At 44.9% G+C, this 72,089-nt stretch overlaps 3 protein-coding genes across 6 annotated transcripts in view; all 3 read left to right on the plus strand.

The window, feature by feature from the left end:
* Cndp2 (carnosine dipeptidase 2) overlaps positions 1–4,820 on the plus strand; it is an 18,806-nt gene extending 13,986 nt beyond the window's left edge. For all 3 annotated transcript variants that reach the window (XM_027403721.2, XM_027403722.2, XM_027403720.2), the window contains 5 exons: positions 724–884; positions 1,722–1,886; positions 2,646–2,787; positions 3,031–3,178; positions 4,250–4,820. In XM_027403721.2, coding sequence (XP_027259522.1) covers positions 724–884; positions 1,722–1,886; positions 2,646–2,787; positions 3,031–3,178; positions 4,250–4,319 — 686 coding nt within the window. In that variant the 3' untranslated portion in view covers positions 4,320–4,820. The remainder of the gene's footprint in view (positions 1–723; positions 885–1,721; positions 1,887–2,645; positions 2,788–3,030; positions 3,179–4,249) is intronic.
* A 22,927-nt stretch (positions 4,821–27,747) lies between these two features.
* Cndp1 (carnosine dipeptidase 1) lies at positions 27,748–52,569 on the plus strand (the record flags this gene model as incomplete). Its single annotated transcript, XM_035438746.1, has 11 exons — positions 27,748–27,858; positions 31,160–31,309; positions 32,832–32,994; positions 34,569–34,657; positions 39,295–39,495; positions 41,353–41,437; positions 45,704–45,864; positions 47,919–48,083; positions 49,334–49,475; positions 50,825–50,972; positions 52,427–52,569. Coding segments are annotated over 11 exons (1,485 nt in total), but the record flags the coding sequence as incomplete, so codon positions are not given.
* An 11,010-nt stretch (positions 52,570–63,579) lies between these two features.
* Znf407 (zinc finger protein 407) overlaps positions 63,580–72,089 on the plus strand; it is a 379,395-nt gene continuing 370,885 nt past the window's right edge. For both annotated transcript variants that reach the window (XM_027403715.2, XM_035440299.1), the window contains exon 1: positions 63,580–63,927. The gene's annotated coding sequence lies outside the window, so the exon portion shown is untranslated. The remainder of the gene's footprint in view (positions 63,928–72,089) is intronic.

Below are 72,089 nucleotides of genomic sequence, written 5' to 3' on the forward strand. Positions count from 1 at the left end.
CGTCCTTGCATCTATCGCATACCTCGTCCTCCCTATCTGTAGAACTGTTCTCCCTCCCTTATCCAGTGGGATGGCCTTTAGTCCCTTAGAAACCCTGAATGCTATCGTTCATGTGAACATGGATTTTACATTTCTCAGGACATCTGCTTTGACCTGTTCCCACTGGCTGTAACTAGGTCCCCTTGTTTGGTCAGCTTCTGGAGAGCAGGAACGACAGCTTCCTTCCAGTATTGTACTAGTATAAAATGACTAAGTGAAGCCATTGTCTCTGTGTAGTTTTCTAACCTCCTTCTCTCATCCTGTGTCACAGGATCAAGGCTCCCGCAGGTGAAGTGACATTGCATCTATAGTAGAGACTGCTCTGTAACACTCAGAGGTCCCCTCACCAGCCTTAGAGGACCTTGTTTCTTGTGGAATGTGCATTGTCAAGAAATGGTGGCTAGTGTGGGTTTTTAGTTCGTGTCCTGGTGCACAACTGGGGGCTAACATATGCACTCTACCTGCTCCTCGGTCTCTCTCTAAAAAGCAGGGGTGAGGAGTGGCCCTGTTTCCTTGAGGCTACTTAACTGACTTACTGGCATAATGCACCCAGGTGCTTCTGCCCTCCTGCTGCTGCCATGTGGCCATTTGCCCTGGTACCTGAGTTCTTAGAGTCAGAACAACTCAGAACACTGGATATGCTCTGCCCCAGCTAAGCACCCCGCCCTCTGCTACTTCCCTCAGGCTGTCTGATAGACAAGAAGGGGAAAATCCTCATCCCTGGCATCAACGATGCCGTGGCTCCTGTGACAGAAGAGGAGTGCAAGCTCTATGACCACATTGACTTCAATATGGAAGAGTTCGCCAAGGATGTGGGGGCTGAGACCCTTCTGCACAGCTGCAAGGTGCTACTTGCCCTCCTGTGCCCCCGCCCCTGACAGACCACCAGGGCTCCATGACAGACATGTACACCACACCTCACAGACAGACATCCAGTGTCAGAGGTTCATCCTAGGAGGGAGGGGTGTGCTCAAGACTCATCAAAAGCAGGGTGTGATCAAGTTGAGAGCTGTTAGGGCTTTCAGATGCCAGGAGCAACCTTTGACCAAGTGGGGGAAGGGGGCCTCTGAGGGATCAGAGCCCTCTCTTGCCATGGGTGCTATATTTGCTCCATTTGAGTTTATGGGCCACATTGTTCCCAGAAGGCCCAGAGATTAAGCTGGAGACAGAAGCTATATGCCATTACTTAATAGGTAGGAGAAAAGTTCTATCTTAATTTATTTCTTGTCTTAGGAGTGTGGCTATCAGTTTGTCACCTCAGTGTAGCCAAGATTATCAGACATTAACAGATCCTGCCTCTTCTGGGTCCTAGGGACAGGACATGAGAGGAACAGGCCAGGCTGGACTTCTAAGTTTCGCCTGTCTCAGAGTCAAAGGAATAAATAACTATAAACGGTTGTGCTATCAGGCAGTCTGGGCACAAGGCTGAAGGGTCTGGCTAAGGGGAGATATCAAGCCTGACTAGAGTCTTATGGGAGTTGCTTCTCAGTCTGACAAGGTCTGAGAGACGAACCGAGACATCTTAGCCTATTGGAGGCTCACAGCACACAACACCAACACCATTCACCATCACTTCTTGAGGCCATTACTGCTGCACAACCCCCCTTTGGAGTAATGTGACATTAATTCCAGTACATTGCCATCTCCTCCATGAGCAGATCTGACCTCTTGTGCTTCTACAGAAAGACATCCTGATGCACAGATGGAGATATCCGTCCCTCTCCCTCCACGGAATAGAAGGGGCCTTCTCCGGTTCAGGGGCCAAGACTGTGATCCCCAGGAAAGTGGTTGGCAAGTTCTCCATCAGACTCGTGCCCAACATGACACCTGAAGTTGTTAGTGAGCAGGTATGTGGGGTCCAGGGCATGAGTGGGGACAGAAGTTGTGGGGTACACACTTGTAAGAACTTTCTCCTGGGTAGAAGAAGCCCCCACATCCTAACTCCTACCCCTCAACATTTGCTGTAATAAGCAGTGTAGAAGCTTGTCAAAGACAAAGGTCATGTGTGTGAGCATTTGTGAACTTCAGACTACTGATGCATGTGAAAATATGACCTCTGACCTCACCCCAAAGATGTAAAGCAAACACTCTTGCATGTGATCATCTGTTAGCTGAAAGTCGCGGAGAGCAGCCTGTCTCAGGGGTGAGAAGAAGGGTGGATCTGGGTGGCTGCAGGTAAGCGGGGCTCATGGAACACAAACCTTGTTGATGAGAGACGTTGTAAAGAGATGAGATGAGAGGCTTCTGGGAAGAGGACACTAGTCCTGTCTCCAGAGGAAAACAGGCAGCTCCCCTAGACCAGCCCCCCACCCCTTGGTTTTGTTTTGTTTTGTGTTTTGTTTACATTTATCATGTATATGAATGCTTTGCCTCTCAGCTCAAATAAATCCCTCGCTCAGGTCCTGTTTCTTGCTGCAGTGATTATACACATCGGTATCCAGCAGCAGAGAACAAAGCTACCCACAGGCCCTTTCTAGACTCCTAGATGCTATATAGACCCATTATGCCCAACTCGTTGTCATGACATCTAGACACCCTGCAGATTCTTCTCATTGAGTCAAATGCTGGATATGAAATACCTTGTGTCTCTTCTGCTTATGGTTTAGGTTTCAAGCTACTTGTCAAAAAAGTTTGCTGAACTGCACAGCCCCAACAAGTTCAAGGTGTACATGGGCCACGGTGGGAAGCCCTGGGTATCTGACTTCAACCATCCTCATTACCAGGCTGGGAGAAGAGCCCTGAAAACAGGTTGGCTGTCCTCTGAGGTAGATGCCAGGTCCCTGAGAGTGTCTGAGGACTCTGTTGTAGCGTGTTGTACACATGACGGTGGAGATGGCGTTGTGAGGGGTCTGAGATGTGAAGAGAGACCCGAGCCTCAGTCTATAGGAGTGGATTCCTGAGCCCAGGGTCTGGACTAAGCATTGCAAAGTGGTGGCTCTCTGGCATCCAGGGCCCAGAGTACATCATTTCTCTTTATTTTACTTTCCCCAGTGTTTGGTGTTGAACCTGACTTGACCAGGGAAGGTGGCAGTATTCCTGTGACCCTGACCTTTCAGGAGGCCACAGGCAAAAATGTCATGCTGTTACCAGTGGGGTCAGCAGATGACGGTGCCCACTCCCAGAATGAAAAGCTAAACAGGTGAGACTGGGCCCTGGGCCTGAGGTTGGGTTGCATCCTTCAGCAGGCAATAGGTCTGTGGTCCCTCCTCTGTTGTCCCATAGGGGTCTGTTAGTGAGAGCTGATGAGAGGCAGGCTTAAGGCCGTGGTAGCGGCAGACTGAAAACAGGATTCGTCCAGCATTCATTGCTCATCACACTCTTCATGTGGCACCCATAAAATACCACTTGTTTATGAAAAGTTACGCTATCATCACTAACCACTCAAGCCCCCTCTGACAGGCCTTCCTCCCACCCTCCTGCAGGTGAAGCAGGGAGGGGGGTACCAGGCAAGCAGACTGCAGGCGCTGTGGGAGGCTACAGCCCTTCATTCACTCCCAGGGTATGAGACAAAGTTCTAGACCAAGGCCAGGACTTGTAGTAGTTGTTTTTGTTTTGTTTTTGTCTCATTTGGGGGCCTGCCTTCCAGCTCCCAAATAATGAATTCCTGACCTTAGCTTGGCTTATCCCATCTACCTTTTGCCTCTGGGCTTTTACTTTTCTCTATTCTATACACTGTTTTTTTCTTCTTACTCCATAGCTGGCAGGGTAGCTAGCCCCCGGCATCCCCCTCTCTTCTCCTTTTCTCCCTCCTCCCTCTTCTCCTTTTTCTTTTTCTTTTCTTTCTCTCTGCCTGGCAGCCCCACCTATCCGCTCTCCTGCCTAGCTATTGGCCGTTCAGCTCTTTATTAGATCAATCAGGTGTTTTAGACAGGTAAATAACACAGCTTCACAGAGTTAAATAAATGCAGCATAAAAGAATGCAACACATCTTCGCACCATTAAACAAATATTCCATAGCTTAAAAGAATACCACACATCTTTAACTAGTATTCCACTAAGGACTGGTAACTGTAGTAAGGAATGGTGGGAGATGTCACATCAAACTTGTACTTAAAAATTGCCAGGCTGAATTCTACAGCCAAACCACACTTCCAGCTTGAGCCGGGGTGCTCCCAAGAGACAAAGCAGTAGGAAGACTCACTGCCCACCTGGATGCTGACTCCTCAATCAGCTGCTGATAGGTGGTGGTGGTTGTTGTTTTCTCTACTAGGCACAACTACATAGAAGGAACCAAGATGCTGGCAGCATACCTGTATGAGGTGTCTCAGCTGAAGAACTGAGAACTCTCGTATTCCATAGAGTGCTGTGCCTGCCCGGAAACAACCTACCCTCTGCCCTCTTCCTTCCAGCTTTCTTAGGGAAGTGGAAGTTTCTTTTCCCTATCTCCCTCAGGTCACAGGCAGACTTGCAAGAATGGAGACACTGTAGAGTCACTGTGTCAGACAGTTGAACATGCTCAGTCCTAAGGCTTACTAGAGACAGCTGACTGGCCCAGATGGGGAGGATGGAGTTCTCAGAGTGGGCAGTATGACTTCCCCCAGAGAAGGTAGCCAGAGGCCAAAAGCTCCAGTCTGGGAGAGGTACTGCCCATCCGCGAGCTTGTGCTGTGACAGCCCCATGGTGACCGCTCACTGTGCTCTGTATCTGTTCTTAAGACCCTTGCTGACCATCACTGGTGTCCCCTCCTGTTGCAGTCCCCTCAACCTGTCCACACAGCCCTAGTGGAAGCGTCAGTCCTGAGCTAGCTACCCTGCTAATAAAGGTGATGATGTGCCTCTGGAGGAATGGCTGGAGCCTCACTTTCTTGGGGAATACACATGCGGGCGTTCACCAGTGCATGGGGATACACATGCCAGTGTTCACTGGTGCATGGGAATACACATGCAGGTGTTCACTGGTGCATGGGGATACACATGCGGGCGTTCACCAGTGCATGGGGATACACATGCAGGTGTTCACTGGTGCATGGGGATACACATGCGGGCGTTCACCAGTGCATGGGGATACACATGCAGGTGTTCACTGGTGCATGGGGATACACATGCGGGCGTTCACCAGTGCATGGGGATACACATGCAGGTGTTCACTGGTGCATGGGGATACACATGCAGGTGCTCATGGTGCATGGGGATACACATGCAGGTGTTCATGGTGCATGGGGATACACATGCCGGTGTTCATGGTGCATGGGGATATACATGCCGGTGTTCATGGTGCATGGGAATACACATGCAGGTGTTCACTGGTGCATGGGGATACACATGCAGGTGTTCATGGTGCATGGGGATACACATGCAGGTGTTCATGGTGCATGGGAATACACATGCCGGTGTTCACTGGTGCATGGGGATACACATGCAGGTGTTCCCTGGTGCATGGGGATACACATGCAGGTGTTCACTGGTGCATGGGTATACACATGCAGGTGTTCACTGGTGCATGGGGATACACATGCAGGTGTTCACTGGTGCATGGGGATACACATGCAGGTGTTCATGGTGCATGGGAATACATGCAGGTGTTCACTGGTACATGGGAATATACATGCGGGCGTTCACCAGTGCATGGGGATACACATGCAGGTGTTCACTGGTGCATGGGGATACACATGCAGGTGTTCATGGTGCATGGGGATACACATGCAGGTGTTCATGGTGCATGGGGATACACATGCAGGTGTTCATGGTGCATGGGAATACTCATGTGGGTGTTGACCAGTGCATGGGAATACACATGTGGGTGTTCATGGTGCATGGGGATACACATGCAAGTGTTCATGGTGCATGGGAATACACATGCAGGTGTTCACCAGTGCATGGGGATACACATGCAGGTGTTCACTGGTGCGTGGGGATACATATGCCGGTGTTCATGGTGCATGGGAATACACATGCAGGTGTTCACTGGTGCATGGGAATACACATGCGGGTGTTCATGGTGCATGGGGATACACATGCAGGTGTTCATGGTGCATGGGGAATATACATGCAGGTGTTCATGGTGCATGGGGACACACATGCAGGTGTTCATGGTGCATGGGAATACACATGCAGGTGTTCATGGTGCATGGGAATACACATGCGGGTGTTCATGGTGCATGGGGATACACATGCGGGTGTTCATGGTGCATGGGGATACACATGCGGGTGTTCATGGTGCATGGGGATACACATGCGGGTGTTCATGGTGCATGGGGATACACATGCGGGTGTTCATGGTGCCTGGGAATACACATGCGGGTGTTCATGGTGCATGGGAATACACATGCGGGTGTTCATTGATGCATGGGGATACACATGCAGGTGTTCACTGGTGCATGGAGATACACATGCAGGTGTTCACTGGTGCATGGGGATATACATGCAGGTGTTCATGTTGCATGGGGAATGCAATGCATTCTCCTTACCCTCTTACCCTGGAATCACAGCCAGGATATCTTCAGGAGCCTGATGTCTGACCCCTGCTTAGCTCCTTCTTAACCACCGCCGTCCCAGTCCCCATCAGTGCTTTCAGAGATGCATGCCCCAAGGAAACAATCTGGTATCTTATCATTTCACATGCCTGTGTTACTCAAACTGTTGAACTGTCTCTTCGGGTCTGTGCAGTTGGATTCTTGTGTCTAGTGAAGAGATGTAAACTGTATTCAATGCTAGTGAAATGGTCCGCATTCACCAACAATGTTTCCTGAGGAAATTGTGCTGGGGTGGAGACAGTTCCTCCCTTGTGAGTATTTACAGCTCGTCTCCATTGTTTCCCCACAGCAACAAGCTGGCCCATGGGAAGTGCACAACTGCCTTGTCTGGTTTAAAAAGGAGAGAACTACACTTGATCTTAGCCAAAAGGCCTAGAAGTGATAGAGATGGATCAGTGGTTAAGAGCACTGGCTGCTCTTCCAGAGGTCCGAAATTCAATTCCCAGCAACCACATGGCCCTAAATTTGATTCCCAGCTCACAACCATCTATAATGAGATGTGGTGCCCTCTTCTGGACTGCAGGCATACATGCAGGCTTAACACTGTACATAATAAATAAATAAAAAAAAAAAAAAAAAAAAAAACTTTTTGTTATGCCCAGATCATGGAGTCCCCCAAAGACCACCAAGGAGTCCAAATCCATATACAAAGAGCCTTTATTCAAGCTCGAGCTTGGACCCTCCACGTGTCTGACAAAGCAGTAGGAGATCAGAGAGCCTTCAGCTCAGAGTTTTTAATCACAGCAGAGGTTGGGTTGAGGGGTTTCTAAGGCTCAGGACCCGTGATTGCCTGACATTTGTCTTGGGTTGTCTTAGTGAAAGGGAATGGGTATGTGCTGGGCTAAGGGACTTAGAGATCCTATCTACAACGGTTGGAACATTAGGTATTTCCTTTGGAATGTTAGGTATTTTCCCTTTGGATGCTGATTGGCCCATTCCCGGGGTGTGCCTGAGTGGTCTGAGTTCCTGGAGTGAGGTGTTGTCTTAGAGTAAACTGAAACTCAGGCCTACTTTCTGGCTGGTCCCTATTTAGCCTGTCATGGCAGCAATGTAGCCAAGCTGCCCTGGGCCCTACACTTTTGCCACCACATTGCTGACCTCGAAGAGAGAGACTGCTGTCCTGGAGAAATATGGAGGCTCTGCATGACCTAGAGAAAGTCTGGAGGACCAAAAATTAAAATTAATAAGAGTTTAAAAACTTGGGCCCTGAAAAGAGAACGTGTAATGACTGGGAATGTCATGGCTGGCACCTCAGCCCTGCTCTCAGAGAAGGGGAGGTAACCCTCCACCACTTGGGTCAAAGTTCCTGTCTTCGAATTGCTGATCTTAAGGTTGTAAAGATTCCCCAGTCCAGGAGGATAACTGACAGACCCTGTGACCCCGTAACCCTGTAACCCTGCAACCCTGCAACCCTGCAACCCTGCAACCCCGTGCCCTGTCTTATCTTACTCAAATGTATCTTGCTTTGAAAGACCCCAGGAGGCTCAGGTACCCAGGATTTCTGCCCAGGACTGCAACCACCCCAATCACCAGGCAGAGGCAAAAACTTGATGCAAACAGCAAGAGGTTTTATTGCAGTTGTTTAACGAGCTAACCCCATGTTAGCTTGGGCCTTTCATCCATCTACCATACCAGATGGCTGGGAAAGACGCCGAGAAGCCACAGGGTAGAGATCTTATAGGGCAGCGTAAGGGGAGTATCTAGGGGTACACACAGGCTCAGGATTGGTGTGCCTCCAGGCTTGGAGGACTTGCCCTGTGTTGATTGGTCAACTGGTTGTTATGGCCCATAGGCCCTCCCAGGGTGGTTGCTATGCTCTGCACATCATTGCTGTGCACTTTCCTTAAAGCACACCCAGAGCCATAAAGCATAGCACTACCAGCTAACTTCTGATTGGTTCCTTGCCTCGAGGCAGGCATCTGACCTCCTAGTGACCAAGATAAGGTCAGGCAAGCACGTGTTGGGCTGTTATGGCTGCCAAAATGGGGAGCTGGTCCCTTCAGCTTAAAATATATAGTTAGTGATTTACTCTGTACTTTGTATGACCTTAAGTAACCATGGAAACTCTGAAATTTGTGGCCTTCAACTTTATGGTCTGTACCTTTAAAAGCTCTTTTTGGTTGGTTGGCATCTCATTTCCCCACCATGGAGTGCGATCCAAGCTGGCCAGCTTGAACAATAAAAAGAAACCTTTTGTTTTAACATTGGAAGTGTCTGCTCCTTGGACTCCGGGAACCTGGCACAAGTCAAGTTGTTTCTGTCCTTATTTCTTTCTGGAATCTGGGTCAGAACTAGCGATGCAGGAAATGCTGGGAGTTCTGATGGCTGTGCGTTAATTAGTGAGGATACAAGATAGACTGTGGCAGCCTCAACCACCAAGGCTTTGAGTCTCAAGTAAAAGGTGGTGCATCAGGGCTGGCATGGTGGCTGCTCTGTCTTTGGAGCCCAGGATCCTTCTGCTCCTCTCTTCACTGTCAGTTTCACCTCATAGGCCTTGATCTAGCCACCACCTCCTGCTGGAGCAGCCTGTGGGACGGGGCAAAAGGGGAAGCAGGTAGTGCTTTCCTTGGGCACAAGCCAGGATTAGTTTGCATTTAGTTCTCCAGAGAGTAGTCTCGAGGCCACCATGACCTGAATGACAGGCAGGAAACAGGTCTGTGAGTATGGGACAGGAGAAATAGTTCAGCAGTTAAGATCACTTGCTGCTCATCCAGAGGACCAGTGTTCTGTTCCTAGGACCCCCATCAAGGAGATGAAAATTGCCTGTAACCCCAGCTCTAGGGCATCTGACGTCCTCTTCTTACTCTGCAGATACTCACACACAGATGTATACATGTGAGCACGTGCACACTTGCGCACACACACACACACACACACACACACACACACACACACACACCACACACATCACACACACAGACACACTAAAATAGCCAGGTATGGTGGCACATAACCTTTAACCTCAGCACTCAGGAAGCAGAGGAAGGTGGATTTGTGAGTTTGAAACCAGCCAGGGTAACATAGTGAGAGCCTGTCTAAATAAACAAATAATTGTCCTAGTTAGCTCTTTTATCAACGTGACACAAGCTAGAATCATATAGGAAAAAGAAGGAACCTCAATTGAGAAAATCCTCAATTGAGAAAATGCCCCTACCATATTATCATATGGGCAAGCTTATGGGGCATTTTCTGTTATTTATTTATTTATTTATTTATTTATTTATTTATTTATTTATTTTTGTTTTCTGGTTTGTTTGTTTGTTTTGTTTTGTTTTGTTTTGTTTCCGAGACAGGGTTTCTCTGTATTGTTTTGGAGCCTGTCCTGGAACTTGCTCAGTAGACCAGGCTGACTGCGAACTCACAGAGATTCACCTGCCTCTGCCTCTGCCTCCCGAGTGGCCCAGCTGTGGGACATTTTCTTAATGATTGATACAAAAGAGCCCATCCCATTGTAGGTGGTGTCACCCCTGGGTTGTCTTAGTTAGGGTTTCTATTGCTGTGAAGGGACACCAAGACCATGGCAACTCTTATAGAGGAAAACATTTAATTGGGGTGTCTTGCTTACAGTTTCAGAGGTTCATTCCATTATCATCATGGCAGGGAGCATGGAGGTGCACAGGAAGGCGTGGTGCTGGCAAAGTAGCTGAGACTCTTACATCTTGCAGGCAATAGGAAATCGACTGAAATACTGGGCAGTATCCTGAGCATAGGAAACCTCAAAGACTGCCCCCACAGTGACAGACTTCCTCCAACAAGGCCATACCCACTCCAATCAAGCCACACCTCCTAATAGTTACACTTCCCAGAGATTATGGGGGTCAATAACACTAAAACTACCATATTCCCCCCATAAGTTTGTAACAATATCTAATGCAAAATGCATTTAGCCCAACTTCAAAAGTCCCCATAGTCAGCTGGGTGATGGTGGCACACGCCTTTGATCCCAGCACTTGGAAGGCAGAGGCAGGCCTGTGAGTTCGAGACCAGCCTGGTCTATAGAGTGAGTTCCAGGACAGTCAGAGCTGTTAAACAGAGAAACCCTGTCTCAGAACTGCCCCACCCGCCAAAAAAGGTCCCCATAGTCTAACACGGTCTCAACAATGTTTTAAAATCCAAAGTTTGAAGTCTTTTCTGAGATTCATGCACTCTCTTAACTATAATCCCCTGTAAAATCAAAATCAAAAAGCAGATCACATACTTCCAACATATGGATATACATTACCATTCCAAAATGTAGAGAAGGGATCATACCAAGGAAATACTAGACCAAATCAAAACCAGTTGGGAAAACTCCAAACTCTGCATCTCCATGTTTGATGTCAAAACACTCTTCAGATCTCCAACTCTGTTCAGCTTTGTTGACTGCAACACACTTCTTTCTCTCGGGCTGGCTCCACTTCCTGTTAGCAACTCTTCTTGGCAGATATCTCATGACTCTGGCATCTCTAACACCTTGGCTTCTCCAAGACAATCCCGGGTTCAACTTGACAGCTTCATGCAGTGGTCTCTGTAGGCCTCCATTCAGGGACACCCCCGACATATGCCTGACCTCAGCAGCTTTCCTTAGTCTCGGGGGCAAATTCCATAACCCATTTCTTCTATCCTTATCTGTAAAGCCAGAACCATGTGAAGACAGAGACTAGGGCAATCGTCTACAAGCCAAGGAGGAACCAGGACAGCCATCATCCATCAGAAACTTGAGTGGCAGCCAGGGGTTTGGGCAGATGCATCGAATCATGGTACACAGCCTGACAAAGACCTTATTTCAAGAGAAAAAGAGAAGGAAGATGGAAAGAAAAAGTGGAGGAAGAAGTGACCAAAATAAAAGAGGAAAAGGAAAAAGAGGGAGGTGAGGCAAAGAAGCTGAAACAGAGAAAGAATATGAGTAGGCACAGGAGGAAAGGGGGAGGAAGGAGGGGAAGAGGAGGGGAGGAGGAGGAAGAGAAGGTGAAAGCAGACACATAAGAATAAGAAGGAGGAAGAAGGGAACAAAGAGAAGGCAGCAGCTGAGGAGAGGGGCTAGGAACAGATTCTTCCACAGAGCCACAGAAACCACCGGCCCTGCCCACATCTTGGTCTTCAGATTGGAGCCAGCACACATCTTTGTTGTTTAAATGACCTGGTGAGGTCCTTTGTTAGGCCACCGAGGCACCAGAGCCCCTCCTGTAGCATTGCATCTACAGAGCCTCAGCAGCACAGCTCGTGTCCGCCTCCTGCAGTGGAGGCGGCATGGCCTTTGCCTCCACTTGCAGTCCTCAGGTGCTGGGACTCAGCACTAGCCCCCTAGTGACATGTCCAGGATCAGTGGGCCTCTGGTAGCATCAAATGACTTGGGCTGGGCCACCTCATCTGTGCACAAGGAACACACTGTCCCTCAGTGGGAGAGTTGAATGAAGCGTCTTTGTTTTCCAGAGGTGACTAGATCTACTGATTCAGAGGACCCTTCATTCCAGGGTCATGGTGGGCCAGGGCAAGCCAGGGCATAGGGATGTTTAATGAGACCCACCCAAGTCCTGAAGGACTTCCTTTTCCATGTTCCTTGGCATCAGAGCTGTGCAGAAGACTTTGGAACTCCGGCCCAGTGGACCCCAAGCTAGGGACAATGGTGAGTAGGACTCACAAGGCCAGCCACCAGCCTAGAGTATACATGCCGAGCCACTTCCTGACTGAGCAGTCAGATGTCACAAGCCCCCTGTAACATACATTCTTAGGTGCATGCTAGCCCAGCCCAAGACATGTTTGGCATTATTTGTCATGGTAAGCCTGGATGCTTACATGTTCTTTAAAACAAACAAACAAACACAATATTTTCAAGTAGTTAATGTTCAATTTTTTTCATAAACTCAGCCATCTGAGTTCTTTGAATATGAACATTTCAAGCCACGTTGTACTGTCTATCAGTACTTCACCCCTTTGGACAGCCAAGTTCTAGCTTGTGGATGTGTCACGTTTTATTTATCATTTGCTGACAGACTGACATGTAGGTTGTCCTCTCTTTTGACCAGAATGAATGATGATAGTATAAATATCTGTGTAGAAGTTTTTGTGGGGATATGATTTCATTTTTCTTTTATCTGTAGGGCTGGGGTGGAATTACAGGGTCACATAGTCTCCACCCCCCCCCACACACACACCTCTGTGTCTAGGCTGAGCAAGGTATCTCTCCATATAGAATGGGCTCCACTAAGTCAGTTTGTGCATTAGAGTTAAATCTTGGACCCACTGCCAATGCCTCATATATTGTCTGTCACACCATTGTCACCTATATTAAGGGAGAACACACAGCTTTTAATGAAGAGAGGCCATTGTCCTGCACCAGCTGAGTTTCAGCATAGCAGATGGTTAAACAGTATCCCAGAGATCCTAGGAGAACCACAGGGGTTATTCAGCACAATAGATGGTTAAACTCTGTCCCCAGAATCCCCCTGGTAGCATCTTGGAAGAACCACGGGATCCTGGAGTTCCAAAGATTCACCTATCAGCAACTTTCTAGTTCAAAAAGCAGTGGAGAGATTGCAGCTGGGTGTGGGGAGGGGGGTGGAGGAAGGGTGGGGGAGGGGGCAGTCACCTCAACTTCTACCTGCTCAAAGTGAGGATAGACTCAGAGGCTGTCCCCACTAACCCCCCCCCCAGTCCACCTACTGAGTAGGAGGGAGACATTGCCAGAGCGTCGTTCTGTGACAGGTGCTCCAAGCCTGCTTGGGAAAGGCATCGCTGTCAGCTGCCTCCCTGGGAGCAGGTGCCATCTTCTGGCTGGTGGCACCTCTGAGCAGTTACCATCTGCTGCCCAACAGAGTCTGTCTGGGACACCTGCTCTGAAGGCATCATGATTTGGCCAGTTTATGCCATGACTTCCAGGCCCACACCCAGTTCTCTCAGAATAACCTGTGTGGACAGAAATCTACCAGCAACTGAGGCTTTTCTGGTGCTGGGAGCTGGGTTCCTAGAGAAGTGGCTGAAGAAGGAGGTATCTACAGAGGAGCCCATCCTGTGTCCTCCTGACACCTGTCTCCATTTTTCTCAGCCCTAGAGCAGGGGCGTTTGTCATTTATATGCCGGGGACTACACAAGCTACAATCCATTTAGTCTTCCTGTTTCAGGACAGACAGGGGAATGTGCTAGCCAAGGCTTGAACTTTAAAATATCCCTGTCTTGTGTCAGCCCTCCACACACTGAAGTAAGTAGGAGGCACGAGATTTCTGTCCCCAAAGCACAATGCCCCAGTGTCCAGTAACTCAGTCACTCTTTCAAGAAGTCCTCCCTCTCCAGAAGGATATTGGGTGGAACAGAGGGACTTCAGTGGCACACATGTGGCCCAGAAAAAGACACCCAGCTTCCAGCAGTCAACAGCATATCAAGTCAGAAACTACCCCTGCAGAACCCCAAAGGAATGAGATCCAGCAGACCCCGAGGGCAGAGATTCAGTGTGTGGAAGAGGAGAGCACTGGGAAAAAAACAGCTTATACAGAGTTCCCCAGGATCGCAGGTCACAGGGAAACACCAGCCTGGCCAAGAGCAACCTCTATGCCCCAGGGTCCCTGAGTCCAGAGTCTAGGTGTTTGCTTCCCCTCCAGATGTAATAGAGTAAGGCAGAAGAGACCAGTTACTAGACACTGATTTAGTGACTTACTCAATACAATGCTTGCCCTGCCTATTTGCCAAGCATGACATCACTTGCTACCAAGAAAGTTATGGAGAAATAGCCCTTTGACTGCCAATACTCTTTGATAAAGCCTCACCTACTTTGCTGCCCCACCTCGTGGTTCTGGAGCATAAAATGGGAATTCCAACCAGACTGTGCATTAAGGCCTTTCAGAAGCCAGCCTTGCTTCAGTCCACCAGTGGCATCTCCTCTTTTCTGCTCTCGTCCGTGGCAGAACACCTGGACCAGCTCTTACCCAGCTCAGCCCTTTACACTAGGCCCAGACACCACACAGGAGCACTGTTCAGATCTACCACCAGGCCCTGGCCTTGCTGATCAGGTGGCTGATTTTGGATCTTCCACTCCTGGTATCAGGGCCATAAATAAGTATGAGCAATTCCCAGTCTCAAGGCAGAAGACACCCAGGTCAAAAGCAAGCCTCTTAAGATAAGCAATCAAGAATCCCAGCTTTTGAGCCCTTCTTATCTTCAGCTTGACCTTGTTGCACTGAGGAAAGTCCACATTGGGTGATGGACAGCTCTCTACATGGAGCTTGTTCTGGGGAGACCTAGTCAAGGCCAGGTTATAGAGACATTACCTTCTGGAAAGTTCAGTTGTGAGTTCTGGTCAAGATACCATCCACCCTAAAAACCCCACTTCAAAACAAAGCAACACCGTGCACCTTAGCATTTTAATCAAAAGCAAACCCATGTTTCTGCCAAATAGCAGAGCTGCAGCTTGGCTGGCCTTAGTCTAAAGAAGCCCAGAATGAAGAAGAGAGGCTCTGTCAGTCTGTCCTAAACAGTGAGATCAAGCAGACCACAGCTTATCTGGCCTCTGACATACAAGCTACACATACCTTCTCTAGGGCTGAGAGCTCATTGCATGTAGAACCCCATGAGCTCCAGCCCTCTGGGTTACATTGTTCCAGACTCTGAGCCAACAACATGAACTCCGGACCTGAATTGGACACCTTAAACCAGGAGGCTACCATAGCCTCTGTAAACACAATAGTTACAGAAAAGTAGAATAAAACATCTGCCATCGAATCGGAGCCCACAAGATGAAATTCTGATGGGTTCAAAGATGGGACAGGAAAAAAAAGTAACCCAATCCTCCCAATATAATATTAGAAGCCTAGCCAATACCTATCGCAAAAGGCAGACTGACAAAAGAAACACATAGCACAGTTATTAATGTTTACAGAGCCAGCCAAACAGGAAACCCATAGAAAGGGCTGCAGGTTGACACCTAAATACTTTGTGTGTGGGGGTGTGTAGGGGTGTGTATTGGGGGATGGGGAACAAGTGAGGGCTTGAAGAGCCATTGTAAGGCCGTAGGTGCTGTTGAGAAGAAATTGCTGGGAAGCACACAAAATGACTTGGGGCAAAGTTGCCCTGGGTTCTGGGCCTGCTGGTTGCTTTTCAGCCTTGTCCTTTCCTTGGTCAGTAGATTTTAAGTTGCTTGTTCGTTGTAGCCAGGGAAGTTCACTAAAACCCCTGTCTGCATTATTGAGGAAGAAGACCAGAGGAATCTCAGGACTGGGAAGGCAGGAGGCTGGCCATAGAGACCAGGTTCTGAGCTGTTCTCCAGCTCAACCCATCAAAGTGCCACACTCAGGGTATGTTGTCTGAGCCACCAAAATAGGAAAGACAAACAATAAAGTGGAATCACTATACTCAGGTAAAGAAGTCACCCTCCTCAGAGACTCTAAATAGATTTTAATGTTGCTACTGTGTCACACCCAGATGACTGACTGTGCCTGGGTCATTAGTGAAAAAGAGACCAACTCTCCCTGTTAAATTTGATGCCTGTCTTGTTTGTTTGTTTGTTTGTTTGTTTTCTGTGAAAAAAACAGAGTCTATTTCAGACAGAGAACATATGTGAGTGTGCCCACCCTGAACCCTCCTATGTGCCTGTGCTGGATAGCCACCTGTCAACCTGACAGAAGCCGTTACCTGGTTCAGAGCCATGGGCAATGTAACAGTGGTGTCCTGTCTTTTGGAGAGATGTTCAGCTAGTCATCCCTGTTGATCACAAAAGCAGGTGTCTGGTCGTCTCACCGGGGTTCACTAGTCTGTTGGAGTAGGGCCTGTACTTCTGTCCAAATGGCAATTCATTTCTCTCTGGTGTTATATACTCCAACTCACTCCAGTGTCTTTCCTTCAAGAGGAGAGCATTCTTGATTTGGGAGGAACCATCCAATCCCCACATCTACACAGATGCTATATAAGTACCTAGGGAGAACCTTAATTAATTAATTCAAGCTCTGAACCAGGTAGCTCCTGGATTTGAATAAGTATTGTTCTAGTTGTCCATTATCAATAGAAATATAGTTTGAATCAATTATCTTTATTACAATCAACAATGGTTTGTCAGTTATACAAGGGAAATGGTAAAGGGAATAGCTGTACTATGAGATTCAATCAGTAGACAGCTTAGAGAAATAGATTAGATATGGATTCTAGCAGAGAAATGGTGAGTTTGTGCAATGTTGCTGTCAGCCCTAACTATGCAACTTGCAGTGGAACAATCACTAAGGCCCTTCTGGGTTAGCCTGTTTTAGTCAACAAATTAGCTGAGAATTTGGGTATGGATGATTCCTTAGCTAGCCTTATGGTGGAGCTTACTTAGTATTTCTGTAATCATACTTCTTGAAGGCATGAGTCACCTTTAGGGGCTTTTAGAAGCTTCTAGATTGTTTGACTTTGGGGTAAAAGAGGGAAAGACACACTGGGTAGGAAGAAAGTATACGTGGAACATAGACACCTTTTCTGGAGACTGACTTCCTGTGCTGCTTTGTCCATCACAGATTTCCATGAAAAGTCCCTTTGAAAGCCCTGGAGCATATACCACCAAAATCTACCTTCCTCCCTCCGTCCTTCCCTTCCTTTCTCTTTCTTTCTTTTTTTGTTTGTTTTTGGACAGGGTCTCTCTATATAGCTCTGGCTGTCCTGGAACTTACTCTGTAGGCCAGGCTGCCCTCGATCTCACAGAGTTCTGCCTGCCTCTGCCTCCTGAGTACAGGGATTAAAGATGTGTGTTCTCATGCCCAGTTTCCCACCAGTAATTATTTAGATAATATTAAACCATCTAAGATTTGGGGCACCCCTTTTTGTTTCTTTATTATTTCTTTATATAGTAAGTCTTGTCACTTGTTATTAATGAGATTCCTGTCCTCCCAGATTTTTCTGAATCTATATACTACTCTCCAAAGGCATGGTTAGAGTTGGTATAGATGACTTTTTCTTTTAGGTATATTAGGGCTTGGTGGAGAGCAAAAAATTCAGAAGCTTGAGAAAATCATTTAGGTTTTCATGTCTGTCTTAGGTTTCTGTTCCTGGGATAAAGATTATGAGCAAAGGCAACTCAGGGAGGAAGGGTCTACTTCATCTTAGAGTTGGAGTTCACTGTGAATGACAGTCAAGGCAGGAACCTAGAGAAGGGCTGCTTACTGGCTTATTCTGTTTGTTTTCTTATACACCCCAGGACCACCTAACCAGGGGGTAGGATCACCCACAATTGGTTGGGCACCTCACACATCATTAATCAAGAAAATGCCCCACAAGTTCACCTACAGACTAATGTTATAGAGACATTTTCTCAGTTGAAGTTCGGCCACTGATTGGTTGCCTACATTTAGGCCATCCTGTAGGTACAGGGTCAAAGAGATTAGAAAAGAAGGTGGCTGGTTGTCTCTGGCCCTGTGGTCACGAGTTAAGACTCTAAAGACTGTTCCTCTGTTTATGCTTACAAACACATGAAAGGGTTTCTCAAGTATAAAACAAGATATTTCTTCAGCTTCTGGACAAGCTTGACCTTATCAAGGCACCATAGAAGGGGATTGGCTCTTCCAGGAGTTTGAGATAAAGGTCTCAGGTTTTAAAGGTTAAAGAGTCAATCTACATTCTACAGTAACCAGCTAGTCCAAAATTTTTCTGAGGTCTGTTATTTTTTTAATCTTTTAGATTTATTTTATTTTATATGTATGAATGTTTTGCCTGTATTACATGCATGCCTGGTACTCACAGAGGTCAGAAGAGGGCATTGGGTCCCCTAAAGCTAGACTTATGAGGGACTTCTGGGGGTGATTGTGTGATGAGAAACAAACCCAGGCCCTCTGTAAGAGCCACGAGTGATCTTAACCTCTGAGACATCTCTCTAGACCCATCTAAGACACCCCTTCAGCACTCTTTTTTTCTAGAAGGAAGTGGCAAGTTCATCATTCCCTCTGTTCATTCAGGGCCAATCTTCTTTTTCTCTTGATAATTAAATGTCCTAAATATGGGACTTTGTTTTCAATGAATTGTAATTTTTCTCTGAAGATTTTTAGGCTCTTTTGTTCCCTGTCTTCATTCCTCTTGGGATGTCACAGCAAGAGGCCATCCATGTACTAAATCAGGTTTGCCAGGAGGAAGCTCTCTACCATCTCTGGTTTTGTTGTTGCTTGTTTTACTTTGTCTGGGTTTTCCCATGTAGCCCTGGTGGTGTAGAACTTGTTATATAGACCAGAATGGCCTCCAACTCACGGAGGTCTGCCAAAGTTGTTTGAAAGAGTGTTTTCAAAATCTGTCCAAACAAAATTCATCTGTCAGTATTGCTGCTTCTTCTCCCACTCAAAGAAGAGGCCCTCGGCCAGAGGGAAATCTCCAATGTGTCTTTCAGGCCAATGATACTGAAGCAACGGTAGTCATATGGTATCTTATTGAGGAGATATAGAGTTGGATGACATGGCATGCTGAACTCCCTTGGTTCACTGCCCTAAGATCTTTAAGAACCATCATACTTTCTCACTGACAGACTGGGGTTTTAGATGGAGACATACAGAGCTTGAGGAGTCCACCTCATAACAAACCATTAATGATGGTTGTTGGTCCCTGTCTACCTTTAAAACATATGGGATCTTGCCCTCATCTTATTACTTCCCTTCAGGTTTTTAGGGTAATATGGATTTGGAGGACCTGTAAATACCCTTTATTTCTAACTTTGCTTTAGACTTCAAGAAAGATAACTTTTTCTGCTTACAGACTCAAAAGGCACCAATAACCACATGTGGTAGTTACAACTGATGCTCGAGCACTGGTCACAAAGGTCAGGTGATGTCTCCTCTCCTGCCAGTGCTGCTGGAGCATGAAGATACAATTGTCCCTGGTTCAGTGACCTGAAACTACACGGAGCCCAGAACTCAACCCCAAATCTTCCTCCACACTCAGTTTCTGGTGACTTCTGGTTCCTTATAACTCCACCCGGCATTCTTAGACAGCTACTTAAGATTTTCCAAACTAGACCTCCTTTGGCCGTATCACTCATCAGTCAGCAGTATGTGGGCCTTGCCTTTGGCAATGGGAATGAATCTAAGATGAACTTGGCCTCAGCCAAAGCTGTTGAGTCAAACTGGATGATTAGACCACAGTAGAAGACGATACAGAAATTCAGTCATTGGGACTTTGCTTTGCATGGGTGACAGTGACAGGCCAGTGCCAGATTTACCAAGGGAGGTGAGTGCAGAAATGGAGAGGGTATTAAAGGCATTGTGGTACAGCCACAGCAGACAGGCAAGGCTCAGGGGACAGAATCATACCCAGTGGAGTGGAGAGGGGTAGGAATTTTTTCTAGCTGTAGGAGATGGTTTAGAGTTATCTCTTGGGCAACGTGTGTATTGTGGGGTCTGTGGGGTCAAGCTGGTTTCTCTTAAGTACTAAATTTTACACACCTGTTGTCTCTTGAGCCTGGCCTTTTGAGGTCTAAATATGTGCATAAGACATCACAAATCCTTGGCTCAGGGTGGCCAGCTTGTTGGGATGTTTGATTTTAGCTATCTGCACATTTCTAGGGAGCTTTGCCCCTAGGAACTGCTGCCTTCATCTTGGGGAAGTGCTGCTCCCTGAAGGAGGCCCCACCCTAACTGCCCCTGGGGTCACTGCCGTAGTCACTCCTCTCAGCTGGAATCTTTGGACTATGCTCCGCCCACCTGGGATTAACGAAATCCAGAAGAACTTGAAGGTTTTGTTTTCTTCCTTGTTATTTTGTTTTAAATCAATCACCATGAAAAACCAGGCTAATAAAAAAACATGTTTTCTTCTGTCATAAAAAAATTCATGGAAGCAGAAACAGGACAGAGCAGCCTCTGTAAACAGGAACAGTAGGACTCCAGGCGACTTGGTTGGTAAGTAAAGTTTTTGGTGCCTGAAATGAAGTCATAGCTAAAAATCTCTTCCAGTGTTACAGACAACCACTGTCTGGCAAATGAGGAACTGCAGGGCCTCGGGTACAGGGTTGAGAGAGACACTGTGCAGGACTGTTGGAATGAGAAGGTTCCTAAAGGAGTTATGAGTGCCATGAATGGACAGCAGTGGTGGGGGCTCTGAGTATGATTCTGGCTTCAGCACCAGAGAGAGATGGCATGGTGAAAGGTCAGAAGAGAATCAAGCCCTTGTGGCCGAGTTGAAGTCCAATCTTACAGCTCTGTAAGGAAGGGAGAAGACCTTACACCATGAGGCCTCATGCAGGCAGGTTCACCAATTCCCTAGCAGCTGGCAGGGAACTGCCAACAGAGTAGCAGGATATATGGCCACCGCTAGATGTAAACTCACTTCCCCAGGTAAGAAATCCTGGTACCCGGAAGTCTTAGCTTGGGCTTCCCAGACCAATAGGTTGCCCATCCGTGTTCGCAGGGCAGGAGCTGCTAAAGGTATTGAGGTCTTAGCCATAGTCTGGTTTGAATTCTAGCATTACATGCCCAATTTTTCTGTTCATATAAAGAGAAATAAGGGAATGTTTTACAGGACAGGGAGGGAGCAGAGAAGGCCCAAGGGATAGCAGGCATTAATGCAGAGGCAGCATTGCCCTTTCATTGTCAAAGACGACCAGCACAGTAGCAGGTTTGATTCACAATCCCTGCTCACAGCCTGCTGTTCATGGTGCAAACGAACTGTCCTTGGTGAATGTGGTGGTTCAGGGTCAGCTGACACACATGTTCAATAGCCTGGGGCAAAAAGAAGGGGAAGGAAGGACAAGTGATATCACATTAGGCAGAAAATCTGGCCAGCTGTTATATGGTGATCTGGGTCCCTTGTGACTCCATTCAACATTCCAAAGCTGATTGATTAGGATCCTCCAAACTTTGTTAGTGTCGCTCTTTGGAAATGTCTAGGCTTCCCCTTTGATTATGGGAATGAGTTTAGGACAAACTTGGCCTCAGCAGCAGCTTCTGGGTCATACTGCCTGATCAGACTACAGTACAGGTTGACTCAGAAACTAGTGAGTCTTATGACTTTGCCACATGGAAAAGTTAAAATCCTGAGGACCTGCTGCTTAGGGAAGGTGGCACAGGGCAGGGCACAGCTGAGGGTGCGCTGGGAAGAGTTAAAAGTATCAGAAGCTAAGACTGGGACACTGGGAACCTTTGTTCCAAATATATAGCAACCAGCAGTAAATAAGCAAGAACTCAAATTCCGGATGTCAGCTGGAGGCACTGAGGCCAGACCTCTGTTCCGGAAACCCTCACATCCAGTCTCTTTTCCTGGTGCCTGACTCCTTTTTCTGCAAACACAAAAGCCAAGAGTAGAATGGTTTGAGGTTCAGCATGACTGTAACACAAGAAAATCAGTGATCAAGGGACAAGAGAAGAGCCAACAGATCATGCCTGGAGTCCCATTTAAGGGTGGTAAAGACAGGCTCTTGCTGTCTACGTTGGTGGCCTGGACCAGATGCTTAGCAGTAGGCTCTGTCCAACTCTGCAAGGGAAAGAGAGGGGCCCAATCAAGAAAGTGGAGAATGTGCTGACTCCTTTATCTGTCCTACCATCAGGACCACAGGTCCCAGTTAGTCACCAGTGACAGACCTGTGTCCCTGACAAAGGAGGTGGCTTTACTCAACTCTGAAATCTCAGTCCTTGTACCTAAGAACTCAAGTACTCTTTTCCTTCTCTTCCTGTGGCCTTTTCCTTTCCCCCTAAACTCTTTTCTTTATTTAGAGATGGTCTAACTATGAAGCCGTGGCTGACCTGGAACTTCCTATGTAGACCAGGCTGACCTCAAATTCACAGAGATTCATCTATCCTGACTCCCATGTGCTGGGATTAAAGGCATGAGACACCATGTCCAGCTTCTTTTCTTTTTAAAAATAGCCTTTTTAATGGAAGACAGTGGGATTTGTGAGCCTCCAACCTTACTGAGGCACTATGGGCAGTTGATGGCTTTTGGGGGAGAGGCCCTGGAAGGTGCACCATGTTCAAGTGTATGATCTCACACCTAGGAGTATATGAGCAGCATATATTGGACTGGATGAGTTATTTTTTAAAAAGACAGAAGACTGGGGGAGGTAGGAAGGTCAGGTGCACTGGAAGGCTTTAGGAGCAGGAGTAGGAGTGAGTATCATTAAAACACATGATGCTCTCAAAGAATAAAAATATACTAATTAAAAACTTTTTTAGTAACAACTGGACAAAAAATAAATTCAAATGCTAATCTAGACAAGAGCTTGCCAAAGATTTTCCTGTTTGAGATTGGAGATGCTGCTTGATGGTACAACATATAACTAGGCCCTGGTCAATCAGCAGAACTCAGGGGAAAAGATTTTAGCATTTTCAAAGAGCTAACATGAGTTTTCTTTGGTGCTCTGAGTTTTTTTGTTTGTTGCTTTTGGGGATTTCTTTGTTTGTTTGTTTGTTTTGGTCTGGTTTGGTTTGGTTTGGTTTGGTTTGGTTTGATTTTTTAGTCTTTGGAAGGCACCTGGTTGTTTCCTATCTGGTTCATTAGCCCCTTTGCCATTAGGAGCTCCCTAATGTGTGGATTTGAGCATGGAGGACACCAACAGGTTGCCAGTGCCACCTGCTGGTCAAGTTCTTGATTCCCATCTAGAGCATGCAAGACAAGCAGCCCCTTAATTTTAACCCCTCGCTTCTCTTACACATTTCTCATCCTCAGTCAAGTGAGTGACTATGTGTCCGGAGGTTACATTACATCTGTATTTCAATGCACATCTTACAATTCAGCCAGGTAAAGCACACACTTCAACGGTTTTTGGTATACTTTCTGGATTGAACCACCATTGCCACAATCCATGTTAGAATATTCTCATCACTCAAGGAAACTCTTTCCTCATTGACAGGCACTGTATCCTTCACTCCAGGGGTCCTGTCCCCATGTGTTAATATATTCTGGACTTTTATATAAAGGAAATCATTCAATAAACAGTCCCTTATGTCTGGCTTACTTCATTCAGTACTATATTGTCAGGGCAAGTGCTTGACCACTAAACTATCCCCAACCCCACCAATACTTTTTATGACCAAGTATTTTATTGTTTTTTTGTTGTTTGTTTTCTTTTTGTCAGCCAGATAATCTCATTACAGGGATATACCACCTTTGGTTATCCATTCACCTGATGATGGGCATTTGGTCTGATTCTGCCTTTTGGCTACTATAAATAATGTTGCTGTAACCATTTTTCAAGTCTTTGTGTAACATTTTTATCTCTCTTGAGTATATGACTCAGAGCAGAATTGTTGGGTCATATAGGAACACATTTAATCATGTGCAGAATGTCCAATCTGTTTTTCTTTTAGAATTTTTTAAAAGGTGTTTGTTTGGTTTGTTTGTTTCTTTGTTTTGGAGACATGGTCTCTCTGTTATGTAGCTCTGGTTTGCTGGATCTGACTATGTAGACCAGGCTGGCCTTGAACTCAGAGAGACCTCAGAGATTCCAGCCTGAGTGCTGGAATCAAAGGTGTGCACTACCACTCCCAGCCAGACTGTTTTCAAAGGGGCTGTTTCATTTTACTTTCTGTTTTCATGCTTATTTATTTACTGGGACAGGACATGTGTGTGGGGGGGTGCAGAGGATTGGGAATGGATTTTTTTTCATTGTGTGGGTCCAAGGAATTGGCAATCTCAGTGAGAAGAGCCTTCACCCACTGAATCAACCACTTTACCAGGAGCATATGAAGGTTCCAGTTTCTCCATGCCCTCACCAGCACCTACTATCTGACTTTTTGATTCTAGCCACTCTAGTTGTGTAAAACGCTATGGGTTTGTTTTCCTCTGCTGTAACTGATGTTCTTTTGTTTAGTTACAAGTAGAGTAGATGGAACAGGAAACCATGCTTCAGTCAGGAGTAGATGAAAACACAAACCATGAGACTCAACAAACCCATGTGGAGTTTATTGAAGGGAAAGGGAAAAAGAAAAGGGGGAAGAGGAAGAAAAAGAAAGAAGTGGAGAAGGGGGAGAGAAGGGTGGGGAAGGGAGAGAGAGAGAGAGAGAGAGAGAGAGAGAGAGAGAGAGAGAGAGGAGGTAAAGGGAGAGAGCCAACATGTGGAGGTGCTTGCTTAAAAGGGGGAGCTTGTACATGCATACTGAGTCCTTACACAGCCCTGTAATGTATGACATAGCCATGATGTGGCCATGCAACACAGGGCCCTTTGAGTTGCCTAAGTATCTGCCTGAATGCCGATATGAGTGTCCCACTAATTGTCAGGGGGCGGGGTCAGCACAACCTGACCCCGGGTTACAACAGTAATATCTTGGCACCTTATTCATTTCCATTTTATATTATTATTACTATTATTATGTTTTAAACAGGGCTCTAACTATGTCTCACCCAGGTGCAGTCTTGTTGAGTTTGATGTGGTACCATGTCCATGTCAAGGAGATATCCAAGGACATCTGAGGTAGAATCATCCTTAGGAGTAGCCACAGGGTGAGGATGTCAGATTACAGAACTGAGAAAGGTGGTGGACTGTGGCTCAATGGCTTGTGCACCGGATCTCTGTGGAGGCCAGGCAGCTCCCTGGAAGGAACACATCAGAATGTAGAGCAAGAGGCACAGACCAGGAACAGCAGATGTCCCCAGGCCAGGGCTGCCTCTCTGTCACTTATGACACTGACACTTGAAGTTTATTTTCTTTGTATTTAAGACACTCCCCACCATCTGCACGGGACTCTTTATATTTAGGACACTCTACTTGCAGGGGCTGGTGAACCCAGCATTCTGCACAGGCTTTAAATATTATGAAGTTCCCACATGTATCTGCCGGGTTCCACTTGGTACTTCTCCCTCTCTCAAGCAACATTCCTCACACCTGTGACTCAGAACTGGCTCCATATATAGGAAGTGGACCAGGGGACAGCTTGTATCTTAGGAATAGCCTGAGTTTCACGGTTTAAAGACAAGCTCATTGGTTGCTGTAGGTAGCACTAGCATTCATGTGGGGATGGTTCGGAAGCCTCTGAGGTCCACTTAAAATCTGTTAGTATCAGAAGATGCTATACAAGCTGCCAAGGGGGAGGAGCAACGAGTTAGTGCTCCCCAGGTGCAAAGCCTATGCACCTCAGTAATGGCTGGCTCCTCAAGATAGCCCCAGTGACACAAGAGTGATGTTCTTATCTTGAGAGTAACGAAGCTGTGTAATCAGACTTAAGGCCCACTTGATGGGAAAGACTTCATGACTGGTAATGTAAGCCTAGTCAGTCGCCTGTCACTAGAGAGGTCACAGAGCCTAGAGGAGAATCTACTGAGGCCATTTTCCTAAACACATGTAATTTCTAACTGCTCTGACTCCTTATTCTTATATCCACAGATAAGTGTTCCTACCTTTCATCCAAGAAGCTTCTTTTCACTTGTTTGTTTATTTTGGTTTTTCAAGGTTTTTCTTTAATGGGTATTGGTGCTTTGCCTGCATGTATGTCTGTGTAAGGGTGCCAGATCCCCTGGAACTGGAGGCACAGACAGTTGTGAGCCACCTTGTGGTGCTGGGGATCAAACCGAGGCCCTTGCAAGAGCAGATATGTTATAGTGTTTTTAACTGCTGATCTAGCTCTCCAGTCTCAACAAAGTTTCCTTTTTTGTAACAGATAAAGACTATTAAAGAGATCCACAGCTAGTCAAAATCCAAGAATAAGTGATGGTGGGGTGTCAAACCCCAACTGATGCACCTACAATGTATCCCTCTACAATGCATCTACAATGTACCCCTCTTCCCTAGAAAACACCAAGGAAGAGGAAGGAAAGGAAGACTGTCTGAGCCAGGAGAGTAGGGTGCCTGCTACTAGATAGTGTCCCCAAAATCTGACAGGGACAATTCACCCAGAAACTCTCAACAATATGGGCGCTTGAATAAGACAAGCACAACAAGTGACATGGGGAAAGTTCAACAAGGTCCTTCCCATAGATGAAGAGCTACAAGTGGCTGCTGGGGGGGCGGCGTCTGCTTCCTCCAGAAACAAGATCCTACATAGGTTGCCCCAACCCGTATGTTCAGCCTCAGATTGTGCACATATGAACAATGGCTAAATGGACTCAGTGGGTTATACATACATGTGTGTATGTAGCTATGGTGGTTTGAATTAGAATAGCCCCCATAGGCTCACATATTTGAAAACAGTTGGTGCCAATGGCTCTCAATCATACTGCAGCCCTTTAATTCCTCATATTTCCATGATCCCCAACGATGAAATTATTTTATTTGCTACTTCATAGCTGTAATTTGGCTACTGTATGAATTGTAATGCAAATATCTGTGTTTTCCAATGGTTGTATGCTACCCCTGTGAAGGGCCATTCACCCTCAAAGAGTTTGCAACCCACAGGTTGAAAACCACTGAGTTGGTAGAACTGTTTGGGAAGGATTGGGAGGTATGCCCTTGCTGGAGAAGGTGTGTCACAAGGATGGGCTTTGAGGTTTCAGAAGCCCATGGCATTCTCAGCTCTCTCCCGCTCTCCCTCCCGCTCTGATCCTGCTTATGGATCAGATGTAAGCTCTCAGCTACTGTTCCAGCACCTTGCCTACCTGCCACAACTGTCACAGACTTTGGAACCATGAACCCCCAAATTAAATTAAATGCTTTGTTGTTTTATAAGTTGCCTTAGTCATTGTGTTTTTCTCAGCACTATAAAAGTCACTAAGACGTGTGTGTGTGTGTGTGTGTGTGTGTGTGTGTGTGTGTGTGTGTGTGTGTGTGTGTATCGATAATAATTAAAGAAGAAAACATTATGAATTTGCCAGGAAGAGTGGGGGGAGCATGGCAGCCAGGGAGGGGAGGGAATAAAGTAGATGAAGTATTCAAGTGTTAAGTTCTCAAAGAAAATGTAGATTCTAGAGCAATTTCTCAGTAGTTAAGAGCAATATTCCAAAGGACCAAGGTTCATTTCCCAGCAAGCACATGCAAGACCTCAACCATTTGCAACCCTAGTCTCTGGATATCCAGTGTTCTCCTTTCGCCTCCATGGTGCCAGGCATGTACATGGTGCATGACCAGATATGTAGGAAAAACACCCATGCACATAAAAACGTTTAAATTAAGTTAAAATTTAATCTTTAAAAAGTATATGCATGTACATATATTTATTTGAAAAACCATTTGTTTTGAGAAGGAGGCGTGTGGGGAATGATGTGAGCAGGTACTCACTTCTGGTCCAACTGTCTCTGGTCACTTTAGTCCAACTGACTGGAGCCGTAGTACTGGGTAGCAGGTTTATGAAACATTTGAAAGGTCAGAAGTCCAATGCTGGCATTGTTTTAATTGTTATCGATCACAGGCTTCATCTGTTTTGGCGCTGCTGCTGCTGCTGCTGCTGCTGCTGCTGCTGCTGCTGCTGCTGCTGCTGCTGCTGGAGCAAAGAATGCTCTCCTCATCTTCTCCACCCTCGGGGCTGCTAGAGAAGGTTTTCCAGTACATAGACCTCCACCAGGATGAGTTCGTGCAGGTAAGAGAAGCCCCATGTGATGCTCTGGTTCCTCCCTTCAGAATTTGGTGGATTCAATTTTCTGGGAGATGTGGGGGTTTTTGTGCCTGATGATATGATTCCATTAAAAATAATGGTGGCAAAAAATAATGGTGGCTTCTTATTAGGTTAAAATATCAGTACTCAAATCTTTGTGGCAGAGACCCTTGGCCCAAACTTCTAGAAAGATACTATCCATCCTGGCACATCTGACATAGTAGGTGTTCACAGCACCTCTATGGAGTTCATTGTAGTTTTTTGTTTTTTTAATCTTGGGGGCCTGTCACCAAGCTCCCAAATAAATACATGGATACGTATTCTTACTTATGAATGCCTGGCCTTAGCTCGGTTTATTTCTATGGAACTTGCCTTAAATTATCCCATCTACATTTTGCCTCTGGTCTTTTACTTTTCTCTATTCTATCTAACTCTCTTTCCTTCTTTCTCCATGGCTGGTTGTGCAGCTGGGTAGTTGGCCACTGGTGTCCCCCTCTTCTCCTTTTTTCACTTCTACTTCTTCTCTTCTTCTATTTATTCTCTTTGCCTAGCAGCCCCACCTATCCTTTCTCCTGCCTCGCTGTTGGCTGTTCAGCTCTTTATTAGACCAATCAGGTGTTTTGGACAGGCAAAGTAACACAGGTGAAAGAGTTAGAAATTAGTTGATAACCAGTAGTTTATTGGGGAAAAGTACTCATGCAAGGGAGTCAGTGACTAGGTTTGCACCTGAGCAGGACAGACCCAGAAATGCTTCCCAGTCAGCTCAGCCAGGTGAAAGAGAGCCTCGTGTACTCCTCCCTCCTTAAACTCTTGTTATGTAACTCTGCCCACGCCTGCTTGGTACTTCTAATCATGGTTTCTCTCTAAAAGAGTGCAACACATCTTTGCATCCTTAAACAAATATGCCATAGCATATTTTAAGATAATATTCCACAACAGCATGTGATTGATTATTCTAGTCCATCATGTAATCCACTGACAGTAATTCCCTGGTTCCCAGAGATGCCCAGATGGAACAAGAGAACATTTTATACTTCACTGCCAACACTGATAGTCCTTGGCTGTATTCCTAACACTAGCCTGGTTCCCAGCATGTGGGATGGACATATGGGCAGGTGAAACAAAGAAGAGTACAGAGTGGCTTTTGCAGCAGAGAGGGGACTAGTAGGGGAGAAGGTGTAGGTCCATATGTCTCACTGGACAGCTGTCCTCTCCTTCACCACTGGCTCCCTTGTTCTCTCTGTGGGCATCTGGGCCCATAATAACAGCCTTCTCTGCACTGATTTGGGTGTTTTGCTTTTGTGAGACAGAGTCATACATAGCCCAGGCCAGGCTGAAACTTAATACCTAGTACAGGATGGCCCTGTCCCTCCTTTCACTGCCTCTCAGGAGCGAGGATTACAGGCATGCACCACTGGGCTTGACCTCCACACTGTGTGGTGCCTCCAGGGCCCCTCCTTTGGGTCTCACTAGACTTCATGCTCTACATACTATCACCACACTGCTCCAATGTTTGGGTCATGCAAACAGAGGCGAAGCCTTTGTGTTAAGTTGACTCCCCAGGCCAATGCTCCTAAACATGAGCTCCATGTGATCCTTCCTGCAATGCTAACCTGACAGAAAGAACTCTTGGATTTCTGGAATTCAAGTGGAATCTCTGGAGTCATTTGAGAGACTGTGTGTCACAGGAGCTGAGTGTGGGTGTGGGCTTTCAGACAAAGCATCCCTCTTCCAGGCCTCCTTAAGCATCCCATTGGCTCTGGGAGGTGAGTGTCAGTAGTACCTGCCCTACAAACTCCAGATGAAAAATGTAAAACTTAATACTCCCTAATTAAATTCCCTTATGATAAAAATTTATATGCTATAAGCAGGAAAGAGAAATCAAACTAAAGAAGCAGAGCCAAGATCACCTATCCATTAAATACGATGGTGTTCTGCCAGGCATGGTGGTGCACACCTGTAATTCCAGCACCTGGCAAGCAGAGATAAGAGAATTCTTACAAGTTCTAAGCCATTCTGGTTACATAGTACCAAAACAAAAAGTTTTGCTGTCAGCAATTCAGATTCCAACCCTGGACCATGAGTAATGATTATGAATTACTCTACTGGGGGCACGCTTAATGAATGCTTACTACTAAGTTCTATAACATAGAGGCCCTGTGTCTCCTGGAATGAGGAAACACTCTCTCATTTTTTTTTTTTTTGGTTTTTTGAGACAGGGTTTCTCTATGTAGCTTTGGAGCCTATCCTGGCACTCGCTCTGGAGACCAGGCTGGCCTCGAACTCACAGAGATCCGCCTGCCTCTGCCTCCTGAGTGCTGGGGTTAAAGGTGTGTGCCACCAATGCCTGGCCACTCTCTCCTTTTAAAAAGTTATTAATTTATCCCCTTTTATTTCTATGTGTATCAATTAATTTATCTATTTGTGTGTGTGTACACCTATGTGAATTTGTGTACACCATCTGTGTGCAGAAACCCTCAGAGGCCAGAAGAGGGCACTAGAGCCCCTGATCTGCAGTTATGATTGTGAGGCACCATGAGGGTGCTGGGAGCTAATCCTGGGTCATCTGCAGGAGCAGTAATTGTTCTTAACGAGTGAGCCATCTGTCCAGCCCCCCTTTTCTCCTTTACAGCTGGGAATTTGAGCCTGAAATGTTAAGGAATTGCCAAAGGCCTGTGAGGCCATAGGCTGAGGCAGGTTGAATAACTAAACTCACACAGTGATGAATTCGAGTCCTGGCTGTGCCATCTAGAGGATGAAATGTGGGGATGGATTCACTATTCCCTCAACTCATCACACCTCATCTTTGTTATTAGATGCTTCTGATCACCAGTTTTTTAAGTTAAATCCCCAACTCACCCATCAAGTGTGTGTCTGTAAACCAAAGATCAACACTGTATGTTTTCCTCAGGTGCTGTCCACTTGTTAATTTTTGTTTTGTCCGTTTTAAAACCAGAGTCTTACTGACTTACCAAGTTGGCTCAGCTGGATGGCCATGGAGCCCCAGCAACCTACCTGTCTCTGCCTTACCTATTCTAGGATTACAAGCCTGTACTACAATGTCCAGATTATGTTTTGCAAAGTCGTCTCTGAAGAATTGAACTTGAATTCTCACACTTGCAAAGCAAGCTTTACAACTGAAATACGGCCTTGTTTGCACCTCGTGCTTTTGAATGTCACTGTGGTATTAAACTAATCTATAATGTTTCATGAACCAAAGTCCTACCCAAGGGACTTGGGCTCCTGTGCCCTGCCAAGATAACCCCCTCATTGTCTTTCTTCACAGAGCCTGAAGGAATGGGTGGCTATTGAGAGTGACTCTGTACAGCCTATGCCTCATCTCAGACAGGAGCTCTTCAGGATGATGGCCCTGGCTGCAGACAAGCTCCGGCACCTGGGAGCTAGGGTGGATTCTGTGGACTTGGGTTCTCAACAGGTACGGGGGCGGGGGAGGTGTCTCCTTCCAGCTCAGGAACCTCCACATCTGTGGTCGTCAGCCATGCCTTCCATAGGTGATGTTAAGAAACAGACTTACTCGGCCGGGTGTTGGTGGCATACGCCTTTAATCCCAGCACTTGGGAGGCAGAGGGAGGCGGATCTCTGTGAGTTCGAGGCCAGCCTGGTCTCCAGAGCGAGTGCCAGGATAGGCTCCAAAGCTACACAGAGAAACCCTGTCTCAAAAAAAAAAGAAAGAAAGAAAGAAAAAAGAAAGAAAGAAAGAAAGAAAGAAAGAAAGAAAGAAAGAAAGAAAGGGACTTACTCAGAGCCTCACCTCAATCCCCAAGTCCTAGTTAGGGTTTCTATGGCTATGATCAACCACTAAACCCAAAAACAAACTGGAAAGGAAAGGGTTTGTTTGGCATACCCTTCCACAGCACTGTTCATCATCAAAGGAAGTCAGGGCAGGAACTCAGAGTGGGATCCTGGAGGCAGGAGCTTATGCAGAGGCCATGGAAGGATACTGCTTACTGGCTTGTTCTCCAAGGGCTTTCTCAGCATGCTTTCTTATAGAACCCAGAACCAATAGCCCAGGATTGGCACCATCCACAATGGGCTGTGCCCTCTCTCACCAATCACTAATTAAGAAAATGCCCTACGGCTGGGAACATTTTCTCAATTGAAGTTCCCTCCTTTCAGATGGCTCTAGTTGTGTCAAGCTAACATAAAGCCAGCCAGCACAGAGCCATTGCTTACAACTGCCATTCTACCATGGGTCCAGATCTGCATGGAAGCATCCAGTGTCTCCTGCTTTACCACTGGGGATTTCAGAATGGCCAAAGATTTCCATGATTTGGAAAATCTGCTGCCTTAATTAAGCCATTCGAGGTCTGAGTTCCTGAGGAATATGTGCAAAGAACTGTATTATTTGGCATTGTATATCTGATAATTATTGACAATCCTAATTCCAATGATGTTTCATATAGTTATTAAAAGTGTACCACTGTATACATTTTGGTTTATTTTTGTGGGTTTATTTTTTTTATTTTATTAGTTCAAATTAGGAACAAGCTTGCTTTACATGTCAATCCCTTCTCCCTCTCCCTCCCCTCCCCCCAACATCCCACCTGCCCCTTGCCATCCCCCTTCCACTCCCCAGGCAGGGTAAGGCCCTCAAAAGGGGCTCCCCAAAGTCTATTTGTGGGTTTATTTATTTGAGAGAGAGTCTCACCAAGTAGCTTTGGCTGGCTTAGAACTGACTCTGCAGACTAGGCTGGTTCAAATGCATACAGATTTGCCTGCCTCAGTTCTTCAGTCCTGGAATTAAGGTCATGCATCCCCATAGCCAGCCATTGTGTGCACCTTAGAGATGGAGAAAGAGATGCTTAGAAAAAATGATGTAGGCTTTACAGGGACTCAAGCATAAAGTAGACCAGGTTCTTGTTCCAAATGTTCTGGAAGAACTGAGAATGGGTTTCCCTGTTTGTTTGTTTTTAATATTGTGATCCATTGTCCCACAGATGCCTGATGGTCAGTGTCTTCCCATTCCTCCCATCATATTGGCTGGGCTGGGAAATGATCCTAAGAAGCCTACCGTGTGCTTCTATGGGCACCTGGATGTTCAGCCAGCTCAAAAGGATGACGGGTGGCTCACGGACCCCTACACACTCACAGAGGTGGATGGTCAGTGTCAGCTGATTCCTAGATGGTGCTTGGGCTTGGGCACAAAGTCAAAGACTGTCCCAGGTCTTTAGTTATGATTGAGAAAGAGTAGGGCTAGGTCTGGTGGTGCAGGACTTTACGCAGCTTCTCAGGAGACTAGGGAAAGGATCACAATTTTAAGCCAAACCTGTGTTATAAAAATGCATTTGAGGCAAGCCTGAGCAACTGACTGAGACCATGTCTCAAAAGAAAAAGTAAAAAAAAAAAAGAGGTTCACACACACACACACACATACACACACACACACACACACACACACACACACACACACACACACACAGGCACTCACGGGAGAGAAGGAAAAGAGATGGAAGGAACTGAAAGAAGTCCTGTTTTCATGTCAATGACGTTCATTTCCTTCCATTTGTGGAAGAAACTATGTGAACTTGGTATTTTCATGACCCTAGGGGATGGAGTTCTTGACCAATAGGAACAGTTGTCTAGATCACAGCTTTTCATTTAACAGATCTAATTTGTATTTTGTGAAGAAAGGTTAATAGAGAGATATACAGGCATCTCTATTTCATTATTCTTCCATTAGAAAAGTCTCAGCATAAGAGAATATGCTGTGTGCTGTCCAGCAACAAAGCATTGGCACTGTCAAGGGACTTGGACAAAATAGCGAAGTTCTTCAAGACTAGTGAGATGTGTGTGTGTTTAGACTAGCTTGTTTTATATGACTGGTGTTGATAGTCCTGTTTCTATAGAAGAAATGATGCTCGGCATTTCTTTTGCTTGTTTTGCTTTTGTTTTTGAGACAGTGCCTCAAGCTGCCCAGTCTGGCCTTGAACTTGCTATATATTCAATTGTTGAACTTGAGCTGATCTTCTTGCCTTTACCTACCCAATGCCAAATGCTGTATTACAGGCATTTAAAGTCTTACTCATTAAACATCATTTTAGCTGTTAATCCAAAGACAGCTCTCACCTAAAAGGGAATAAGATGGTTCATTTTGTGGGCTGGAGAGATGGCTTTTAGTGGTTGAGAGCATGGCTGCTATTCCAGAGGATCTAGGTTTGATTCTCAGCCCTTATGGCAGTTCATGATCATTTGTATCTCCAGGTCTAGCTGATCCAATACCCTCTCCTGGCCTTTGTGGGCTCCTGGAATACAAGTGGTGTGCTGACATACAAGCTGGAAAAACAATATCCACACATATAAAATTTAAACAATTTTAAAATGTTTTTAGGAGATGCCATCTAATGACATGCTTTGTTTTTTGATTGGCAGAACTTATGTGTCTACTCAGCACATATCCTCAAAGCTTTGGAGGTTACAAGGATATTGAGGTCAGATACAGGGATGGCAAACAAATGGGTTTCAACAGGACTAAAAATTGCCCCAGATAGTCTGGGTTTTGGTCAGCAACATTGTAACTCATATTAGTTAGCTAATCTCAAAATCCAGTCATTTGGCTTTGTAGAAATTTCTAACCCAGATATGGATTTTCTTTTATCTCAAAAGTTGAGTTCCTATAACTCATGTAACTTGGCAGATGTATATTACTTTGAAATGTTCTTCTTTTGTTTTTAAAGGAAAGTTATATGGAAGAGGTGCAACAGACAACAAAGGCCCTGTCTTGGCTTGGATTAATGCTGTGGGTACCTTCAGAGCTCTGAAGCAGGTAGGTGGCCAGCTATAACAGCACACTTTGAGTTCCTTACCCTGTCCTCAGGACACTGCACAGGGTTACTCCACAGTCTTGAGTGATTTTATTGTCACAACCATGTTAGAGAGAAAAGTAGAAGCTTGGGAAACTCAGGGAACCTACTCAGCGCAAGCCAGCCAGAGAGCAAAGATCCTGGGAGCATGGATTCCAGCCTGCAATGTCAACCACATTAAAAACAGAGCATGGGGCTGGTGTGCTGGCTCAACAAGTGAAAGCTTATGCTGCCAAGCCTGATTTTGATCCCTGGGACCTACATAGTGGAAAGAGAGAACTAACTCCTTCAAGCTGCTCTCTGATTTTTACACTCATGAGCGCGTGTACACACACACACACACACACACACACACACACACACACGCACGCACGCACGCACGCACGCACGCACGCACGCACGCACGCACGCGCGCACACACACACATTCACACACCAACAAATGAACAAAAAACCCAGGGTACAGTGCTGGGGAGATGGTTCAGTGGGTACTGAGACTTGAATTCAGATCCCCAGCACCCATTGTAAAATTCTGGGTAAGCTGACCCATGTCTGCAATTACAGAACTAGGGTCCTGGAGACAGGCAGATCCTGGGAGTTTGCTGGCCAGCCAGCTTTGGTTAACAGTTCAGTGAAAGACTCTTTCAAGAAATAAGGTGGAGGGAGAGCACTGGAAGAAAAGATTTTAGTTGACCTCTGCTCTCCACATAAGTATACATGGTTGACGGGATTTGCACATGCATGCACACATATGCATCATGGCCTAGAACATGCCAAAGCCAATGAGACTGAAGTGTCTATGGGCTGTGCTTTCGAGAACTCTACCTTGTCTCATCTTTTTAACCTTCACTTCTTCATTACCATAGACATGGCTTAGTTGAGAGTGATACACATGTGATGAACTGGACAGAAAACTCTGTTCCCTGAGCCTCTGCCTGAGTCCACTAGACATTTTGCCTAAGATAGGCTATTTGCCCATAGGTGTCCTTATACAGTTATGGAAGCAAGGCAGGGGAGGTGCTTTGAGGAGGCTGTCTACTCTTCCTGGCTGTCTGAGATCATTATTGTGCAGTCATTTCTCTCCTGTACTTAGATTTGCAAAGAGAACAGAATCTGCTGTGTGGCTATGGGCAAGTGGTTTGTTTGACCCATGTAGACCTCAGATTCTATTCTATTCAAATGGACACATTGAGTTTTGGAAGCCAGGCTCAAGCACTGTTTTACTAGGAACTTTCATGTTGTCCATAAATAGCTTATCCGGCCTGAAGTATGGAACCTGGCCTTTGATTCCATTCATTGGGATACCAGCACCGGCATAGGAGGAAGATCCCTCCTCCTTTGCAACTCAATCAGAGACAGCAAGGAGCATGCCACCCTGCCCAGCTTCCAGGCTTAGACCGCAAATGGTTCCTTCTCCCAAACGCTAAGCAATCAACCAGACCAGAGTATTTCATCAGGATACCAGGGGCTTCTCTCTCAAGAGTTTATTTTCTCCTGGGACATACTCAGATGAGATGGGAAGTAACCCTTGGATTCAACCCTTCATTGCACTGGGAAACACCAGCTCAGTAAATGAGGAGGTGCTGGGCCAGGCCCTACCTCAGGCAGGGAACTGGTTTACTTCAACAGGCCCCGAGCACTGCCTTTCCTACTTCCTTCTCTCCCTCCCTCCCTCTCTCCCTCCTTCCTCCCCTCCGCCCTCCTCCCTGCTTTCTTTCTCTCCCCTTTCCTGCCCTTCTCCTCTCTGCCTTCCTCTGTTTTCTTTCTTTCCCGTCCACTTCTTTCCCTTTGCCCCATTTCTTACCTCTTCCAGTTCTATTTAGTTCCATTCCATTACCCTCTGTTCTTTCCCCTCCTTCTCCTCTCCCTTCCTCCCTTCCTTTCCTCCCTCCCTCGCTATGTGTGACAACCAATATTTATAAGGAAATGACTATATAAAGGCCACAACCTGCTTTGCTTTTTAAGTTTAGCTTGAACATTATATAATCACAAACAAATAAGAAATAGCCAGTGCTGTCCTGGACACATCTTTTAACCTCCCTGAACCTCATTTCCCTTACCTGTGCGTCAGGAATGAGAACTTCTATCACACAGGCTTGTGGACAAAAATCAGATGAAGAAATAGTTTCATGCCAGATGTGCAAAGCCCTTGGGAGGCTGAAGCAAGAGGCTGTGAGCACCAGATCAGCCTGGACTGCATGGAGAGACACCATCCACGCAAATAAATACCGAGAGACAACGGCACATATCTTGTAGTGACCCCCCAGACTGTCTTCCTTCTTTCACCCTGGTTTCTTCCTTTTTGCTCTCAGAGAACTCAAACGCAGGTCCCCTAGGCACATCATCTCACTAAGGAGGCAGGGCATCCATTAATGCTGGTGTTACATCTCAGAGAAATGAGCCACTGGAAAGTGACACAGTTCATCCTGGATTGTCACAGGTACCCTGAGCTGCAGCAGCGACTAAATGCAGACTTTGGCTGTTGGCCCCACACTAAGTAGCTATCAAATTGGTTCACATCTTTTTTTTTTAAAATTTTTTAAAAAAGTCGTGTGTGTGTGTGTGTGTGTGTGTGTGTGTGTGTGTGTGTGTGTGTGTGTAAAAGAGCAAGTACAGAGAGGGAGCACATGTGCCAAGAATGTCAAAGAACAACTTGCAAGATGCTTCTTTCCTTCTACTATGTGAGCCATGGAGACTTCAGGTTGTCAGACTTGACGGCAAGTGCCCTTCCCTACTGAGCGTGTAGCTAGCCTTGGTTTACATCTTATGAAATATAATTTGATGAAAATTTCTTTAGCTTTCCAGCTATGTCTCAGCAATCGTGTGCTCATCAGCTGTTGCTAAAGGACATCTTGACTGTGATGATTTGGAGCTTCAGCTTTGGTTACACTGAAGGGCAGTCTGTTCCACGGAGCTGACCCTTACTCCCAAATGCCTTCATCCAAATGGGTGACCAAAGGTCACCTGTTTCTAAGGCCCAGGGCTCTTCTAATTCTGGACAAGTCTGTCTGCTGCATGGTAACCCGGATCCACTCATTCTCCAGGCTGATTACCACATGGCTTCTTAGCAAGTAATGGTTAGAGTTCTCTAAAGCCGGCTCTGTGCTCCAGGAGAAAAATTCCAATTTCTCACCGTGGCTCTCAAAGATCAACAAATTAGCCAGACAAAAAGATCAGAATTTTAAAGGAGTTCTCCATGTCCTTCTTACATAGAGAAAGGCATAAGATCCATTTTGCTCACAATCAAAGCCTCTCAGTAACTCAAAAGGCAGGTTGAATGAAATTGAAAAATAATGTTCTTGAAAGAAAACTTACCCTGAGGCTCAGCAATCTTTCAAAGGAAAACGTTCTCATTTATCATGATCAGAATTATGGGAACCAAAGAGCAATTTGTAATTGAGTAACCTTTCTTCCAAAGTGCCTTTTAGGTGAACTGGGGAGATGGTCCAGTGAGTAAAGTACTTGCCATGCAGGCATGATGACCCAGGTTCAAGTCCAAAGGACTTCTGTGAAAGGTCAGGTGTTCATGCTGGGTCAGGTAGCCCCAACGCTGGGGACAGGAAGATCCCCCAACTCTCTGGCCAGCCAGTGAAGCCAGATTCAATGAGAGGCCTTGTCTCAACAATTAAGGCGAGAATAACTTAGGAACACATTAGACATAGACCTCTGGCCTCCACATGCATGTGCCCACATATGCACCTGTGTACACACACACACACACACACACACACACACACACACACACACACACACACACACACACACAGTTCCTTTTAGGGAGAAAGATATCTCTGTCCTGTTCTGTAACATGAAAAATAAAAACCCAGAGATGTTGCCCTAATTGTAGCACAAATCATAAATGACCCAGAGATCAATACTGGGGTTCAAGCTGAGAGTCAGAGAAGCAAAGTAGTCAGCCAGTAGCTCTTACCTCTGCCTGAGGCTGAAAGGGGTGATCCTGTCTCCACGAACTCTCCACCAAGCCTCAGACTGCTGCCTCTCCTCAACGTGGCTGGAGACTAAATCTCAGAATGCAGCCTGAGACACTGGGCTATTGTCTTTTATAAAGCTCTCTAGGGCTGGGATTAAAGGTGTGAGCTCTGTTGTTAATCTTTTAGAAAGATTCATTCTCGTATACCCCTGGGTGATGTGAACTCACAGAGATCCATCCTGAGTCCTGGGATTAAAGGTGTGTGCCACTACTTCCTAGCTTCTATAGCTAACTAGTGAGGCTGGCTTTGCATTATGATATTCAGGCAATCTTTATTAAATCATAACTAATATACCATCACACTGTCCCTTACTATCCCATTCTTCCACCCCAACTATTTGAAGCACGGTCAAGCCTTGAGGCATGGGTGCTGCTGTCTTTAGGATCTCTGCTCCCAATTCTGCCCTAGCATTACATCATAGGGCCACATAGGATCTATCAGCTGTCCTTACCTTTGTTTCTCCTCTGCTGCTGTAAACAGAGCTGCTTCCATGGTAAACAATCCACATGTTGAATATAGATGATGAATGTATCTTTATTAAATACAAGCTTATAAATAAAACCTTGCTTGATCATATCGTACAGGCTCCTCGTTCTGTTGTTATTCCAGGATCTTCCTGTGAACGTCAAGTTCATCCTGGAAGGGATGGAGGAGGCTGGATCTGTTGCCCTGGAAGAGCTGGTCAGAAGAGAAAAGGACCACTTCTTCTCTAGTGTGGACTACATTGTGATTTCAGACAACCTGTGGATCAGCCAGAAGAAGCCTGCGCTCACTTTTGGAACCCGTGGGAACTGCTACTTCATGGTGGAGGTATTGGCAGGCTCTACCTGTGGAGGGAGATTGGGGCTGTGGATGGGATGGAGGAATTATTGAGGACCTTAAAGAGAGAGGAAATCAGGCAGCTCTCACAGGGGTTCACAGCCTGGGTGGTCACAGAAGTCTTGGGGCTTGGAGATGTGTTTCACAAACCCCTGAAATCTTAGAGTAAATATGCTTGAGTCCTGGACATTTCTTTCGGAACTGTGGGTATGGGCTCTGAAAGCAGGAATATTGCCCTACCAAGATGGCTACTTGGTCAGATGCTAGGCTAGCATTTTGTAACCTTTCTGATTGTATGCCTGCAGGCCTTGGTGGCAGGGGACCCTAGTGCTATGGTCAAAAGGAAATAGATGCTGAAGGCATCAGAGGCATCATTCTGTGACTCACAGCCTTGTGCAGATGTCTTTATCTTTGGGCCTTAGTTTTCCATCTCAAAAATTGGTGGGATCTCCTTACTCTACCCAAAGATTATTCCTCCTTTCAAATAGTTTTCAGTAATATAGGCAACCTATGATAGTACACACAACTTATAATAAAGTCCCTCCTGGGTGTCTCTCATAACAGGCTGTAGATTTACTAGTTGATGTGATGGAAGGACACAAACCCAGACATTTATGAGACTTAAATGTTATGAACCAGATAGAAATATCATGCATTATAAAGAGAAGATATATAATCTGTAAGGTTAAGATATCTTTTATTAGATAAACGCTAGCCAAACACAAGCCAGAGCATGCCAGGGGCAGCAAGTCAGAGAGGCCAGAGAGGAGTCCCCATGTACCTTGTCTGTCCCCTTAAACCCTATCCCTCTTCACCCTGACATCATCTTGACCACGCCCTGATGGGCGTGGTTGGGCACACCTATAGACAGCTTCTAGCAGGTGTAGCTTACACTGTCCCCTACAATGCATCTTTGTAATTATTTTTACATCTGCATTTTATCAGTTGAAAAGCAATGACGGGGATACAGTTCACAGAGAAGCATTTGGTTGTCTAGTCTGTATGGGGCTCCAGGTTCCATCTCAGCACTTCAGGTGGGAGGGAGGGAAAGACATGAGAGAGGGGGGGGGCAGAGAGTAAGGAGGAGGTGGGAGAGGAGTGGAGAGGAGAAGAAAAAATAAAAAAGAAACAACATGTGAGTCCCATAGACAAAGGACTGAGTAAATCAGCCTCAGCTTCCAGGGAGCTTACTGTAAAGAGACACAGGTAGTGAGAGAGATGATATGGGAATGCTGGGAAAATAGGTAGCCAGAAGTTGGAATGTCAACTTGGTTGTGAAGGAGAGATGGAGTCATGGCTGTGAAGGAGCATAGATTCTCTGAGAACCTTCCCAAAACAAGGGAAAGAAGAGTGCCAGGAGACCCTGAGGAGAACAGAGGCCTGAGGTGGGCAGGGAGGAGATCTTGTGCCCAGGGAAGGAATTAGTCTCTCTTGAGAAGGTATCAAGTAGATTGAATAAAAATGGTGGAGCATCTTGTTTTGCTGTTGGCCTCTTTTCCTCCCTGCTGGGTAGATGAAGAAAGTTTATAAGCAGCAAAATGATGGCCATGGGTATAGCTGTAAGAGTCACAACTAGAACATGGAGCAAAGCCAGCAACAAGCCAGCTATGTGAACAGCAATAATTCAGCCAAGGGATATCTGGTCATCTTGGATAGAATTATATTGGTGGTACAGTTGGGGAATGAAGTCAGTTTAAAACAGAAAAGGGTAGAGTCGCAAATCATGTGACTGAGAGACATGAGATGTTAGGTTGGATCTGGAAGTCACCCACCTGAGTCCTGAAGGATACCATCTGGCATAGGAACCACGACAGTAGGAAAATCACTACTCTTTTATCTACTTTACAGGTTAAGTGTAGAGAACAAGATTTTCATTCTGGGACCTTTGGTGGCATCCTTAACGAACCAATGGCTGATTTGGTTGCTCTTCTAGGTAATATTTCTACTTCCTTTTGTGAACGTCAGTTCTATTTAGTCTCCTTGGCCTCTATTCCTCTGGTTTCTGAATCGGTTCTGAAAAAATTTGTACTATAAGAAAAACTATATCCTTAGCCTTTTTTCCTCTCACTCGTGTGTTCTCTAGGCTTATAATTAAGCCTATGTTATGTATTATCTCTTTTCATGAACTGAAACTCTGCTTTTTATTTATTTTCTACTTATTTCTTTAAAAAGTTGTTCATTTTGTAGACATGAATATGTGTAGATGCACAAATGTGTGTATGTGTGTGTGTTAATGTTGGTGCACATGTGTGTATGTGTGTGGGCATGCATGTGGTGGCCCGAGAGCAATCTTGGGTGTCATTACTCATTCCTCAGCTGTTGTCCACTTTAATTTTTGAGACACTGCAATCCAAAGCTTACCAAGTAGTCTAGACTGACCAGGCAACAAGTGACAGGGATCCTGTTGCCTCTGCATCCCCAGTGCTGTGATTATAACCACATGCCACTGTGCCCTGATTTTAATTTTTTGAATTAGGATCTCACTATTCAGTTTTTACTGGGCCTGAAACTTCCTATGTAGACCAGGCTGACCTTGAACTCATGAAGATGTGCCAGCCTGGGCCTTCTGAGTCCTTGAATTAAAGGTATGTGCAACCACCCCTGGTACAGCATCTGGCACTATGCTTTTTATGGAGGTTTAACACTGTTTTCTTTTGGGGCAGAAAAATTGTCAAAAACTGCATGTATACCCCCTTGGCCTTTGAAGTACCAGACAGAATATAAACAGCCTACAAGGTCACGGATGATGGAAAGATGGAGAGTCCTTTTGTATATGTTTCTCTTATTGGCTGATGAATAAAACACTCTTGGGATCAATGGCCAATGTGGTAGTAAAATAGGCAGGACTAGGAGAGGAGGAGAATTCTGGGAGGTGTAGGCAGGCAGAGTCACGATGCTGCCAGAGGAGTAACACCATGCCATTATCGGGTAAGCTACAGCCTTGTGAAAATATATAGATTTATAGAAATGGATTAATAATTAAGACAGAGATAGCCAATAAGAAGCCCTAGTAATCGACCAACAATTTCATAATTAATATAGCATCTGTGTATTCATCTGGGGCTCAAGGGCCACGGGACCAAATGAACACACAGATGCTATACATTGGAGGGTCTTCTCAAGGTCTTCCTCGGCATCTTAGCTATAGAATTTCCTCCAAAATTAAAACTAAACAGTAAAAATCAGTCTACATTTTAGTTACCTACCTACTTATTATCTATCTACCTACCTTTCATCTATCTATTATCTTTATATCTATTTACTAATCTAATATATATATATATTATATATATATATATTCTTCAGTGGCCTTACATTTTTTTCTAAAATATTAATATACTCAGTCTGTATCTCATGCTTGACATTTTCAGAAAGAACACAACAAGCCTTTTTTTCTTTTAAAGAATTCAGATAATATTCAACTTAGTATTTTGGAGCAAGGATAGTTGATCTTTTCACCGGACTAATTTTTCCTTCCTTTTATCATCATCAAACATTTATTTATTTTTCATAGACCAGATGTTATGCTGTAGGCCAGGCTGGCCTGGAACTCATAGCAATCCTCCTGTCTTAGTCCCTCAGATACTGGGATCTAAGGTGTTCCTAGGAGCAATTATGTCTCCAGTGGGGGCTTCCGTGCACTTTCCAAAGTGGTTTTGTGTTCCCAGGATCACTGAGTCCACTGGAAGAGATCGGACAGGGAGGCAGGATCCTCATGATGGAGCAAATGTACCAGTGATAAAGAACCTAATGAAGTTACTTCTGAACAGCAGAAATTAAAATTCCCCAGACCCTGGAGGCAACCCCATGGCTCTTTCTAATCAGATTTCACAGTGAGTGAACTACAAGGGAAGAGAAGATGGATAGAACATCTTTCCTTAGTCAACATGTATGCTCACTGGCATTTCTCCCAGCCTGGTAGTGGATAAGACAGCTGTGTAGAGCTAATATTACAATTTTGAGAAGAAGTGTGTGCCAAGAAAGCTAGTAATGCTCAAACCCCAGCATGGCCCATTAAGGACATCTGGGTTGCTACCATCCTCACAATAGGAACACACCACTGTCCAGCATCCTTGGGTTAGTCTGATTTTGATGCTTGAAGTACTCAAGTCCATTTGTCAAAAGCACTAGGACAATAAAAGTCCTGCCCAGTTCTGTAAAAGGTTTCAACACAAGATGATTTCCATCTTCTACACGAAACCTCCCAAGATCAGCTACCCAGCCTGGCCATAAGATCTCATTGGCTCCTCCTCCTCCTGTGTGGCTATTCCTCTTCAGAGGACTTCTTGATACTCCTTGACTTCATGGATTTCTGGCTAAAATTATGAACAGGACTCATGTCACACATTTTCTCCAATATGTCCTTGGAGACTGTGGGTAAAAGCATAGGGATGCATGCTGAAGGGAGATTTTTGTGATTGTATTGTTGGTGATGTTTTTGTTTTTGGAATAGCCAGACCCAACCAATCCTTTATCTATCTATCTATCTATCTATCTATCTATCTATCTATCTATCTATCTGCTATCCATCTATCTATCTATCTGACAGCTAGCTATCTACTACATATGTATGTGGGAGGTATATGTACGTGTACGTATTCATGTTTGTCCATGTGAGGGGTGTGTGTGTGTGTGTGTGTGTGTGTGTGTGTGTGTGTGTGTGTGTGTGTGTACCAGAAACTAACATCAGCTGTCTTACTTGACTGCTCTTGACTCACTGAGCTAGTGTCTCTTGTTGTACTCAGAGCTCTTCAACTCAGCTATTGTCACTAGTCACCTTGTCCTGGGGAGCCCCTGTCTCCTCCTCTTGATGGCTGGGAATGTAAGTGGGTTGCCATATGTATCTGGTTTCTATGTGGGTGCTGGAGACCTGGACTTAGATCTTCATGCTTGTATACTAAACCTGTTTCAACTGAGTCATCCCCACCCCTCAATACCTCTGTATTTTTAGACTTGAAGAGGATTCATGGGTTTGAACCATACTGACACACAGTGCAGTTCACCGGGCTAACAATGGGTTTGTGTAACTCAGGACTGGAAGCACAATGACTTTCAATACTATCATATAGTTCAGGCATAGAAGGACAAAAGATTTGGGGAAGCTCTGTGGACAGGAGATGGTCAAAGGAGGAGCTGATGAAACACAGAGCACTGACACCTTCCTATACATTCTGCTGCCTTGACACACTTGCATTTCAAAATTGGTTTCCTATGATGGTTTTCTGGGAAACTGCTGTCCTTTGATAGACTTTGTTAAGCATTTATTGACTTTCATTGTGTCTACATATAATAGAAGAACCTGTTGATACATCCCCACAAGGCTATTACTTTGTTAGAGATGGTGTCTTAGTAACTGAAGGTGGCAGGCATCTTCTGGTATCCCAGCACTTAGAGCAGAGGGTGTGTTTACACATAGAGTGGAGGGTGTGTTTACATGCAGTGTTAAGGCGTCAGTGTCCACTTGTCTTCACAAGTGCTTTGTAATTAATGACACTGACATAAAGCCTTGCTAACCATTCTCCTGCCTCAGCCTAGTGCTAGGATGACAGTCATAGCACTCCTGACTTAATAATTGTAAAACAGAGTGATTCAGAGTATAAAGTTCCTATCCTGGTAATGTCAAATTCTAACCATATTAATAACACAGAACACACACTTATGAAATGCCTTACCTTAAATAAATGTCCCCAGCCAGATTGATTTAGTGTGAGTTATAGCAATGAACTTCCTGATTGTAATTTGCCTTTGATATGTATTTTCTTTGAGTGTGTGAGTGTGTGTGTGTGTAACGTGAAAAATATTTTGAGAAGTTTCACTTTCTTGTGCAAGTTTGTATGTATGCATATGTAAAATATGTGCATATATTTCAACTATTTAATAATTTATACCTATTACTTCTTAACTCAGGATAAGATAAAATGTAAACAGGAGGCTTACTTGTGAAATAAAAGGTATAGGATAGCTGAAAACTTAACTATTTGCGGACCTGTGTCTCAGCTCCGCCCTTGGAGCTGAGCCTGCCTTGTGTCCACTTCCTTCTTGGTACCATAATCTCTTGGGTAAAGGGAATTGCTTGCCACTGATTCTGGCCAGGGGACAGTGGCAGTCATGAGTGTCTTGCCAGAGAGGAGAGTCTTATCTGGCTTGGCTCTAGGAGCACAGCATTGGCACACTTGTAATTTCTGTATCTGTTTTGTAGGCAGCCTGGTAGATTCATCAGGCCACATCCTGATTCCTGGAATCTATGATCAAATGGCCCCTCTTACAGAGGAGGAAAAAACAATGTATAGAAACATTGATCTGGACATGGAAGAATACCAGAAGAGCAGCCAAGTTGAGAAATTTCTGTTTGATACCAAGGTATAATCTTAAATGCATACACGATCTGAAAGAGGATTGCTGCTCCCAAATCTTGTTTTCCCAGGGTCTAAGCGGCACCACGCTGTTGATCTGTGCATCTCAGAACACCAGGCAAAGATTAAATCCCGGGCAAATTTTGATCCACTTTCGGGAGCAGTCTGTGCAGGCTTCAGGCATCTAATCATGAATAATGACGCAGTCAACAGTGGTCTTTCCACAGCACTTTATTAATTTAAATCCCATTCCACTTCCTGTCAGGGAGCTGAACTTTCTGAATAGTCAAAGATTGGGAGCCACTATCTGAGACACTGGCTCCAACACCTGTAATCATTCTCTTTCTCAGGCGTTACCATTCAGGGCCTATGGACAAGCCAGAGCATTCCTTTCTCTGTGCTGTGAAGAAACTTAGAACTCATAGCAGAAATTCCTGAAGAATTTTAAGTTTTTGTTCATTTTCTTTTTCATTTTTTTTTTTTTTGTTGTTGAATACTTTGCCTGCTGTGGGCTGAAGGGATAACTTAATGGTTAAGAGCATGGATTGCTCTTGCAGAGGACCTGAGTTCAGTTTTCAGTTGGACAGCTCACAACCACCTGTAACTCTACTTCTCAGGGATCTGACACGCTATTCTTCTATTCTTGCCTTTTTAGGCATTGTGCCACATTCACATGCGTACAACTCACCCTACACACACACACACACACACACACACACACACACACACACACTAAACTAATAGAAAATCTTTTTTTCTTTTAAAAAATGCTTTCCTGCTCAGATATTGGTAACTGTGGTTGATTCCCCAGGCACTGCCCAGAGAAGGCAAACCTGTGATGATAAGTGGTACGGCTTTCTGTGTGACTGTATTTCTTCCCTCGGACTAAGTTTGTGAAAATACACAAGAAAGAAATTGGCTCAAATACTGAGGGTTTGTTTAGGGATTTCTGAGGAATGAAATTTGCTACATTCGTTATCAGTGTATAACCCTGGCTAGAAATTTATAATTGGATCCAGTTTCTTTTTAAGTCATTTTGTTATTGTTATTATTATTATTATTATTACTATTGTTATTATTATTATATTGTGTGTGACACATGTGGAGCCAGAGAGCAAGTTTCAGGAGTCGGTTCTCTTCTCTATCTTGCTGAGGTAGGATTTTCTTGTTGGTTCTGCCACTCTGCATACTCCAAGCTAGCCTATGAGCTATCTCTGCCTGTATTCTTATAGAAGTGCTGGGATTACAGATGTGTCCCTCCCCATCTGACTGTTTTACCTGTGTTCTAGGGATCAAACTCGGGTTGCCAGGCTTCTGTGGCAAGTGCTTGTACCCACCGAGTCATCCTATTGGTTCTGACTGGATTTCTGAAGCAGCTGCTCAGACAGGAAGAAGTTCTGGGCAGGACAGCAGCACCAGGCAGCTGAAGTCAGCAGAAGACAGGAAGCCTCATGTCCTGCCTCTATTATTAGTCCAGACCCAGCTAACTTGATGCTAAGTAATTTGTCATGAGTGGGTCTCAGGTACACAGATGTTGGAGATCTGAGCAATTTAATTCAGCTGAGATCTATTTGATTTGCAGTGCTAGGGGAATAGCCCAAGGGCTTTGTGCATCCTAAGCAAGTGCTCTACTCTTGAGCTATCTATCCCTAATCCTTTTATTCCATTTATTTATTTATTTGTCTTTCTATTTATTTGCTTTGAGACAAGGTCTCACTATGTGTCCCTGGCTGGCCTGAATCTGTGTAGACTAGGCTGGCTGGCCTTGAACTCACAGAGCCTCTGTGCTGGGATTAAAGGCATGAGCAAACACGCCTGGCTCATTTTCCTTGTTTGTTCTGTTTTGTTTTTGAGACAGGATCTCTTCTAGCTGAGGCTGGTCTCATACTCACTAAGGAACCAAGGACAATGTGGAATTCCTGATTTTGTTATCTCTACCTCCCAAATGCTGGGACAAAGGCATCTGCCCCCAGCCCCAGATCCGGGGCTTTGTGCATGCGAGGCAAGCACTGCATGTAGCCCTCAACTGAGCTTTAGTCATACGTTCTTTGCATGATTTAGGAGGAACTCCTGATGCACCTATGGAGGTATCCATCTCTCTCTATCCATGGCATTGAGGGTGCGTTTGATGAGCCTGGAACTAAAACAGTCATCCCCGGCCGAGTCATAGGAAAATTTTCAATCCGCCTAGTCCCTCACATGAATCTGTCTGTGGTGGAAAAACAGGTAACAAGTGTCTGTTGTCACTAGGTCCAGCAGTACCATTTCTGAGCCCCGTACCCCATGGCAAATGGAGCGATTCTGTGGTTATTACTGAAGCTTCATTTTTTTTCCCAGCACAAAAGAGTGGAACAAATGTCAAGAAGCCAGCATCAACCTTACTCAGTGCAAATCTCTTTCCCCAATCCCAGAAGTCAGAAAAATAGCCACTTGGAGTTGCAATGATGGGGAAATTTTTAAAAATTAGATGTTAGCTACAAAGGCTAGATTGGTTTTACATGGGGATGGAGTAGGGCTGACTACACTTGGCTGGAGCTGGAAAAGCTCAAGTCCAGTCATTTGTTATGTCAGGATGTTTGAAACCAGCGTGTGGAAAGCAGCAATTGTGAGGAAAGTACTATCTGGAAGGAGTTATCTTTCTCAGTTATCAGCCCATTATTAATTCACCTAGAGTAGGTTTAACAGGAAGTAGACTCTTAGAGAGGGCTGAGGAAATACCTCCATACCCTCCCCAGGATCTGTTGTCCTTGTATTGTGTTCTAGTTACATTCTAAATGTCTCCTTCCCTCTTCCTTCTGTCCTTCCCTCTTCCTTCTGTCCTCTCCTGCTGATTCCTTCCCTTTTGGAAACACCACTGTTTTACCTTACAGATACACAGTCCACAAGGGCAGGAACTTCCTCATGCCTTCTCTCTCTCTCTCTCTCTCTCTCTCTCTCTCTCTCTCTCTTTCTTTTTTTGCAGCTATATCCTCAGCACCTTGGTGCTGATTAATGCTAGCTGAAAGAATGAATGAAAGCTATGTGTTGGAGCCTGGAGCCTCCTGAGAGGATTTCCTCAGCAGTCATTAGGAAGGAGTGCTACAGGCTCTTAAAATGGAATTGCTCCCACTTTCCAGAATTTCCCAGAATGTATAATGTCTCCCCTATGTCTCTTAGAGATCAAAAACCAAAGACACTGCTACTGAGCACCTTTATTTGGATTATGCTTCATAATTTCCAGCAAACACCACTTAGATACCACTATGGATCAGGGACTGTGCAGGTTCAAGGGGTAAAGGTTAACTAGAGTGCATTTTGCCCTCTGGACAATGCCCAGAGCCTTGGAAGCCCCTGTTCATTGTTACAGACCTAGTGGCATTAACTAAAGGCTCACAATGCTCCAATTCATCAGGTCAGGCTTTCCTCTAGTTTCTGGATGAAAGACCATACACACTGAATGAGCAAAGTCCAGTGTTATTGACAGTGTCACCTTCTAGGTGAAGCAACATCTGGAAGCTGTGTTCGCCAAAAGAAACAGTTTCAACAAGATGACTGTGTCCATGGTACTAGGACTCCAACCTTGGACTGCGAACATCAATGATACTCAGTATCTCGCAGCAAAAAGAGCCATCAAAACAGGTGGGCCTTACAGATACTGTGATTCACCTGTTTGCATCAGGGCCAAGACACTTTTAAGTCTCAAATATCAACTGTCCTCCTTATCCAAGGTGCATTAGTTATCTAGAGGGGCAGAACCAATAGAATGAGTATATATTAAAAGGGGATTTACTTGGCTGCCTTTCATGACAGAGTCTGGGCATTCCAACAATGGCTGCCTCACATCGGAGAGGTCAAGAACCCACTAGCTGCTCAGTTCCTAAGGCTGGGTGCTAACCTGGTGCTTAAGGCCTGGAAGATTCCTGGAGAGCTACAGGTCGTCACACTGGAAGCCCAAAGGGCTGGGTTCTGGTACTAGCGAAGGAAAGCTAAAGCAGTGGTGTTGATGAACTTGCCAGCAGGAAGGAAGGCAAGCAGGCAAAAAAAAAAAAAAAAAAAAAATCCGATCTTCTGTCCCCTTCATCCAAGCTGAGCTGACACCAGAAGGTGCCATCCGAGTTTAGGGTGAGTCTTCCCACCTCAAATGACCTGTTAAGAATGCCCTTTAAAGGCGTGCCCTGCAGTTTGCCTTTAGTCAAGCTGACCGTTAAGATGTATACCCAGGGTACAGTAGCACAGGATGTTACTTCCCTAGCATTGCCTGTAGTCATCACAACAGCCTTCTCCAGTTTACAGAGGAAATGAAGACTTACAGAGACGGAGTAATTTGTGAAAGAGAACTATGTTAGTTATTTTTTTCATGACCATAAAAAGTACCTGGAAGAAACAACTTGAGAAGGAATGGATTTTTTTTTGTCTCACAGTTTCAGAGGGTTTAGTCCATCATAGTAGGGGAGGAATGATGGGATATTTCAGCTCACATAACCAGTAAAAGGAGGAATTACATCAGAAGGCAGCCAACAGGAAGTCTTCACAGTGGATTTAAGAGGCCATGCTCCTCCATGAGTAGATTTAATGGTTAACAATTCCTGGTGTAAGGAGAGGGTTTTTTTGGTGGTGTAGCTACCTGCAACTTGTCCATGCTCTTGCATCTAACACCAATTAAACTCATTGGGATACCAAGCTAGAGCTGGGTGGAATTGTTTTTCTTTGGTTTGTTGGTGCCTTGACTAGAGTGAGTAAATGTTTCTTTTCACCTCTTCCCAGGAAAAGTCTTAAAAGATTAGTAGATAAAATGTATCATTGTTAAACTAGGCCTTTAATCCCAGCACTTAGGAGGCAGAGGCAGGTGCATGTCTGTGAGTTCCAGGCTAGCCTGGTCTATAGAGTGAGTTCCAGGATAACCAAGGCTACACAAAGAAACCCTGTCTTGAAAAGTGATAGGTATCTTGCTGTGATTTATTCTAGTGCCTCCTTTTCCTGTGTTTCAGTGTTTGGGGTAGATCCTGACATGATCCAGGATGGGTCAACCATTCCAATTGCTAAGTTATTCCAGGCTATTACACAAAAGAGTGTAATGATGCTCCCGTTGGGGGCTGTGGATGACGGAGAACACTCTCAGAATGAGAAGATTAACAGGTGAGCAGACCCTGTGAAGGTGAGAGCTCCCTGTGGGCCTGTCTGCTAGCCTTGTGTAAGACTGGACAATAACAGACCTGGTGGCTTAAAGACCTGAGGCTTCTCCCCACATTTCCTTAGGCTGGGAACACCAGGTTAAGCCTGATGTCTTACTAAGGGCTTCTGTTGCTGTGAAGAGACACCATGACCATGGCAACTCTTATAAAGAAGAACATTTAATTGAAGCTGTCTTACAGTTTCAGAAGCTTATTCCATTATCATTATGGTGGAACATGGAAGCACACAGGCAGGCAAATGGTGCCGGAGAAGGAGCTGAGAGTTCTGTATCTTGATCTGCAGGCAACAGGAAGTGAATTGTGTCACTGGGTGTAGCTTGAGCACAGGAGACCTCAAAGCCCACCCCCACAGTGACACACTTCTTCCAACAATGCCAAACCTACTCCAACACAGCCACACCTCCTGTTAGTGCCTCTCCTTTGTGGGGCATTTTCTTTCAAACTACCACAACTGGTCTCAGACTACTGCCTTCCTTGCATGTCCTCATGTGGTAGAACTAGAACTAAGAGGAGAGAGAAGCAGTAAGGAGGAAGAAGGGATCGGTCCTGTCTGCAGGCGAGCAAGGGGCTCTGGCATTTCTTCCCCTGTAAATTCACCAGCACCATGGGACTATGGCACATCCTCTGACATCACTTAATTTTAATCATCTTCTCATTGAAAGGTCCTGCCTCCAATGTTGTCTCATTTCGAGTTAGGGCTTCAACATACAGATCTGGGGAGCACAACAAAGGATATTTAGCAGTGCTTGGTATGAGCATATTGACAGGTTATATAAGCCTCCAAATGAGTGAGAAACAGAAATGTTTGGTTCTTCAATCCCTGTCATGTCAAGAATAAGAAGTCAAAGAAACTCTGAGAAACCCAAGAAAGCCAGGTGGGGCAGTGCTCTCCAGGAATCCTAGCACCCAAAGAGGTCAAGGTGGGAGGCAGTAAAGCAAAAAACAAAGAAAATGGGCATTTCTTTGGTTGGGTCCAAGATTAATTGCCTCTTTCCTTTCTCCTCTTTCATCCCCTCCTTCCCTTCCTTCCCCCCCTCTTCCTCCATCTTCTTTTGATTGCTGTCCTGAGACAGAATCTTGTTCTGCACCCCTGGTTGGCCTGGAAAGCTGTATATAGGCCAAACTGGCTTTGAGGTTGCAGTGATCCTCTTGCCTCTGTTTTCCAAATGCTGGGATTGCAGGTGTGTAAAAACATATCTGGTGATCTCATCTTCTTAATAATGATGCCATTCTCCTCTTGGATTTACCAAGTGACTTTGGTCCTAAGATCTCAGAAGCATGCTAAATACTTTAAATTGAGTGGGTTTATAATACATACAATTTTTTGGTGGCCATGGTTGGTTGCTTTTCCTTCTTCATGTTGGAGAAAATATGTTTCCTTGTCTTTATTTTCTTTAGGTGGAACTACATACAGGGTTCCAAATTATTCGCTGCCTTTTTCCTGGAGTTGTCAAAGCTGCACTTGTGACAACAGGTGCCTTCCGATGTCTTCTGACCCACTGACAGGTCTCCCCACTCAGACCCTGGCAAAGCTGGAGTTGGAAAAATTCAGAAAACATGAATCCAGTAAAATATTTGTTCCTTCCCATTTAAAATGTCTTGGGACATTTGCACCAGCAATAAAACATTCAAAAGGCACAGACATTGAAATGGTTTAACATTCCTTCTGTCACTTACCTTCCCAAACTCATAGCTACCTGGGCCTTCAGTCCCCCCAAATCCAGTACAACAGGCTAGGACTGGCCTCAGCACAGTGTTCTAGCACAAGTGGGACACCTCTTCAGCCAATTAGATTCTCACTTGCAGTCCTGTTGGCTCAGTCCTCCAGTTTGATTGGCAGGCCCTGAAGAACTCTGGTGCCCAATCATTCCCACGCAGGGTCTCAGGACCTGAATCACATTTGCCTCTGTTCCCTTCAAAAGGAAAGTGGTAGCTTCCACCACTGGTTACAGTGATTTCCCTATGGATTCATCTTCAGAAGAGTTACTGGGGCATGCCACTGTATTAACTTCCTGCCTCCCCTTCATTTATTTCCTCCAGTTTCACGAAACATTCTGAAACTGGAAATGATCAATATTCGTACCTGCATGCCATTTGGAATCCTTGTGCAAAGATAAGCTTTTCTTTAATTCCAAACTTTCTCACCTTTGCCATGATTGACACCACCTGCTCAGCTCCTCTGCCTCCTGGTCTCCAACCCCATCAATAAAGCCCCACTCCCTGCACACATGTGTGCCCACCATTCTACCAGCAGAATGCACCCGATAGAATTTTTCTCATTCCATTGAAATTTTACTCAATGACTGTATCTGAATTGCTCAAACCTTTTAATAGCTCCAGTGCTAGATGGAGAACTAATCAACCCTGACATCAGCAAGACATCCTCAATTTAAAGCCCTGGCTAAATCTGAATTCATTAATCATTTTAGTTCACCATCTTGTTTGGCTTGATTGGACTTGATGGTGTAAACACTACAAAAAGTTATTTTTTTTTACAGTTGAGTGTATATAAACAAAACCAATCTTTATGAGTTCACTATTTATATCATTAATAGAAAAGAATTTGAAGGCTTAGATTTTAAGTGCTTCTCTGATGGTTCCAAATAAAAACAATCCATAACATGTTTTCCTTCATCTTTCATGTATCTACTAGCTATTGAAATACCACTTTTCAAATTTGCTGGCTTACATTAAAGTTGGGTGTCTGAGAAGATGATTCATTGGGCAACATGTTTGCTGTTGCACAAACATGACATCCTAGGTTTGGATTTCCAACACCCACAACATAGCTAGGTGCAGTGGAGTATGTAACATTGTTCCTAGAAAATTCCAGTCGTGACATTTGGGATCCTGAAAGTATCACTAAAGTTCATTACACATTTGGAGAGGTAAGAAAATCATCCTAGTTATTGATTAAGCCAATTAGCCACTTATAAAGGAACAAAAATTTGGGGGTAGAGAAACATTTAAATATTTGTTTTAAAAATTTTTATTAAGTAAATATATGCATAAGGAGAACTTGGGATGCTTGGGTTTCATACTGTGTTCATAAAAACAGAATGTCAGAGTCTGTAAACCAGCTGTGAGTGTCCACTGGCTGTGCATGGTCATTGTCGTATCTCTGCAGATGAGCTGGGAGAGGGCAGTGAGCCAGGGAACACAGAGGTCCTGCTCCAGCCCTCTGCTTCATGATTGCAACAGGCATATCCAGCTCTCCCTCGTTTTTCATTAGCTGAGTGCCCATCTGGGCCCCTCATCTAAGAACCAGATGCCCCAGTCTTCTGCCTGTTTCATATTGGACACACCGATCGTCCATCCATCATGGAAACTTTTTGCTCTCCCTCTCTGGAGTGCTTCTCTTTGGTAAACGGCCAATGTTCTAGGTTATGGCAAAGCTCTGGACTTCCTTCACATTCATCTTATGTAAAGACCAGTCAACTCCATTTCTCAAAAGCCACCACTTCCTTCTATTTCTACTGTCATCTTTCGTAACTCAAACTGCCACCGCTTTTGTTGGCTTTTTACAAAGGTCCCTTCCTGGTTTCTGCTTACACAACAGCATTTTTCTGTCACACTGAAGATTAGGTGTCATTCCAATTCAGCAGAAGACCCTAGAGTGACAATGAGATCTTAGCATGACCTTTGACATCACAGGACTGTTTCCCTACAGTCACCTCCACGCACTCTCCTGGCCTCACCCTCCCTTTCTAGCTGTGTGCTGACCACCCTATTCTTCTAGTTCCTCAACTAGTAAGAGTGGCCTCAGAGGTTTCTCATTCCCTCCTGTTTCCTGAGATACTCTTGCTAACTCTTAGGGGCTGGATAGTGCTCTTCCTTCATTATTTTTCAGATCTCAGCTTAGTGTGTGCTTGTACATGAGTGCCACTACATGAACAGCTTGTGGGAGTCAGTTCTTTGCATCTACCATGTAGATTCAGGGGATCAAACTCAGGTCATCAGGCTTGGCAGCAAGCCTTTTACCTGTTGAGCCATCATTGGTCCAATTGTAACTGTGTGCTCATCTATGCACACATATGGTGTGAAAGCTCCTGAAATGTTCAATATTAGAAACACCGGGGAAACACTAGTCACGAGGACTCAAGGAACCAAAACTGCATCTGGTGACCTCAAGGGTCATGTGTTTGAAGTGAGCCTTGCTGATCTACTGAATGAAGAAGTTGCATTTAGAAAATTCAAGCTAATTACTGAGGATGTTCACGGCATGAGAAGGGCGGCAGGATGAAGCCAGGACAAAGAATCTCTCATTACACACATATGTACTTCTGTGGATGTTGGTTTTTTCCCTCAGTTGTTCACTGCCTTATATTTTGAGACAGGGTCTTCTCCTGAACTGGGAACTCCAAGATTTAGCTAGACTGGCTGACCAGCAAGTACCATAGATACCCCAGCCTCTTCTCTGCCTTCTCTGTAGAAATATTCACAGGTCTTACCTAACTGGGGGGAGTCCCAGGGGTCTTGTATGGGTCACCCAAGCTACTCTGATTTAAGACAGCAATGATCTTGTCCGACTCGAAGGAAACAATCAGTCAACAGAGGCCTTTCTTTAACTCAGAGGCCACAGCCTGTGGAGATAAAACCCCTGAGACATGAGCATTACAATATACTAAGCACTTTCCAACGGAATGCCAATATTTCAATATCAGCAGATTTCACAATTAACCAAACAACTAATAAGAGGACTATCTTTGTCTTTTCTTGGCTCTTTCTTTCAAGCCCTACACCCTCTCATAATTATTGTTTTTCAAGGATTGCCTTTCCCAGTACACATACATGTACAAGCGAACATTTCTCTGATGACACTTATGTTTGAGTTGAGAACCAGCCTGACAGCAATCCCTGCATGCTCCGGAAAAAGAATTGGACTACACCTCCCCGACTGCACTGGATTCAACTCACTCCGTTTTGACTGACACTCCAACCAGAACCTCGAGTAATGACTTCAATCAAGTTGAGGATTTCAACGTAGATCTTCAATCAAGCAAATCTCATCTAACATGGACTAGACATAACTCATTAGAGACTTTCCCTGTACTAGCATTTTTTTTCCACAGGACCCCACATGGCTACCATCGTCCCATTTCAGCAGGAAGTAACTTAGAAGATGCTACGCCCCCGTTCCCCATTATTGTTTATTAGGGTACTGTAAGCCTAATAGTTAAGAATGACCTTCTTATTGTTTAGAGTTGGGATTGGAAGGAGGTGTTCAAGTTAGACACCCTTTCCACATGACTTTAAGACTTAGCTGGAATAGACATAGGATGTGCAATAGCAGATTATTGTATCTTCTTATATTTCACCTTTATGATTGCTAGTTTTAGACGTTTTACACTATTAAGTTTTAATCCTCTTTTAGACTAAAAGGGAAATTATAGGGAGACACCCTAGCACGGCCCCAGGCAACCCGGACAGGTGCCAGGTGTACCGGGGACTCGCCCATGAGGGCAGGGTGAAGGGAAGTCGGGGTGACATAAGGGAAGGTTCTTAAGGGCTGCACGTGGAGACCCCAGCCCTTCTCCCTTCTGCTCCCCCAGCTACCTGCGCTGGTTCCAGCTCCCTCCCTCTCGCTTGATTGGTGCATCTCAATAAAGAAAACCTTAGCACTATCTGAGGCGGCAGGCTGTTCACTCTTCAACTAACAAATGAGTAGATCTGAGAGTTATGTTGAGTAATCTTCCAATTGGGTAAGGCTGCTATGCCATTGCCAGGGCAACAAGGGTGAGCTATGTCTGCATCCTTGTAAAGTCCACACACAGCAGCTGACCCAGAATCAAAGTCCACTGGATTTTTTGGACATGACATAAGAAGTAGTCACAACATGAAACCGGTGCTGTGCTATCTGGCTTCTCACTTACGTGGGTCCACAGTTTCACCTACAAGAAATGTCCCAAACAAACTCTGTTACATGGCAGAACCAAAGGAGTACCTAATGACATTTTAGTAAACAGGACACTACACTACTTTAGATATCTAGTAGTAAATGAATTCAATGTGACATAAATATTGTAAAGACTTATTTTTATTTATGTGTATGTGTGTGTCTTGTCTTATTCATGAACACTTGTGCAGATGTCTGTGGAGACCAGCAGAGGGCATCAGATTCCCCTGAAACTGGAATTACAAGCAACTGAGTTGCCTGTGGGTGCTGGGAATTGAACTGTCTTTTGCAAGAGAAATAAGTACCCTTTTTTGTTGTTTGTTTTTTGAGACATGGGTTCTCGGTGTAGGTTTGGAGCCTATCCTGGCACTCTGCCTGTAACCAGATAGGCTTCAAACTCTCGAAGATCTGTCTGCCTCTGCCTCTGGAGTGCTGGGATTAAGGGTGTGTGCCACCACTGCCCCACAAAGCAAGCACCCTTAAATCCCTGAACCAACTCTCCAGATCCAATGTTAAATATTTAATTAGAATTTTTTTCAGTTTAAGTCTGACTACTTTGAACGTGTAATAGCTAACGAATTAACTAATGTTTTAGATCTTGACTATGTACAAGTAAAATACTTGTCTCCATGTAAATATGCCTATGGCTAGATGTAGTATAACTTGTTGGTTTATACCGCCTCTCATAACATGAAAATTTAAACCGTGAGCTAAAGGCTTCCACTGTTTATTTCGCCCTCTCACTAGTCAAGTGTGCAAATTTACATCCACCATAGATTCCCCACCAAGGAAGAAAGATGACCTTCACTTTGCAATGATGAAGAAAGTCTTTTGAAAATAAGCTCCTCAGCGGAAGGCTGGATTGGGTGTGCTTTGTATTTTTCTCAGCTGTCCAAAAGCTTTACTGATGGGTAATGTACAAAGACAAGAAGTTTTTTTTTTTTTTCAGGAATGAAATGACACATTCTTTCCACAGTATGATTAATAAAGACAGTGATGGTAGATATAATGACTATAATTCCTTAACAATTATGATAAGTAAATAAATGTTCCTGAACTATTTTAGTTTGGGTAGAAGTGAAGAGGAAAAAAATGCCATTATCTTCACAAATCTTATTTTAAAACACTATTCTAGTTTAATTCCTTATTCTAGTTGGGGAAAAAACATGTCAGAGAAATTATGCCTTTCACTATAGTAGAAAATATGAAGTTTTAAATTATCTCACCTCCCACATTGAAATTCACCAAAACAGCATTCAGAAAGTTCTAAGATGTAAAATTCTAGTGTGGGTGTTTAACATACATATTCTCACTGTTATTGCAAGTAGGCATTTGGATGTAATAACAAAAATGTGACAGGGAACTAGAATGTTAGATGACACTGTGAAATTAGTCACAAGGAATGACCAACCTCCCTCTTGAATTGTAAGTTATTATTGTCAAATAAATGGAGCTATTTAAAGTCTGTCTACACCTGCACTTTCAGAACCAGAGGCAGAGATCTGGGATACTTCAGCAGGTCAAAATAGGGATGTAAGGTTCTGGAAAAGAGAGCCTCAGGGAAACACTGGCTTCTTCATACTCTGCCTAAATCAATGGGTGAGGCAGGCCCCATCCCTCCAGGGAAGGATGGAAGAAATAGGTGGGACTTTAACTGTTCACTATGGCAAAAGAAACAAAGCATGAAGTTGTGCCCGAGTTACAAGGATCCCCAAAGAGGCCAGGGAGACAGACCACCGATGCAAATGCATGAGGTTTATTAAATTGTCCATCCTACCTTGGGAGGGACCCTGTCTAGAAAGCTGACACAGCAGCCTCCAGACAGGGTAAGTTCCCTGTGTACTGCTAGTTTTTAAAGACAAAAGAACGGGTTGGTTTCTGATTGGTTGACTTTTGAGAATAATCAAGAAAATGTCTCAAAGTCATATTTTGGCACAAAATACCTGTGTACTAGGTATTCTCTTTGGTCAGTGCTGAGAGGGAACATTCTGTGGTTTCTATGGCTTTGTCTTGTTACTTGCAGGGTGGCCTGTTGTACATAGATACCAATAATTTTTAGAACTGTATCCTGCAGACTATAGGGGAGGTTTTGGTCTCCCCTGGAGTTTCTTTTGTGGCCAAACAGTTCCCAGGAAACAAGTACTTAGGAGGCTGGGGTGGGGGCTGGAGTTTCTTTGTGTTCAGTTTTGGCTCTGGCTCTGGGAGGCCAGGGGATCTGGAGTTTCCTTGTGCCAGAGGCCTATTCGTCTTTTCTGTAGCCTGTCATGGCTGCTAAAGCAGGGGCTGAGTGAGGGTCTGGTCCCTTTATTTCTGAATTATTAGAAGTGAAGCCTTTGAGTTTAGTTTATGCCTTTCAGAAGTGAAAATACCAACTAGAAGGCTGCCTGTCAAAACAACGAAGGCCACCAAAGCTGTCTAGTGCTCATTAGGGGACAGAAGGAACAGAAGGGTCATGAGACCATAACATGTGTTCTTCTGGCTGGACATTATTGCTGTCTTCAGTGAGAGTAGTTGTGGTCATCTAAATGAGGCCTTTACCAGACTGAGCTTAGCAAACTTCCTACAAGGGGCTGGTAAGATGGCTTAGCAGCTAAAGGTGCCCGCTGGTGAGCTCGGTAGCCTAAGTCTGTTCCCCTGGATCCACATGCTGGAAGGAGAGAGCCAACTTCCACAAGTTCTGAGCTCCCCATACAAGGCACAGGTGTGGGCACTCCCTCCCCCCAACACTAAACAAATTCCTTTAAGGAGGGAGGGGGGGAACTCATGAGGTTCCTCCTCAAGGATATATAGGAGGTAATCTATTGCATGAGGAAGACACTTTTTTTTTTTTTGCCTTTTCTAGACAGGGTTTCTCTGTGGCTTTGGAGCCTATCCTGGAACTAGCTCTTGTAGACCAGGCTGGTCTCAAACTCAAACTCACAGAGATCCACCTGCCTCTGCCTCCCAAGTGCTAGGATCAAAGGCATTCGACACCACCACCCGTCGAGGAAGACACTCTTTAAGAAACATAATTTTTTTTTATTAATCCTTGAGAATTTCATATGTGTTTTAATCATCTTCATCCCCTATTCCTCCTTCCACTCTTCCTCGATTCACTTCCACCCCCCACTCCCTCAACTTAATGTCCTTATTGTTAAATAACATGGAAGCCCAATCTGTGCTGCCCATAGACTCCTGGGTGTGAGGTCATCCACTGCAGTGCGGTGTATTCATTAGGAGCTGTAGATTTAAGGAATACAGATTTTCTTTTCATCAGAAGCCACAGTCATGCATAGTTCATTAGTTATGGGTGGGGGCTCTCAAGCTTGATCTTGTACAGTTTTTTCTTCTTTTCTTTTCTTTTCTTTTCTTTTTTGAGACAGGGTTTCTCTTTATAGCACTGAGCTCCAACTATCCTGGAACTTTCTCCAAAGACCAGGGTGGCCTCAAGCTCACAGAGACCTGCCTGTTTTTGCCTCCCGAGTAATAGATTAAAAGCATGTGCCTCCATGTCCCACAAAATTGTATAGGCCTCAAACAGGATCCTCCTGATCCCCGCCTCCTTCGGCAAATCCTATGCGTGTGTGGTACCACAACTGGCTTGTGTGGGTCCTGAACAGGCAACCACAGATGCTGCTCGCTCATGAGTTGCAGTCCTGTCATGCTCAGGAGACACTGTTTCAGTCCCGTGCTTCCTGACCTCTGGCTCCTATGATCTCCCCACCCCATTTCTGTGAAGATCTTTGTACCCCGATGGAAGGGGCAGAGGGCAGGCATCACACTTGTGGGTGAGCATTCTGCTGACACTTATCTCTGCATTCAGCAAGTTATGTCAATCAACCTTGTGAAATGCTTGGTGTGAAAGTGTGGATTCTATTTTGAGGGGAACTTCAGTTTACAGCTGTACTCAGTGGATTTTGGTCAAATAACTTCTGTCCTCAGGAGTCTCAGGTGGAATCCATGCATGTACATTAAAGTCTGAGGTGGAGGGAAGAAACCCAGTGCTTTGTAGAGGTTATTGGTGTGCCTAGGAGGGTTGTCATATTCCATTAATTGTATTGTATTGCCTCTTAACGTAGGACTTGGAGTCAAACTCTTCTCTCCCAAGGCTCAGGATGGAAAAGGACATTCCTAAGGGACTTGTGCTTATTTTGAGTTTCTTTTCCACTACTTCTCTCACCTGTCATCAGGTAAAATGATATCCAGAAGTTGCAGTCCAACATGAAAATGAGTACCTAGAAAAGCTTTCCAGTCTGTGACTGAGGGTGCATTTTCCCCAATTACAAAAAAGAGATGCAAGAATGCTAGGGTTAATTTCCTCCTTTAAAAGTTGTATTCAAATCTCAGTGGTTGTGGTGCTCACCTTTAATCCCAGTAGGGGCAGGTGGATCTGCTCTGAGTCCAAGGCCAGCTTGGTCTACAGAACAAGTCTTAGGACAGCCAGAGCTATACAGAGAAACCCTGTGTTGAAAAATCAAATCTAGCTGGGCGTTGGCGGCAGACGCCTTTAATCCCAACAGGTGGATTAAAGGAGGCAGACGCAGGTGGATCTCTGTGAGTTCGAGACCAGCCTGGTCTACAAGAGCTAGTTCCAGGACAGCCTCCAAAGCCACAGAGAAACCCTGTCTTGAAACGCACCCCCCCAAAAAAAAGAAAAATCAAATCTAAACAAAATAACAACAACAAAAACTAATAGTCTTCACATTCAAGTGAGATTTAGAGAGTAATAATCAGCCCTTTCAGCCAGAGGTGAGAGCCAGTGACCAGCTACATTGCTTTCCTGATCTTCAGCTTGAAGGTTGAACCCCAGTATCAGTCTCTGGGTCTTTTATTTTTCGTGTAACACTTCACCACCATCTTGACCAACCAAGGTTACAACAGATCCCCAAATATACTTTAAGTAGGGTTTTTGAATGATAATTCCTGTCCTGTCTTAAAAACAATGTTTATGAAAAATAGAATTTAAAAGCAATGCTTGTTTAATGTGAGGTATTAAAGCCGGACCTCCATGCATTCATATACAAGGAAGTACCTTGATAGCAGTCAAACAGAAAATCAAACATAACATCACCCAGTTGATCGTTTGTATTGTTGGAGCTTGATTTTGCCTTCTACAAATTATCATTGTGCCTTGTGTCTTCACTCTTGAAATAAAAAAAACTTTATTCTGATATTACAGGAATACACAATTGAGAGATTTTAAACTTCTTTAAAAGGAAGTTTTGGAGTTTTACAAATATTTACAAAAAACCCTGGTATTTTGTAAGAAACAGCTTCTAAAAGTATTTGTTTATAAGGCTATGGGACATTTTAAACTTACAATGTATTTTATTATATGTTAATATGTGGTCTTAATAAACAAGTGAAAGGCTAAAGATTAGGGCCACAGCTGTGGACACAAACATTAAAAGATCATTTCACAGGGAAGCCTAGGGTGGCCAGAATGCTGGATGTTTGCATTGTGATTCATAACAATGGCAAAATTGCAGTTGTGAAATAGCAATGAGAATGATCTTATAATTGGGGGTCACCACAACATGGGAAACTGTGTTAAAGGGTCACAGCATTGAAAAAGTTGAGAACCACGGTTTGAGACAATGTCTCTCCTTTCCTAGGGACTATGCAGGCGAACCAGAGACTTTTGTTTGTTTGTTTTTTCAAGACAGGGTTTCTCTGTGGCTTTGGAGGCTGTCCTGGAACTAGCCCGGCTGAGACTAATTTTAAAATGTACATCTAACCTTCTTGTTTTTGCTAACATTGTTAAGCTGTAGTTATCTTGGTAAACTGAGTCACACAGGTAACTGTTGTGTTCTGTAATGGTACACTATGTAAGGACCAGAAAAATAAAGTTAACAATTTCTCTATGGATGGTATTCATGAAAAGATCTCCAATTCAGAAATTGTTATTCTCAGTATAAACTGGTCAAGATAATTAGGCTTTAATATGGGCAGAACTATGCTTGTAGTCATTCTAAGTACTAATATAATTACAGAAAAAATCAGTTAGCTTCCTGTATATGTTGCATGGTATAGCCTAAAGCAAGTAAGTAAAACCAAGCAAGGGCTGTATGTCTCAGATACATGGCGATCTGCTGAATATGGCATACATATTTATATGCTAACTACAGGCAAGGTGGAAACCACTTAGGATGCAGGGGCTCTTGAAGGGCCACATCCTGCCCAGTCCACTGTACTTCCTTATGACCTGCAAGCCGATTTAGATTTAGGTCATGGGATTTGAGTGAAAGGCTGACTCGAGTGCAGAGCTATGCTCCACTTTTTCCCGTGAGTCTTCTAGGAGATGCAGTTCCCTTCCGCGGATATGTGAGTCACACGGAGGTTTAACGACACCATCGTCAGGACCCCCTCGCATTGCGGGGCCCTGGGGTCAGCACGTGGCAGAGCCCATCCTGGCGTCCCCGGAATCTGGGATAACCCTGTGTGGTGACAGCCTGGCAAGGGGAACACACAGGGTCAGGGGACCCGAGGCGGAGGAAGGCTCAGCCCCGGCCACGCCCCTGCCCCTCCCGGCGCCGCCCTCGGGTTCGAGGGATGGAGACCCGCCGCGGGGCGCTGCGAGGATTGGCCAGCCGAGCGAGCCTCCTCGGGAGAGGACGCCGTTCTCCCGGAAGACGCGGCCGCCCTGAGCCCCACCAGCTTCTGCCCTACAGATTGACTCTCTAGGCTTTCCGTTTCCTTCAGCAGGGAGGGCGGGACTTCCTGTCGTCTCTCGCAGGGACTTCCGGGAAGCCCTGCAGGGCTGAAAACAATTCGACCCGCTGAGCTGCCGGCCGTCCGAGGACAAAAAAGTGGACGCGAACCTGTGTTCCCGCCGGGGCCGCGGTAACAACTTTCGCCTTCCGGCTTTGGCGTCCTGCGTTCCATCCAGAGCAGTCGCCCTGGGAACCGCCGGAAGTAGTTCCACGGAGAACCAGGAAGTCCCGCCTCTTCCTCCCAGAGGGAAGACGGTGAGCCGGAGGAGTCAGTCAGAGGGCCGAGCAGGAGCGATTTCCCCGGCAAACAGGTGAGTTATTCACGGACGGGGCGGGGGGTCTGGGGGCGGGGATGGCCTGGCGTCGGCGCGGGGTCCGGGGGCGGCGGCCTGCGGGCCCGGGTGGCGCGGCGTCGGGAGCCCGCGGGCCGGCCTCGCTCCCGCCCCTCCCCGCCTCCGCCCCTCCCCGCCCCGCCGGGCCGACGCCGCCCCGCCGCACGCCGGGACCCACGCCCTCGCCCGTCGGCGGCGCACGTCCTGCTGCCCGGCGCCCTCTGGCCCGAGCGGCAGCCGTCGGCGGCCTCGCGCCCTCTCGGGGCCCTCGGTGCACGGGTGTCCCCTCGGCCGGCACGTTGACAGCCTCGCCCGGAGCCCCCGGCCCCGAGGCCGGCCGTTCCCCGTCCGTCCGGGGGAGCACGCTTCGCTTCCCCGGCCGCGGCCGCTCCGGCAGGCGGGCAGGCGGGCTGCTCCCTGCGGGTGCCCTGGCCACGCCGCCGCCACTCGCGCTCCTTCCGTTACGCCATGCCGGTGACAGGGAGCCCACGGCGGAAAGGGAGGTCCCTGCTCTGCGCGACTGCGGCCGGGAGACTCGGGCCGCCGCGGGCGGTCGACCCCGGGCAGCCGGCGGGGCGGCGCGCCCCTACCCACTCCCCTCCCAGCCCTCGGGAGCACCGCGTGGCTGCGCCTGCCTCCTGCCCTTCTGCAGTTCTGCCCGCTGCGCTTCGGGGCAGCAGCCGCTGACCCTGTTGGTTATGCTGGGTTTTGAGTGGGTCATTTATATTGAAGGGTTTGTGGGATGGCACCTCTTGGTGGAATTGGCATCTGTGATCACACCACACAGCACACACTGTATCCCCCCCCTCCCTCCCTCTTTTGGCCCCCTCCCTCTCTCTACAGCTCTGTCCTCTCTTCCTTTCTGACTCCCTCTTCTCTCTGGGATTTTCTTATATTATGGGCAGTCATATCTAATGGTGACATTTTAGCCTATGTTTGACAGGGCTGTTCACACACAGTATGTACCAAATTGATGGGATCTCAGTCCATTTTTAAACAAACTACTAACTGGACCGTATTCAAAGACCTCCCGTCAGTTGAACATACTGCGTATAGCTTAGTAGTTACTCCCAGTTTACAAACAGCCATTAAATAACTTGAACAAAAATCAATGTCCACATACAAATGTTTAGTACTAAGTCTTGTTACAATTAAGATTATTCCTATTGGCACAAGACAAGCTCTGTGGTATAGCAAATGAAAACTGGTTCTATTAAATTATTTTTTTGAGAGCGTTTTTCAGATTTGTAGAAAAGTTGCTGGGTAGCACGAGCAGTGGGTTTGGTACCAAAGTAAAGCACTGCTTCCTTTATGTGTCAGCTGTCATTCTAGGTTTTGGAAAAACCAACATTTGCTGTTTTAGTAAATGTACCTTGTAAGTGCTAAAAACAAAGATCTGGGAATATAGAGGAAGTTAGACCTCCTTACCTGGTGGGGTGGTATGACCTTATGGGATATAGCATTTGAGTTTGGTGGTACGTTTTAGTAGGCACATACTGTGTCCAGGGACCATTTTCCCAAATTAGGCTTTTCTTACTGGAAGACAATGCTAGTGAAATAGAATCCTTATTTTTTTTTTTTTATTTTTCTTTTCAGAAAGTGGTTTGCTAATTAGGTGGTGAAAAGAATCCTAGTTTGTAAACTCATGAATAAGTTAAGCTGTGTAGTTCTACCTGATACTTTTGACACCCTTGGCAATAAGTGATAGTGGGTGTTTATGCATGGTGCCCTAACACTCCCCAGCTGTGAAATTCATACAAGAAACATTTCTTCCCTGCTTGTTTTACTGGCATCATTGCAAGTAAACTGATGGACAGGATAGTGGTGTAGTATTAGGTAGTAACTGGAATTGGCAGTACAATCTAGTGTTGATACGGTATTCTCAGGGCAAGGTGTTGCAGTGCCACTCATGAATCAGGGCTGTCAACTGGAGGAATCGGCTTTGACATAAACAGAAGAGGCCTACACTGGGAAGATGGTAGATAGCAGGCTAGAGAAATGGGTTTATAGAGAGACTGGGTGTTTGTGGTCATAGTCCAGGTCCCATCCCATAAGTAGTCCAGTTAGAATTTTGCTGCTGACAGTGTTACCACTGGGAAAGTTGATAAGACTCTTGAATCCCTTCTGCGACTGGGGCAAAAAAGTTGTTTCTGCCTCTGCATCATTGTGATGTTTAGTGTTCAAAGTGGTAGGATGTAAGATTGGTCAAACCACACTGGTTTCTAGAGAATGGAGAGATACAATATATTTGCTTCAGCACAGCTCTTCAAAACAAAATAATAACTTCCAAAGCTAAAAGATTTAACATGACTTGTTACCAGTCAGCTTGCTGCTGTTAATTTACTCTTAAAAATTGTCTAAGCAAGGAGAAGTGTTATTTCAAGTGCTGGCTGGTCCTTCCAACTTTTGTGTAGACTTCAGAATTTGAAAGTTTTGAGTGAAGTCAGCAGGAGGTGGTACCTGCTATTGTTGCAGATTTTGTGCAGCCCCAGGTAGCAGGACCCTTAGCTCTCTCTGAGTGTTGTGGTCTTTGTGTGGGTTTAGAGAATCCAGATTCCTCTGCTCTTAGCAGCAACTGTCATTGCAATTTTTGGGTGAGATAGTGTCCTCGTTACTGTTCTTTGACTGTGAAGAGACACCATGCCAATCTATAAAAGGAAGCGTAGTTTCAAAGAGTCTATGATCATCATGGCTGGAAACATAACTGCAGGCATGCAGGTATGGTGCTAGGGCAGTTGCTTACCTGACTTCTGAAAGTTCGAGGCAGAGAGAGAGCAAGACCTGGCCTGGTATAGGGTTTTGAAATATCAGAGCCCATCCCCAGTTATAAACCTTCCTCAGGAGCCCTTTTTTTCCTTTGAGTCTTACCAGTGAGGCAAACTTTGTATTGTCACAGTGCACACTCCTGCTTCTCTCTAATGGTGCTGATCTCCTTAATAATTACAGCTTTTCCTATACTTGTTTTGTCCACAACTTGAAAGGTGCTTTCACCACTTTTTTAGCCATGCTGACTCTTTTTCAAATCTTTGTGCTCTGTTTTTTTGTCTTACTGTAATTCTGGCTAAAAGCATACTATGATATCTTGAAAATTTCTTCCCCAAATATAAATAAGTCCATTACTTCTGAATTGAGCCTTGCTCAGATTTTCAGAACACAGACAAACTACGGCTAGGTTGTTTGCCAGAATGCAACAAGACCAACGTTTAGTCTAATATCCACTAGGATCCTTGTTCCCCTCTGTAAAATCATGAATACAGTTTTTATTGTCTGCATTTCTGTTAATGTTGTCTTTAGACATCCCAGAAAAACTGCCTGTTAGTCTTTGTGTGTAATGTTTTAGAGTTTCTTTAGCTCCTGTTTACAGACTCCTTCACAGTCCTGTTGCAGACCAGGTCCTAGAGCCTAAACACTGCAGGGCCAGGGGTGGTTACAGTAATGACCTCAATTCTTTGGTACCCGTGTTTTGTATTAGTTTTGCATTGGCTGTGGCCACAATACCTACAGAAGCCACCCAAGGGAGAAGTTTGTTAGCTCATTTGCTTCAGGGAGTGGAAAAGTTAGGAAAGAATGGTGGGATTCATGGCCTTGGAAGTGTGTGTTACAGAGTAGGAGGAAGTGGAGAAAATAAGTTGAAATCAGGGGTAGAATTTCTTTTGCCCAGCATGCTCTACTTCCTAAAGGATTTACAAACTTCAAAATAAAACCATAAGCTGGGTATCAAGAGCCGAAAACTGGAGCATGCAGGGACATTCTAGATGCAAATATAACACAACCCATATCTCAGGTATATACATACCTATATCCATATTAAAGATTTCTTTTGCTGAAAAGTGACTTATTTTCATTATTTTCCAGCTACTACCTCACTATTGTAATTAGATCATGGTTCTAACAATTCTATTACCTATCCATTGTAATTGCCTATATTATAGCTAAAATGTAGCTGCAGAGAAGACTGAGGTTGATGGCAGTACCAAAGTATAAAGGAGCCTATAGCTTCCTAACATTGTATTGAGAACTTTCCCATGTGTAGCTCTGGAGGAGGAATCTTTTGGGGAGAGGGTGGACATGGATGGATAGCCCCCCCACAACAGGAAGTTTTATTTCTCCTTTTGAGCATTATTGCTTTTATATCCATGGTTATTTTCTGGATGTAATGTTACTGTTTGACAATTTTGCTCTTGTGTATACCCCAGAGAATTGGAAGTGTCTGTAATGCTAAGGACTTGGTACTGAGGAGCAATGAAAGCAATAACCAGAATTCCACGGAAATAACTATACTGTCTTGAGCTCTTGGTTTGTACAACACTTTTCATAATCTCATTTAGTCTCCAGCATATTCTCTGCAGCTGTGTACTACATTTTATCCACTCAATTTGGGGTAAGCTTTTTGTGCAGCTCTGTCCAGCTTTTAAGTGTGGTGCTAGGATTCTAGCCAAGGCAGTGTGATTTATAGCCGCTCTCTGTAGTCACTAGGCCACTACACTGACTTCCCAACATTTTAGCCTTCACTCATCTGACAGTTAACTTGTCCTTAGATGTCTGATCGTAGGCACTTTGCTCCCAGGAAGTTTATAGTCTGGCTATAGGTTCAGTTTATGACAGGAGTTAGGAAGGCGATTTGCAGGGTGCAAAATGCCCTTTAAAAGGGCAGGGCATTCTAGGAGTCTGTCTGGTTAGCTGAGCAGAGAGAGCCCTGGGAAGTGCAGCAGTCAGAAACAGGGCTCAAATTGCCAAGCGTCTTTCTAAGATTCACTTTTATCACCTTCATACCCTAGAGTTATAGTTGTTTTTGTATGTGTGCTCATTAGCAAATAGGAACTTAATGCTTATAGGGTGCGTGTCTAATTTATGTAACTAGAAACAGTCATGTACAAGTTAATAAAAGACATAAATATTGAAAGTGAAATTATAAAATGTTTAGAAGGTAATCCAGGGCAGTAGTTGTATGACTGATTGAGGTTCTTGAGTCAATCACAAAAGGTATGGAGTTTTAAGGGAAAAGATGAGTTTTATTGACATTTCTAGTATAGATAATGAAAAATACTGAGAAATGATCAGGCAAGTTACCACAATTGAATGTGTTAGTACATTACCAGTAAAAGGCTAATTCTTTTGGAAGGGCAGGTAGCAAAAATCAGTAAGAATGATAGGAAGCAGGTTAGGGAGATGGCAGGTAAAAGCGATACCTGCTAAAGCCTGATGAACCCAAGTGAAAAGTCAGGACAAGATGGCACACTTCTGTAATCCCAGTGCTCGTACAGTGAGATGTACAGTAGAGATAGGACACCCGCTAGGAAGCTTGCAGGCCAGCTAGCCTGGAATACACAGCACAGCAGCAGAAGTGGTGGAGACTTGTCTCAACAAGGTGGAAGTCAAAAACTGACTTCCACAAATTGCCCTCTGACCTCTATACCTTACAAGCCCCTTCTCTTTCCTCTTCTCGTGTACACACACACACACACACACACACACACACACACACACACACACACAGTGGATAAATAGCCAAGTATGTATTTTATGCACAAAAGAAATATGAATATTAAAATGCTCTAGTTGATTACTAATCAGAAGGACTCAATTGGTGTGTAATTTATACATTAGGTTGGCAACAATGTAAAAGGCCTGACAATATTGTTAGGGTAGAAAACACCCAGAGTACTTAGGTGAGACAAGGAATATGAGTGTGAGTGCAAATTGGTAGTGATGTGGGCTATATGTACTCTCTGACTTACTAATTCTACCGAGTCTTTGTTGTTTTTGCAGAGAGTATCTTGTCATGTAGCCTAGACTGACATTGAGCTCAAAATCTTTCATCAACCACCTGAGTGTTTAAATTACTGCTCTTAGTCTTTCTTTTACAGCAGCAGTGCTAAATTGTTTCCTAGCATTAATGGAAATACAATGCTTTAGTCCTGATTGGTCTGGAACTTTCTGTGTAAACCAGGTGAATCTCAAACTAAAAAAGATCTCTGTCTGCTTGTTTCTGCTGGGCTAAAGGCTTGAGCTGCCACACCCTGCTGATGGTAACATTTGAAAACCATTGCCCCAGGGAAAAACTTAGCTGAGTGTCTGGAGACATGTCTGAAAGGAAAGCCTTAGGTAGGCATGCTTGTGCTCATCTACAAGCCCAGCTGCACTGGAAGCTGAGCAGAGGCAATCCACACATTACTACCTTGACAACTTTTACCACCATCGGCAGCTTGGGAAGACCCTGTGAAGACCAAAGTTTCTATCCCACCAGGTCCCGCTGCCCTTCAGCCCCAAATAAGCACACAGAGACGTATTAATTATTAGACTGTTGGCCAATGGCTAGGGCTTCTTAGTGGTTAGCTCTCTCTTGATTATTATCCCATGTCTACTAATCTATGTATTTCTACATGGCCTTATGTTACCACAGAACAACTGGTACATCCTATCTTCCTGGTCTCTACATGGCGTCTCTCTCTGCCTCTCTCTCTTACCTCCCTCAGCCTTCCCCTGGCCTGGTAGCTCTGCCTATCCTTCCTGCCTGGGTATAGGTCAAACAGTCTTTTATTCATCAACCAATAAGAGAAACATATATACAGAAGGACATCCCCCATCTCCTCCTTTCTGTCTAAATAAAAAATAATAAAACCTTTGTTTTAACTTTAACATAGTAAAATTACATATAACAAAAACAGTTATCAAGTAGGAATATTAACATTTGGCTAAATTTAAAGAAAATATTCTGTCTTATTTTTGTGAGTCTAAAGTTTGTTATTTTGGGGGGGTGGTTTGGAGATAGGCTTTCTCTGTGACTTTGGAGGCTGTCATGAAACAAGCTCTTGTAGTCCAAGCTGTTCTCTAACTCACAGAGATCTGCTTGCCTCTGCCTCCCAAGTGCTGGGATTAAAGGTGTGCACCACCAACACCTGGTGAGTCTAAAGTTTTATATATAACTTATCTTTTATCATAGCTAAGGGAAACCATAACCATAACTATCTGCAACTCCATCAAAGACCCCAGAAGGATAATCTATAAACTCTAGAATTGACAGAGACATCTCACTGCCTGGACAGTCATGTTGGGGCATCCATCTTCAGCCTACAGGCCAAATAGTGTCTGACAGGCTTCTCAGTGAAGCAGAAAATTTTAAACTGTCCTCCTGCATTGGCAGTTTGTCAGTCATTTTCTCTGTGTGCTGCAGAATGTCTGGCAGACTCTTCCATGAAGCAGGAACCCTTCCGGACTGTCCATCTTGTTTTGTCACATTGAGCAGTCACTTTTCTGTGGGTTCTGCATGTCCAGTTTGCACAGCATACAGTCAAACAGTCCAGGCAAGAGCTGTTTCTTGCCTAAATGGCTATTTCTGTCATGTTGAAGACAAACTCCGTAACGAGTTTCTTCGATGCCCACCTTCCTCTCTGAAGTAATTGGTGTTGCCAGGAGCAGTTGTGTCTCATTGTCATGAAAAACTAATAATTTTAAATGCCATATTCTGTAGGTCTTTGAAAGGTTTGAAGAATATCTATCCATTTGAAATATATCTCTGTATATCTAGAAAATGTAACAAGTTTTGACTATTATAGTTGACTACAATCTTTATTTAATTATACACTACATTTTTAAAAGAGCTGTATAAACACAATACCTAAAGAGTTGAAATATACCTAAAACAAATTGACCTTAAATTTGTATCAATAAACCAAAATCCATACCGATGCAAAGTATTCATTTCTATATCATAGTTCCCTTTTTTTCTCATAGGAAGAGATTGACTGTGATCATTACCATTTGTAACCAACCCTGTTTAAATGAAAACAAACATTTATAAACAATACTTGGGAATTTGGGCATTGTTCTCTCCAAACTGCTTCCTGCTGTTAGGGACACTGTCAATACAAGGGGATCCTGAGAAAACCCAGAATCCTGGACAAATCCTGGCTGTAGTAGTCTGAGGCTGCATGGTCTCAGCTGTTTTGAAAATTGGATCACTTGGGCCAGTGCTTCAGAGGGTCTTGCTTGATCCAACCATATTAGTCTGGAAGGAATCCACAGCTTTTCATTTTCTTGGAAACAAAAACAAAACCTCTTTTCCAAAAAAACATGTCTTTAGACTTAAATTTGAACTCAAGGCATTTTTAAAATATATAAGTTGGATTAATCTAGCAGCA

Source organism: Cricetulus griseus, chromosome 2 (assembly GCF_003668045.3).
Source record: "Cricetulus griseus strain 17A/GY chromosome 2, alternate assembly CriGri-PICRH-1.0, whole genome shotgun sequence".
In the NCBI taxonomy this organism is placed as follows: domain Eukaryota; kingdom Metazoa; phylum Chordata; class Mammalia; order Rodentia; family Cricetidae; genus Cricetulus; species Cricetulus griseus.